General features: G+C 37.2%; 3 protein-coding genes across 3 annotated transcripts; all 3 read right to left on the reverse strand.

The window, feature by feature from the left end:
• Window positions 1-15001: 15001 nt before the first annotated feature.
• On the reverse strand, window positions 15002-40062 carry LOC127443142 (protein-glutamine gamma-glutamyltransferase K-like). Its single transcript, XM_051701680.1, has 14 exons — window positions 39919-40062; window positions 32515-32798; window positions 31878-32069; window positions 29266-29517; window positions 24263-24381; window positions 23554-23661; window positions 22393-22570; window positions 20899-21037; window positions 20209-20401; window positions 19648-19801; window positions 18623-18907; window positions 17004-17164; window positions 16693-16829; window positions 15002-15990 (listed from the first exon to the last, which is right to left on the reverse strand). The coding sequence occupies exons 2-14, from the start codon at window positions 32795-32797 to the stop codon at window positions 15843-15845; spliced, it is 2349 nt and encodes a 782-aa protein (XP_051557640.1). The 5' UTR covers window position 32798; window positions 39919-40062; the 3' UTR covers window positions 15002-15842.
• A 5246-nt stretch (window positions 40063-45308) lies between these two features.
• On the reverse strand, window positions 45309-47289 carry LOC127443187 (CD59B glycoprotein-like). Its single transcript, XM_051701777.1, has 4 exons — window positions 47202-47289; window positions 46393-46445; window positions 46026-46148; window positions 45309-45654 (listed from the first exon to the last, which is right to left on the reverse strand). Exons 2-4 carry the CDS (start codon window positions 46442-46444, stop codon window positions 45542-45544), a joined length of 288 nt encoding a protein of 95 aa, XP_051557737.1. The 5' UTR covers window position 46445; window positions 47202-47289; the 3' UTR covers window positions 45309-45541.
• A 6540-nt stretch (window positions 47290-53829) lies between these two features.
• On the reverse strand, window positions 53830-56320 carry LOC127443189 (CD59A glycoprotein-like). Its single transcript, XM_051701779.1, has 4 exons — window positions 56071-56320; window positions 55556-55621; window positions 54706-54825; window positions 53830-54248 (listed from the first exon to the last, which is right to left on the reverse strand). Exons 2-4 carry the CDS (start codon window positions 55602-55604, stop codon window positions 54136-54138), a joined length of 282 nt encoding a protein of 93 aa, XP_051557739.1. The 5' UTR covers window positions 55605-55621; window positions 56071-56320; the 3' UTR covers window positions 53830-54135.
• Window positions 56321-57448: the final 1128 nt, after the last annotated feature.

Consider the following 57448-nt stretch of genomic DNA (forward strand, 5'->3'; position numbering starts at 1 on the left):
ACATCTCAAACTATTCAGATTTGACAAGTCTACAATCAAAAATCAGGAATCTCAATATGAACTCTTCCTTCCTAGACCAAATTATTATTAATTATTATTAGAGTTGTTCTATCGACATAATATTTTTAGATGTATACGCTTACTGTATGTCAACAGTTGTCTCATTTGTGTCTATTTTCACTTCTCCTTAGGCATTTTAGGAGACAATGTTGATACTGTTTCCTCTGGTTGGAACTTCAGTAAAGTTCGGTTTAAAATTACCAGTCCAGAAGGAAAGATAATGACACCTATTCTGGTGAGAAGTCAGAGTGGTTCAGGCAATGGAATGTTAATCAGAAGGAGGCATTGTGTACTCTTCGCCATGGGCGCCTGCAGGATTTCACTGAGGGTACGCACCGAAATCTGCCTTGTACAACCTTATATCTACGGGGGTCTGGGATCATGCTCCCCCGTGATAATTGTTTTGTTTGTTGTTGTTGCAAAAACAACTCCAAAGCATTAAATTCTGGTGACTTTTAGAGAAACATTTTCATTTCTCGAGTATGGGTAGCGTTCATGTAACTATTGGCTAATGCATTTCTTCAAGTAACCGTTCAGAACTGATCCATTCTCACGCTAAAAAAGCAAAACACCACAAAGAATAGAGCAGAACACAGGTGTCTCGAGATGCATTTTTATCAGTTGAAGTTCTTTTTAACTTAAAACAGCTTCTGAAAATGCGGCGCTCCCATGAGAGATCCTAAAAACACAGTGAAACATGATAGTTGTCAAAAGACATCCATCTAGCGAATGTTTACATTGAAAACAATTGAAAAACAGCATGAGCGGACGCATAAACATGTTCAGTTTGACACATGACACATCACTAGTGCTCAGGATGTGCTACCAGCAGTAAAAACAGTGATATGTAAAGTTAAAACATGGGTAGCACATGTCGGGAGACACAAGAGAACCTGTCGGTATGTACTACAACAGCATGAAATGTGTTAAAAACCTAGGTAGCACATTTTGTCAGGCAGATAATACCTATCAGGATGTGCTACCAGCATAACTATCAGATGTGAACTATCAGATGTGATCAGTGTGATATGGTATGAGGCTTTACTAAGCCCCAACCCTATCCCAAACCCTAACCCCAACTCTAAAACTATGCGAATATGGCTTTGGTAGCACATCCTGATAGGTAGCATATAGTTTCAGTGATTTGTGCACTGTATTGTAAGTTGTTTTGGTATAAGAAAGCATCTACTTAGAACATGAATGTAACCCCAAGCTAAATGGGTGAATCTCACACAGAAATGTCCAAGTTATATTTCACCCCAAAATAAGAAATTACAAAATATAGATTTTTTGATATATATATATATATATATATATATATATACATACAGGTGCATCTCAATAAATTAGAATGTCATGGAAAAGTTAATTTATTTCAGTAATTCAACTCAAATTGTGAAACTCGTGTATTAAATAAATTCAGTCCACACAGACTGAAATAATTTAAGTCTTTGGTTCTTTTAATTGCGGTGATTTTGGCTCACATTTAACAAAAACCCACCAATTCACTATCTCAAAAAATTAGAATACATCATAAGACCAATAAAAAAAACATTTTTAGTGAATTGTTGGCCTTCTGGAAAGTATGTTCATTTACTGTATATGTGCTCAATACTTGGTAGGGGCTCCTTTTGCTTTAATTACTGCCTCAATTCGGCGTGGCATGGAGGTGATCAGTTTGTGGCACTGCCGAGGTGGTATGGAAGCCCAGGTTTCTTTGACAGTGGCCTTCAGCTCATCTGCATTTTTTGGTCTCTTGTTTCTCATTTTCCTCTTGTCAATACCCCATAGATTCTCTATGGGGTTCAGGTCTGGTGAGTTTGCTGGCCAGTCAAGCACACCAACACCATGGTCATTTAACCAACTTTTGGTGCTTTTGGCAGTGTGGGCAAGTGCCAAATCCTGCTGGAAAATGAAATCAGCATCTTTAAAAAGCTGGTCAGCAGAAGGAAGCATGAAGTGCTCCAAAATTTCTTGGTAAACGGGTGCAGTGACTTTGGTTTTCAAAAAACACAATGGACCAACACCAGCAGATGACATTGCACCCCAAATCATCACAGACTGTGGAAACTTAACACTGGACTTCAAGCAACTTGGGCTATGAGCTTCTCCACCCTTCTCTAGGACCTTGGTTTCCAAATGAAATACAAAACCTGCTCTCATCTGAAAAGAGGACTTTGGACCACTGGGCAACAGTCCAGTTCTTCTCCTTAGCCCAGGTAAGATGCCTCTGACATTGTCTGTGGTTCAGGAGTGGCTTAACAAGAGGAATACGACAACTGTAGCCAAATTCCTTGACATGTCTGTGTGTGGTGGCTCTTGATGCCTTGACCCCAGCCTCAGTCCATTCCTTGTGAAGTTCACCCAAATTCTTGAATCGATTTTGCTTGACAATCATAAGGCTGCGGTTCTCTCGGTTGGTTGTGCATCTTTTTCTTCCACACTTTTTCCTTCCACTCAACTTTCTGTTAACATGCTTGGATACAGCACTCTGTGAACAGCCAGCTTCTTTGGCAATGAATGTTTGTGGCTTACCCTCCTTGTGAAGGGTGTCAATGATTGTCTTCTGGACAACTGTCAGATCAGCAGTCTTCCCCATGATTGTGTAGCCTAGTGAACCAAACTGAGAGACCATTTTGAAGGCTCAGGAAATTTTGCAGGTGTTTTGAGTTGATTAGCTGATTGGCATGTCACCATATTCTAATTTTTTGAGATAGTGAATTGGTGGGTTTTTGTTAAATGTGAGCCAAAATCATCACAATTAAAAGAACCAAAGACTTAAACTACTTCAGTCTGTGTGCACTGAATTTATTTAATACACAAGTTTCACAATTTGAGTTGAATTACTAAAATAAATGAACTTTTCCACGACATTCTAATTTATTGAGATGCACCTGTATATTCACATTATAGTAATTACAATGACCTTTATATTTATGAAAAAATGCCAAAATTTTATAGTCCTAAATTGGGCTTAATTGTTTTATGCATAACTAACTAACTAACTAACTAACTAATTTCTTAATCTTTAGCTTTCCATTTTCAGGTGAACCCAACATTTCCGGACTGCTTTACCTGGTTCACCTATAATATAATATAATATAATATAATATAATATAATATAATATAATATAAATAATTTGTAGTTTTATTCAAATTGTTTTTTTTTTTTTAACATGTGGGTCTGAAAAGAAAGTTAAATTGTAATTTGTAAGTAGTAAGCTGTTGCGCAAGAACTACTGATTATGACTCCATTATTTACATATTGGCCATGTTGTTTATTGTTGTGATACTTTTTTAAAGCCTCTGAGTGTTTGACAGCTGCTAGTCTATATTTTGTGTATTTCAGGGGGATACAGACAATATGAGATATTGATGGCAAGAGCAAGCATGTCAAAATGTTTGACAGTGTGGCTTTATTACCTTCAGGGTGTTTGTAAATGTGTGTAATGTCTTCACACTGATCTGGTGCTGTAGGATAGAATATCTACAATATCATTGTCAAATCATAATATTGGTGGTGTACCTTAAAAACATGACCACCCAGCCAGACAAAACCAGGCTGAAATGGACCAGCCAGTTCGGGATTCTTTTAAATTATGAATAGCCAATAGAATCACTAAGTTATCTTGTGGTGGTAGCTCTCTGGACAATGAAATATGCACTGGCAGCCGTAAAACACACACACCTGTGGTGGTGATCCCAGAGAACACCCAGCACTGGCCATATTTGACCAGTGTTCCGCCTTCCTTGTGGTATTTTCTGAGGATTTCCACACTACCACTCCAGGCTGTAGGATGAGTTCCATCAGCGTAATCCCCAGACCAATTTCCCTCCAGAACACCATGATCATCCGGAGAATTTATCTAGAACCGAGAAAGAAAACAAAATCTATTAAATTCACTCAGCTTCAAAGTATTTCTCAGGGTTTTACTTAAAGACAGTAAAGAGTATCTATGAAGGGATCATTTTACATTTTTTATTTACAGTGGCAAGTAAAGTATGTGCATACATTTATGCATACATTTGTCTTAAAATGTGGTTTGATCTTCATCTAAGAACAAACACATTCTGTTTTAACTAATAACACAAATTATTGTATTGTTCTTGTACATACTGAATACATCAATCAAACATTCACAATGTAGGTTGGAAAAAGTATGTGAACCCCAGTTGGCAAACTTGGCACCCAATTAATGAAATGAGATTGGAGGTGTGGGTTAGAGCTTCTCTGAATCTTAAAAAAGCACTCAAATATTTTGAGTTTGCAATTCACAAGAAGCATTTCCTCATGTGGACCAATGCACACAAAAAAGGAGTTCTCAGAAGACTTTGCTTAAAGCTGGAAAGGGTTACAAATTTCCTCCATGGCAGGACACCATGAAGGAAGCCACTGCTTTCCAACAAAAACATTGCTGCATGCCTGAATCTTGCCAAAGATCACCATGACACTCCACAATGCTACTGGGAAAATGTTTTGTGGACTAATGGAACTAAGGTTAAGTTGTTTGGGAAAAACATGCAGCACTACATATATAGTACAAAGGGCACCACATACCAACATGAAAACATCGTCCCAATGGTGAAGTATGAAGTGAGCATCATGATTTGGGGCTGCTTTGCTGCTTTGAGGCCTGGACCCCTTGCCATCATCGAGGGAAAAATTAATTACCAAGTTTATCAAGATATCCTACAGGATAATGTCAGGGTGGCTGTGCAACAGCTGAAGCTCAGTAGAAGTTGGGTGATGCAGCAGGACAATGACCCTGAACACTGAAATAAACCTACTACAGAATGGCTTCAAAAAAAGAAAATCCACCTTTTGGAGTGGAGAGCCCAGACCTTACCCTAATAGAGATGCTGTGGAATGATCTCAAGAGAGCCGTTCACATCAGACATCCTAAGAATATGGCTGAGCTGAAGCAGTTCTGTAAGGAAGAATGGTCCAAAATTCTTTCTGAACGTGTGCAGGTCTAATCCTCAGCTTCTGGAAACACTTAGTTGAGGTTATTGCTGCCAAAGGAGGATCGACCAATTATTACATACAAGGGTTCACTTAATTTTTCCAAAGCACCGTGAATGTTAAAAGGGGTGTGTTCAATAAAGACATGAAAGATTATAATTGTATGTGTGTTGTTATCTTAAGCACTGTTGTGTTTGTCTGTACTTGTGACTTTGATGAAGATGAGATCACATTTAATGACCAATTAATGCAGAAAACCAGCTAATTCCAAATGGATCACATACTTTTTCTTGCCACTGTATTTATTTTTATTTTTTTAATTTTAAGGGCTGGGAAATTTAACATGTTATTTTCAGTAATTAATAGTTAAGTGTTTAACGTGTTAAAAAATAATGCAGTATTAAATTTTTTCACTTCCTATGGCCAAAATTGGCATATATAAACTTCCAGGAGGTACACACACGACTCGATTGCACATCCTAGCACTGAAATTGATTGTGTACAGCAGTACACACTTATTACGCGCTACACATGTCTCTTGTCCCGGGCATAATAAACACAGGAGTGGATTTACCGTGGAGAATAGAGACTTCAACTGCAAGTGGTGAGCCAGGTGTGGGAGAGATACGGGCAAATTGCAGCCTGAAAACTGAAAACATTCACTCACTGTCATGTGAACCAGTGTCAAAAGTGAAACCGCACAAGAGAGACTTAGTCGAGTCAGAGTCAAGTCAAAGTCTTAAACAATCGAGTCCGAGTTGAGTCCGAGTCCAAAAGGGGCCGAGTCGGACTCAAGACTAAGTCCATAACAGGCCGCGTCTGAGTACGAATGAATCTGTTCATGAATCTGAATTAAAATTGTAACCGTAAACTCAACATCAATATTTTAAGCTTATTTTAAACTTCACAACTAAGAAAAACAGTTTGTCAATATAAATGCAACAAAAACTCCTCTGCTGCATTTCATATATACATTTTATGATTAGCATACTGCTGAACAGACTTCAAAGTGGTTTCAGAATGAAAGCATATGCTTTAGGTGTATGAAGACAACACTGTCCTTCAACACAATTCTTATTGCGTTCTGTTGACATTTCAATTATTTGTTGCTTTTTCCCCTCCACTCAAACATAGACAAAAGAAAGTGAAAGCTGCGTTAGTCATTACAACCATGGTTATTATGTTTCAAATTTTAATTTCCTATTTATTTCTACTTCATTTTCAATTTGTCAATTCAATTTAATTTAGTTTGATTTAAAATGATCCCTAAAGAAATAATAGTCTATACTGAGATTTCTTTCTGAATCTTTTTTCTCTATCTGCCGACTGATTTGGGAAAATACAGTACATGTAAATGAGTCAACACAGTAGTAATTAGCACTCGAAGAGAGTTATGTCTCATGATTTGACTGCAAATGCTACATCCAAAAACTGGAAAAGCCCACTGATAATATTCCTGCAAAGAAAAATGCAAACAAATGTGTCCCCTGAGGTGCGGATTTAATCTTTTATTATTCAAACATAACGCTGATTCCAAGCAGATTAGAACTCAGGGCCTATTATAAAAGAGGCGAATAAGTTACCACTAGACCACCCAGTCAAACTCTTATCAGCAGACCTGATTGTTGTACTTGTCCAGTGACCAACATAAACTCATGACCAAAAGTAGCAGACGTAGAGCAAAACCTATTAAATTTATAATGTGAAATATTTACTTTAGAGCTTGAACTGAGCATCAAAACTGACTGTTCATCAAACAGACAATTTAAAATAATCTTTTATGAGCGCTCCTTGATGCTGTGCGAATTCCAATTAATGCCGTGGAAGAATTTCACGAGATTGACGAGAGAGGGATCCCTTCTAGACATTACCATTCAAAAGAACCCGCCATAGCTCTGTAGTTTTGACACATTGCTCACTTAAACTGTAGAAACTGTAAGATGGGGCAACCATTGTCATGATGCCTCGTGGTCCAGATGAAACCAAGCCGAGGTCTGGTCCCGCTAAATGGTGACCGCTGCTACAACAGATACTGTATAGTCAGACTCAGCAGCTATAAAGGTATGTGAAACAGTATGCAGTAATCTAATAAAGAAGCTAAAATTACCCTAGTAATGACTTTTGCCATTTAGTTATGTGAGATTAAAGTTGCCTTATCAAAATCGGACAGAACGGTTCTTGTTGCTGAACCGTGCCACTCTACAGACCTCATTCACTGCAGCAGCATATTTGATTTTTGAGGGGAATGACAATGAGTCTGTGAGGGATAGACCTACAGTCTCTTCAATGGGCTGTATTGCAGTTTAGAGTGTTTTTGAATCGTTCCATGGACAAAACATTGAAAATCATCTTTTCAAGAACATTCAGTAGACAAATAACTCCGATGTGATCTAGGAGCTTTTTACAGCTTTTTACCATGCGTGCGATTTATTTATAAATATATGTTAGGAGTTTCACAAAAATAAAGTGAATTCACAAATAAATAAAATGAGATTTGCAAATAAAAACAATTATTTACAAATATATGTTTTTAACTCACAAACACAACTCTGTCCAGAATTCATTTGTGAATTGCACACATTTATTTGTGGATCGCTTCATGTGCATTTGCGGATCGCTACATGCATTTGTCGATTTTGAAACAAATCTAGCCTCGAAACATGCACACAAATCTACAAATAGGTGGACTCCACCCATCGTCTACTCAAGCCAAACAGATAATGGCCACTTTACTCGGACCAATCGTAGCACATTCTATCTTCAACCAATCACGCTTCATTTTATTATCAAGGCGGGACCAGAGTCACAGCTCTCTCATAAGCATGGAATCAATCACAAACAGATAGACTCTAAGGCCGCAAACTCATCATCAGACATCATCACAAGGCTCGAAATTGTGACCATTTTGGTCGCATATGCTCCCGAAATGTAATCTGTGCGACTTCAAAATATATTTGGGAGCATTTGTGCACGTCCAAATAATTGTTGTGGTACGACCTGTTTTCATTTCTCTATAAAACGCTCGCTAATTACTGCACTATGTGCCTGCTGTGAGCTGATACATTGACCGATTCTATTCAACGTTACATAACCAATTAAACTTCATCTTTACATTCCTTTATCGCAGATTTTAGATTGGTTAATATTAGCCGTCAATCACTCCCTTTCACCGGCTGGGAGCTAACTAGCACGCGAAATATAAAGAGCTGAAGAGAGAAGATGAAAAGAACACTGAGAGATTTCTTTTGTAAGCACCTAAAGTTACAGATAATGTAACTCCTGGAGTTGGTGATGGCGATCATGTGGTGAATGTGGATCCACCAGCGGAAAAGAAGGCTTCGGAGAGAGTGGCTGAAAGACTTTGAGTGGCTCTGCTATGAAAATGGCTCATGCACTGCGTTCACTGTAAAGCCTGTAGGACAGAAGTTGCAGGTAACACTGTGTTCACCACTGAAACCACACATTTTAAGCACGAGAGCTTGATTAAACACAGGGAGAGCGCCAAGCACAAGAAATGCCGGGACAAGTGTGTGGCAAAGAATTCAGGATCAGGTTTGATTGTTGAAGCTTTTAATCGTCAAGATGCTGCCGGACGTTCCACTCAATTGGCAGAGCTGAACGTGAAATTTAACATTGAGTACATGTATTTACACAAACAAACACTGGAATTGAACATTACAACTGGAATGCTTGCATTTTGCTTGATTTTGTTGTACATGAACATACTCATTGTCACGTCATTGTGTTGTATCAGTTGTCTGGGATGGATACTCCTAGTCAGGGTAAGAGCATTCTGCACAAATGATTGGAAAAAATAACAGTTACACGTTATAAACAAGTCTATTACTATATAGAAAAGAACATGTTACATAAACAAGATTGGACCAGGGATCTTTGTGACGTCTTACCACCAGTAGAACAAAAGTCCCACAACTGTTTCCATCTTTTTTTTCTTTTTTTTTTTTGATGTGGAGCAGAGAGCACCAGTTCTCCAGAATCCTCAACTCTTTTATTATTATTATTATTGTCCTCCTGTATCTCACAGCCCATATACTTCCTGAGTAAATAAGCTAAACACACATTGTTTTACAGGGTTAAAAATTATTTCTTGTGAGTAACATTGGACTGGTCTGCCATAACACTAAGTGCTAAAAATATAAATCCTTTGAAATATGTCAGACGGTGAGGGGAGACAAAGGGACCCAAACACAGAGGGAAACAGTCAATGAGTTTATTAACAACAACATTTGTAAACGAAGACAGGCGCACCCGGCACTGGCTGCAGTGATGAGCAGAGTCAAAAGCTATAGCCACTCAGCAGACTAAGGAATGAGTGTATTAGTATGATGAGTGCGTGCGTTGTGGAAGTCAGGAGCAATCCGAAGAGAGTCTGTTGAAGCTGGTGTTGTGCGAAGCAAAGCCCAGGTAAGTTTTTCCCCTGACACGTGGGCAGAGACCTCCTCCAAGGGAAATGGGTGACAATACAGATGAAGGTGAACAGGAAGGTAACCACACCTCTAGAGACAGGCAACCAACAGACAAATGAGCAGTCTTCAACTTAACAAGAGAGCACGGTTAACACCTGACAGCAAACAATAAACTGGCAAAGAAAGAGGGAAAACACAAGGAATAAGTAGGGAGTGCAATCAGTGAGAAGCAGGTGGAACAGGTGAGTAAATCATTGCCATGATCAGTGCCTCCCCGGGAATGATCAGCGTTCCCACTGATCACGTGTGCCGGCTCCACCTGTGAGACATGAGGGAGAGAGAAAAACAAACAACAGTCTGAGCCGGCACAAATGCCGGAACCATGACAAAATATTACTTCAATTAATTTTTATTTTTTTAATACATTTACAAATTATTGGCATAGCAGATCTTGTAAACTGTGCAATATAGGGTATTAATTTATGGTTTGTGCTCCTAAGATCATCTAATATGATTCATGTTTAATAAAGACACTATCTGTACTACTGATCTTTTGTAGTGTCTAGTAGTGTGTCTGTTTGGATCTGCCATGTAACATTAAGAGTAAAGGTTTTGATGACACATTTCAGTCAAGAAACTTGGTTAAAATTAAAATAGCAGACTCATACAGTCAGTCGGGTTAGCTATAAAGCTAATGATCAGGACACTCTACAAATGGGCAATTTTCAGCTGTTGACATTTAACAAGACACTACACGTTTATAACCGAGAGAAAAATTATACGAACCTTAAGTCACAGTATTTCTCTGATGGCGTCTGTTTCTTGAAAAGTTTGATTCCTTGGAGCTTATATGTACTTGATTCCATGCTCATCGTGAGAGCCCTGTGACTCTGGTCCTTCCCTGATAGTAAAACAAAATCTGATTTGTTGAAGATAGAACATGCTACGTTTGGTCTGAGTAATGTGGCCGTTATCTGATTGGCTTGAGTAGACGATGGGTGGAGTCCACCTATTTGTCGATTTGTGTGCACATCTTGATGCTAGATTTGTTTCAAAATCGACAAATGCATGTGTGGTGAGCAGGGCGGAGCTGAGCGGCATCTGGGCAGAGCGAGGCCAGGAAGATAAGTGGCGAATGACTTTCACCTGCATGCCACACTAGTCTCCAGTTCCAGTGAGGGGCAGCGGGAGTACTTAAGGAGAAGAGACAGTGGCAGATGGGAGAGGGAGATGTGTGAAGTTGTTTGTGTGTATCTGCGTGTCAGTATGGTGTTGCTGAAAAGCAAACCTTTTGTGTACTGCTGAAAAGCAGCTTTATTGTGTGCAACTGAAAAGTGCAACAATAAATGTCTACGTGTTTTGTCAAGCCGGCCCCAGCTTCCTACTTTCCATAATTGTTACAGCATGTAGCGATCCACAAATGCACAGGAAGCGATCCACAAATAAAAGTGCGCGATTCACAAATGAATGCTGGACAGAGTTGTGAATTAAAAAATATATTTGTAAATATTTTTTTTTATTTGCAAATCTCATTTTATTTACTTGTGAATTCACTTTATTTTTGTGAAACTCCTAACATATATTTATAAATCTTATTCTTTTTATTTGTGAACCAACTTTCTATTTGTGAATCTCTTTCCATTTGTATGTTAATATGAAACAATTATATCTCCATACTGCTCATATCCAATTCTAAGAGGGAAAATAACAAGAAACAGGCTGGGTCTGAAATAATTTCATTGTCATATAGAAACTAGACAAATTAGGAGAATCCACTTCTCCAACCACTGTCCCTTGCATTGATTTGATACTACACAAACTTCCGAAAGTTTTAAGATCTGTCACACTCTCTTTTGCACACATGCACATTATCTCTCACCCAAATGCACATGATGAATGAGGCGGTGTCCCACCAGCCAACAGGTGTTTGTAGAGGATGTGATTAGTTCTTAAGAACGCCAATTCATTATTTTGAGCCAATCACAACATCCTGTTCATAAAGTTACAGAGTCGAACGAAAGAATCGATTTCTGTATCAGAGTCGACTCTGATTCTAGGACGAGTCAGAGTCGAGGAATCGACTCTTTTGGGGTCAACTCCCCATCATTATATACTGTATATACAGTGGTGGCCAAAAATATTTGCACCCTTAGTTATTCACAAAAATCTAACATTTACTTGAAGAAAAACAATTGAAAGAGGAGAAATATCTCATTATTAAATAAATATTTTTCTCCAAAACACATTGGCCACAATTATTGGCACCCCTAGAAATTCTTACAAGTAAAATATATCTGAAGTATATTCCCATTCATATTTTAAATTTTTAGTGCACCTGGGTGACTAGGAACATGAAATTGTTTAGCCACGTCTTCCTGTTTCACAGGGGTATAAATATGAGGTAACACACAGACCAAATTCCCTTAATCATCAATCACAGTGGGTTACACTAAAGAATATAGTTCTGATTTGTGGTAAAAGGTTGTTGAGCTTCACAAAATGGGAAGAGGCTGTAAAAAAATAGCCAAAGAACTGAAAATGCCCATTTCCACCATCAGGGCAATAAAACACAAGTTCCAATCAACTGGAGATCTTAAGAATCGGCCTGAAAAAGGACATGTGTATATATTGTCTCCACGCACATTGAGGAGGAAAGTGGCCAAAGAATTTTCAAGGATCACAGCTGGAGAATTGAAGAAATTAGTTAGGTATTTGGGTCAGAAAGTCTAAAAGAAATCACCTACATCACCACAAGTTGTTTGGGAGGGTTTCAAGAAAAAAAGACTCTGCACTCATCCAACAACAAACTCAAGCATCTTCAGTTTGCCAGACACTACTGGATCTTCAAATGTGACCGGGTTCTATGGTCAGATGAAACAAAGAAAGCTTTTTTGGCAGCAAACACCAGAGATGGGTTTGGCGCACACAGAGATGAAGAAGTACCCAATGCCCACGGTTAAATGTGGTGCTGGATTTTTAATGTTGTGGGGCTGTTTATCTGCCAGAGGTCCTGGACATCTTGTTCGGATACATGGCATCACGGACTCTATCAAATACCAACAGATAAAAAATCAAAACCTGACTGCCTCCGCCAGAAAGCTTACAATGGGCCCTGGTTGGATCTTCCAGCAGGACACCAAAACAAACATAAAAATCAACACAAAAATAGTTCACTGATCAAAAAATCAAGGTTCTTCCATGGCCTCCCAGTCCCCTGACCTAAACCCCATAGAACACTTGTGGGGTGAACTGAAGAGGAGAGTCCACCAACATGGACTTCTGAATTAGAAGGATTTGTAGAGATTCTGTATGGAGGAATGGTTTCATGTCCCTTGCCAAGTGTTCTCCAAACTCATTAGGCATTATAAGAGAATACTCAGAGCTGTTATCTTGGCAAAGGGAGGTTGCAAAAAGTATTGAATAAAAGTGTGCCAATAATTATGGCCAATGCATTTTGGAACCATGCGATGTGATATTTCTCCTGTTTCAGTTGTTTTTCTTCAATTAAAGGTTAGATTTTTGTGATTTTTTTGAATGAAAGATCAAAAGGATAAACAATGCAGATTTTTTTTCACAGCCTTCTTTGCTCATATTTACCAAGGGTGCCAATATTTTTGGCCACAACTGTATATATACACACTGATATATACAGACGACTGTGTCAGAGCATCTCTGAAACAGCAAGGCTTGTGGGGTGCTCCCGGTCAGCAGTGGTGAGTACATACTGACAATGGTCCAAGGAGGGCAAACCACAAACCGGCAACATGGTGTTGGGCGCCCAAAGCTCATCAATGCGCAAGGGCAATGAAGGCTATCCCGTCTGGTCCGAACCGACAGAAGGTCTACTGTGGCACAAGTCACAGAAAATTTTAATGATGAATGTGTCACAACACAAAGTGCATTGCACCTTGCTGCATATGGGGCTGCATAGCCGCAGACCAGTCAGAGTGCCCATGATGACTTCTGTCCACCTTCAAAAGCACCTAAAATGGGCACGCGAGCGTCGGAACTAGACCTTGGAGCACTGGAAGAACGTCGCCTGGTTCGATGAGTCCCATTTTTGTTTTTTTTTACATCACGTGGACGGCCATGTACATCTGTGCCATTTACCTGGGGAAGTGATGGCACCAGGATGCACTGTGGAAGACGACAAGACGGTGGAGGGAGTGTGATGCTCTGGGCAATGTTCTGCTGGGAAACCCTGGGTCACCATTCATGTGGACGTCAGTTGGACACGTGCCACCTACCTAAACATCGTTGCAGACCAGGTACACCCCTTCATGGCAATGGTGTTCCCTGAAGGCAGTAGCCTCTTTCAGCAGGATAATGCGCCCTGCCACACTGCACACATTGTTCGGGAATGGTTTGAGGAACATGATGAAGAGTTCAAGGTGTTGCCCTGGCCTCCAAATTCCCCAGATCTCAATCCGATTGAGCATCTGTGGGATGTGCTGGACCAACAAATCTGATACACAGCGGCTCCACCTCACAACATTCAGGACTTGAAGGACCTGCTGCTAATGTCTTGGTGCCAGATATCACAGTCTCGGCCATGCCTCGAGTCCATGCCTCGGCGGGTCTGCGCCGAGGCATATTAGGCAGGTGGTCATAATGTTTTGGCTCATCAGTGTGTATATATGTATATATATATATATATATATATATATATATATGATAACAATTTGTAATGTAATTTAATTATATCTTGAATGGCAAGTGATTTGCCAACTGGTTACCTTAAGAGGTTATTTGTTATAATGAGATCATAAAGTACTGTTCAGCTGTTTCTTTCAAAGTCAAACACACAAGTCTTGTCTTGCTCAAGCAGCAAGAGAAAGGCGTGTTTAAAAAAATAGAGACAAAATATGTTATAAAATGACTTTTATAGGAAAATTATTAATTACGTAGATAAATAATACAAACAAACATAATATACTAACATGTCTTTCATAAAACATAATATGTCATGAAGAGTCCTTCAAAGTTTAAGTGCAGAGGAATAGTGTTAATTTGCAGAAACTTTGTCAAAATCCAGTACTAACTCTGTTCTGAATATTCAGAGTTCAATACAAGTTAATCTCAATCGACAGCATTTGTGGCATAATATTGATTGCCACAAAACTTAATTCCAACTCGTCTGTCTTTTTCTTTAAAAAAATAAAGCAAAAATAGAGGTTACAGTGAGGCACTTACTATGGAAGTGAATGGGGCCAAGTTTCGGAGGGATTAAAGACAGAAATGTGAAGCTTATAATTTTATAAAAGCACTGATAAAACCTGTGTATTATTTGAGCTGTAAAGTTGTTTAAATCATCATTTTTACAGTCGTTATATTGTTTGTTGACATTACATCCTCAATGCAAAGAAGTTGTAAAATTGGCTATAACTTTACACAGAAAAGGTTAGAAAGTGATTTTATCACACTAAAATCATGGTAAAATGCATATTGTTTATGTCTTGTGGCTATACTTTGGAAACAGTGAGTATTTTAACGTTTAGGGATTGGCCTCATTTACAGTACTTCCATTGGAAGTGCCTCACTGGAACCTCGATTTTTGCTTCTTTTTTTTTTTTTTTTTTTTTTTTTTTTTTAATAGAAAAGGATGGATGAGTCTAAGTAAATTTTTTGGGTGATTAACATTATGCCACAAATGTTGTCCATTGAGCTTAACTTGTATTGAACCCAGAATATTCCTTTAAGGCACATTAAAGAATGTCTGAATCTAATAATCACTGTTTAACTTTGAACAGTATGCAAAATAAGGCAGTAACATTATTAAGCAAATTACATGTATAAATATGTGTTTGGCAACAGAAAAATACTCTTTTTTTTTCATAATCATTCACACAAATGTTACATTTACAGTTAAAAATATATATAAAATGATAATACTCCAATAAAGGTAATACCTTAGTTTTATCAGTGGTTCAAAAACAAATAAAAACATTTGTTCTTTACTACAGTTAATGCTCTAAACTGAACCAGGACATGTTTAAAAACTAGAATTCGCAAGATGTTAATATGCAAAGCAATGCAATTCTACAGTATGTTTAACACAAACATTATCTAAACAATGTGTCAAAATAAAAACTTGTTGATTTGTCATGATAAAAACATAGAATGGGTTCCAAAAGTCTGGGACCACCATTGAGAATGCTTCTATTTAGCTTTCTTTCCTAATTTAATAATAATAATACAAAATCATTAAAAATTATATGGGAAGGGTTATTTCTTTTACATTTCCACATTTAAAGTAACCGCAGCCTAGGCTCGGTGTAAACCACATAAGAATGGATAATACAGTGAAAAATACATAGTAAAACAGAATCTGATGATACAGACATAATACTGTGAAGTTACATACAGTTCATAACAGTGCTGATAAACTAAATTTACTGGCTTTTTTGAACGGTGATGTCGACCACACCGTGCACCTGCGTGAGCTGCTTGCAATCTAGAGATGCCACCAGCTTCCTTGTGCCTGCTATCGTCGGAATAAAGTGTTCAGTCACTGTCACGTTAGCATGCTTTGCCACATCCCTGAGAAAATAGAGAAAAAATGTTGAAGAGAAAGAAAAATACGACACAGTCATTAGTCCACATACATGGAGTTTTAAAAACCTTCTTGGAAAATTGAGGAATTATACTGTATGCGACTGTTCAATTTACACAAATTCCTGCAACGAGTAGCAAACAATTAAGCAATAAACTTAAAACTAATAAAAACTAGTGAAAAGGCTTCCTTGTAGCTCAGCTAGCAACGCAAAGAACATGGGTTCGATTCCAAGTCAACACACAAACTGATGCCCTTGTGCTCTGGTTTATATGCCCGCAATAGATAGCCGTGATTGTAAAAGGCTTCCGAGAACGTCACTCCTGGGAGTAGCTCCCCATAGCGTCAGCAACTGACGCAGTGTCGAAGTGACCGACTTGAAAGTGAACCAAAGCTGTATAGGTTAACATTAGGTAATGCAATATAAACTAACATGAACTAACAATAAATTCTGTAAGATGTTTTGACAGTCTAAAAATGTTTCTTTAAATTCCCTTTAATGACCAACAGTGTGTTTGAACCTTTTGCTAATTAATAGTTTGGGTTTAGTAAAACCCTAATAGTTCAGGTTTTCGTTTTGTGTTATGTTGGAATTCCCTAAGAACATTTCAATGGGAATTTGGCAAACATTGTTTGTGGATTTTTACTGATCAGAATGACTGATCTGTAACATGTATACAGGCTCTTACCCCACTCTGATGGGATGGAGGTCTCTCAGCCCCAGTCCTTCCACTCGCACCACCACGTTACGGAGAGTACACGGCAGAGGATTCGTGAACGTGATCTTCGCTGACATCTCTTTGCCCACATAAGCCTCTCCAATAGGCTACAAAGAGATGCAAAGAATATGTACAAACCCACTTATTATTGTCTTTGTTGGTTATAAAATGGAACTAACAAGAGCATAACATGATCATTTGTGTATATTGGCGGTCCTAAAACATGTTCATGGTCAAATATAGAAGTAAACACAACTGTATTCAGGTTCTAGATGCCTCACCTCAATGTTGAGATCAGGTGTCCGGAGTCTAAAGCTTGTCTGATTGGCCAAAACCTGCTGGGTTTCATTGACCCGACCAGACAGGGTCAGCATGAGCGCAGCCTGGTCCACCAGCTGGTTCTGGTACTGATTGTACGGCAGGATCCATTCAATAATCTTTTCTAAAGGAGATGAAATAGACATTCAGTAGGTGTGTACTTTAGCAATGGGCTATGATCTGCACACATGATATGGTCTATAGCTCATCATGGGTGATGTTAACCACATAATCTGCATCTGTGTTTTGGAGATTTAATAACAGAGGCTGTGTTCAGAATGGAATGCTAGAATACCATTTACTGCATAAATAATAGTATTGTAGTATGTCGTTTGTTTGGAATAGAATACTGGCACAATGCTAACTGCATCATAGTAAGTATAATACTAAAACAGACTCTATGCAAGTATGTGAACACAGACAATTCTAGCTAGTTCGATTATGTGTTGTTGCGTTCCGAAAAGTGTCAGACCGCAATTCATAACATAACGCAAGTACGCGTTACATTCTCTCCGCTGCCGCTAGGGGCGCTACAGTGGACATTAGTGTGAACTGTCCACTTCTAAAGTGAGTTTTCTCATTCAGGTCATCTAGTGTCATGATGGAGAAATAGTTTGAAGTGAACATTGCTAAGTAAGTTAAAAGTTACTATATTTATAGCAAGGTACCTGAATAATTTCTCTTATCTCAGCTTAATATGCAGAGACAACTGCAATAAGCCATTTGTAGGTTAATTTTCTCGAAAACTGTAAACACTGTCTCTGTGGTGCTGTGAAAATTCTTCTGTTTGTTTTGAGAGAGTTGGGGGCGGGACTATCTGCTTGTTCGATCAAGAGCAGAAGGGGGGTGTACTCAGAAAGTGTTGTTTGAAAACAAACGTTTAATTTTACAATTCCGTTCTGTGGCGCAGAAATGACACACTTGAGCTTTAAGCATGTTCAACCAGTCCATGCGGTGGCAATGCATTGGCCAAATCTGCAATCGTTTACTTGTGTAAAGTATGTTTCTGGCCTAACAGTAAATAACGCCTACCATTTCTTTTGGGGGAAAAAACTGTGAAACTGTACACATTAATGAATTATAAATTTTCAAACAGTAGTATACTACATTATGTCATGTGACCTCAACACATTGCATGTTATTTAGCATTTTCAATGCAATTTTGTCATATACCTTGCAAGTTCAATCAAATAATGAGGTCAAGAAAGAGATGCGGTAACTGTAATCTATCAAATTCATACATTTTAAAAAATGCAAGAACTTGATTTTTGGAGACTTTCGAAGGTAGAATCTGATTACATAATCCAGGTTACATGTATTCCATTACTACGCAACACGTACATTATGGCTGCATCCAAAAACGTAGACTGACTTGCTGCATCGCTGACTTATCAGGTAATGGCTCAACTGACAGCGTTTTTTGAATTAATGGGACTCTTAATGAAACTGGTCTGTTTGAAAAGCACCTTTTTCATATTTCCTCCTTATACAGCCACTGAAGGCAGCATTTTCCAGTTTTCCGATGCAGCCAGTATGAGTAGCATACTAATGCTGTATGTATTCTGAATACATCCAAACTAACCTTCATTTGGCATTAGCTCAACAGGAAGCTTGTCCTTCTTCACTGTGTCCTTCAACACACCAGTGTAGTACATGACTGCCACCTGGCTATTGAGTGTGGTTCTGCGCGGCTGTGAGCTCAGGTTCTTCACGACAATCTTCAGCTTTGCGTCTCCTCCCATGCGTGGACCTTCTCCATCCATCTTCACCTCCACATGAACATCTTCAGCAATGGGACTGGAGTACATGTCAGGTTTACTGCCATAGCGACAGGCAGTCTCCACGGCGATACGCTCCTCCTCCGAGCCTGATGATTAAGATCAATGCCCATGAGAAAGGAAAATCGCAAATGAGATCTTTTTATCTCTAGACAGCAAGAAGATTAAATGGAGAGACGTTTGCTGAAGTTCTCAGATTTTTCTCCAGTAATCTCACATTTGTCCCCTTTAGAGTTTCAAAAGAGATCTCAACAATGTCTCAACGTGTGTTCAGATTTGACAAGATACCAAAGTCTGCAATCAAAAGTCAGAGATCTCAATATGAACCTCGTCAAATTTTTCCTAGATCAAATTATCTGAGCTATTCCATCCACATTAATTTTTTAGCTTTATACCCTTACGGTATGTCAACAATTGTCTCATTTGTGTCTATTTTTACTTCTCCTTAGGCATTTTAGGAGACAATGTTGATACTCTGGGTGGAACTTCAGTAAAGTTCAGTTTAAAACTACCAGTCCAGAAGGAAAGATAGTGACACCTATTCTGGTGAGAAGTCCGAGAGACAACAGAATGTTAATCTGAAGCAGACATTGTGTACTCTTGGCTGCCTGACCTGGCATTTGCCAGTGATTTGTGCACTGTATTGTAAGTTGTTTTGGTGTAAGAAATCATCTGCTAAAAACAAGAATGTAACTCCAAGCTAAATGGGTGAATCTCACACAGAAATGTCCAAGTTATATTTCATCACAAACTCAAAAGAAAATTAAGAATTTTAAGAAATTAAGAAAATTAAGGCTATTTTAGGTCCATTAAGATTTTTATTTCTCACCTTCAGGGTATTTGTAAATGTGTGTGATATCTTCACGCTGATCAGAGCCTACAGCTTTGGTGCTGATGCAATGTCCCACAGCTTTCTTCTCGCTGTGGATCTGACTGAAGCTGCCATCGAGGTTCCTCTGCCAGTAGATCTTATCACTGTTCACCTGCATCAGAAAAAAACACAAGACAGCCAAGAGTTAGAGCTGAAAAAGACAGGACTGACACGATAAATGCAGGTTTCATAAGGTGTATCGTAAGAAAATTTTTATAATGGAATGCCAACAGGTCGGGGCCAGCCCATGTTGTAAGCCATATGCACGATTGTTTTGAGCTGGTGGAGGGGCCCCTGCGGGGTGTTTTAATAAATTTATTTTTATTTTATTTTATGATTGTCATAGAGTAGCCAGTTGCAGACAGCAAGGCGAGAAGAGATAGCAATAAAAGATGCAAATGTGAACTAAAAACATTACAATTCAACATGAAATCACCATTGCACTGTACGTTTCTAAATAGTTTCTATTTTTGAAACTGAATTGAAAAACAGTTTGGACTTATTTAAGTTTGCACTCACCTCAGCAAATACAAAAGGTGCGTCGTATTTGAGATAGACCTGTCCAGAGCGTATAGCGGCCAGTGAAGCTGGACCACAGCGGAATGTTCCATGACTGGTTTCCTGAGGGGTGGAATCAACGGCCTGCCAGCCACCCATTCCAGGAGGCAAATCCGGACGAGCCATCCAGCAATCATTCCAAACATGGAAGTTCCTGTCAGGTGAATATTAATTCATTTGTGTCACTTAAAAGCCTACAGCAGGTTTAGTTACTGGTATCATTGTAACTGTGTCATCTTGGACTTACACTGGCACCTAGCGGCTTGGATGCAGCATCAATTAAAATCAATAGTTTTCAGTTTCAGATGCCATTGTATAAATGTATTATTCACAGTCAGCCATGATTACTTTAATCAATGAGTGAAAGTGTCAAATAACAGGATGGTTACTGAGATTACGTAAGTAGTATTCGGCTGGTCATGTGATTCTAACATGGCCGCCCCCATGTGCGGACCCTCTCCATGTAGAATAAAACAGCTTTTATAAAGTTACTGATGTGACTGAAGTCTTTATTTAATGTGAGTGGTCATGATTTCCTACATATATTGCAAAATTACAATTCATATCTTTAGGAGTTAAACTTTTTTAATGAGGAAAAAATTACTAAGTGCACCTTTAACATATTTCCATTAAAACAACACAACTACACACCACACAGAGTCAGAGTTGAGGTGAGGTATCGGTTCCATATTCTCATCAAAGTAAACATCCGTTGTCAAGGAGACATCGGTATCATGGGCGGACTGGAAATTTGTGACAGAACGGGCAGGAATACCTAAACATCTCAGAACTGGGACAGAGAGAGAGAGAGAGAGAGAGAGATTCAACGTAATGCAAATATTAAGTAATACAGTGAAATAGGGAAAAGTCTGATTAATTGAATCATTCTGATACTGAATTAGATTTACCTCCATTCTGAGAGAAATACTATTAATGTCTCAGTGTGGAATGAACAGAATGTAGGCTAGAGTATTTTAAACTGAAGGTCCCAATGAGGGACATACTTCTGTTAGCCAGGGTCAGCTATGAGAGCACTATGACCGCAGTAAAGACCGCTTGAGTTTGTCAATTCAGGATTCAAAGCGAAACAAGTACACAATAGCATATTTTGGTAGTCCTGATTTATAAATTTAGATGACGTTGTATACCTGCATAAAACCTTTTTTATTTAGCATTGTATTACTATTATGTCAATATTTACAATATGGCATAGCATGGTAAAGTGTGGTAAATGGTAAACTGGTTACCATTTTATACAAATTTTAAAGGGATAGTTCACCCAAAAATGAAAATGCTTTCGCCACGCGAGAGGCGGAGGGATCCGAGTGCCGTTGTGGATGGACATCAGAGAGCAAATGTAAGTAAACAATTATAGTGAAAAGGACTTAAATATTGATCCGTTTCTCACCCAAAGCGATCGAACATTTTGTATAGAATATCCACAATTTCATGATCAAATTGTAATATTGGTGCTCTACCTTATATAGACCACTCAGACAGATGAAACCAAGCTGAAACTGAGCAGCCAAGTTCGTGATTTTTTCAAAGTATTGTGATTTTTTATCAGTTAGATGTCTACAACTCTTTATAGCCAACAGAATCACTAAGGTATCTTGTGTCGGTGGCTCTGTGGACAATGAAACATGAATTGGAGGCCTCTATCTGAAAACTTTAAAAGATGGCTTCCAGTCAGGCGTTGACGAATGGCCGAATTTACCAGAGTGCTCCCGTGACATAAGCGTGTTGGCACGTTCTTTCGATTCAAAGGTTGTGTGTCTGTTCACGTGCCATCGCGCTTACATCATGGGAGCACTCTGGTAAGTGAACTTTTATGGTTAGAAAGTGCTTAAATATCGTTCTTTTTCACACACAAAGTGATCGATTCGCTTTAGAAGACATTGATATCAGCACTGGAGATGGGATGGATTACTCTTTTGCTGACTATCTGTGCTTTTTGGACCTACACATTTCTAATCACCATCCTCTCACATTCTAAGGACCTGCTGAGCCTGGATCTTTTGCTACAAATCTTCAAAAGTGTTTTGCAGAAGAAAGAAAGTCATACACATCTCAGATGGTATGAGGGTGTGTAAATTATCAGAGAATTTTCATGTTTGGGTGAACTATCCTTTTATATACACACACCTGTGGTGGTGATCGCAGAGAACACCCAGCACTGGCCGTATTTGACCGGCGCTCCGCCCTCCTGGTGGTATTTTTTGAGGATTTCCACACTACCACTCCAGGCTGTGGGAGGAGTTCCTCCCGCATAATTCCCCGACCAGTTTCCCTCCAGAACACCACGGTCATCTGGAGAATTTATCTAGAACCGAGAAAGAAAACAAAATCTGATAAATTCACTGAGCTTCGAAGCGTTTCTCAGTCAGGGTTTTATTTAAAGATGGTAAAGAGTATATTTTACATTTTTATTTAATTTTTTCCCTTTTTAGTTGTATCATGTTTTCCCTTATAATAATCCCTTTCAATTAAATTTGATTTTAATTAAATTAAGTTTTATTTGTTTAGTGCTTTTTACAATACATTTTGTTCCAAAGCAGCTTTACAGAAAATAGAAAAAAAAATAAATAATAAATTATAATAATTTACAATTATTTACAATTACATGTAAATAATGATATCTATAAAATATGCTATATATAATGGTTTTTATGGCAAAATGTAGAGCATTTTTTTTTTTTTTTTACTGACCATTTTCCATTCTTTCTCTGACCCTTAGAATTAAACAGGTTGTTTTTTGTTTTTATTGCTGCTGTGCCTTTAAGATTTATATGTAAGCAGCAAAGGGTTAGGCCAACTTTCCCTCTTTTTCTCTCTTAATTAAGTACTCCTGGTATTTAGGAATTATAGCAAATATCCTATTTATATTTCCTCACCTTGACCAGTTGGGCCAAGTTTCTAAACACTGAATAAGCATTGTTGATGAGTAAATGTAGGCAGTTATATCTTATATAATATTTTTAGTTTTTGATGTCGTAAATCTGAAGATTTCAAACTGAGTATTGATTTCCATCTCAGTTTCAATATATGTTTTTTTTTTTTTTTTTTTTTTTTTTTTAGACTGGGGAGGAAGTTTTAAGGTCTGAAAGTTACAGTATGATACTCAAATTATCCCTTACAAAAAGACCCTTTTGAAACAATATGTTCTGAATATTGTGGTTATAATCATAGTTCACTGCATTCATCAATTTCCTTGGTGTTGTATGATACTGAGGAACATATAGCTCTACAGATGTCACTTCGGTAGAACAGTTGCTATAACACTGACGGATCGGTGGTAGAACTCACCATGGCAGAAATGACTCGGACCACACTGATGGGATCTCCTCTACCTGAGGGAGGAACCTCACTGTTATCCAGCACAAACAGACAGGCTTCCAGAATACCTTCATCAAACTGACAGAAAGAGAAAATAAGCAGTCAGTGCTTGGGTGTTTCATTTAGTGCATCTCAATATTTCTTATTTCCTAACGTCTAAACAGGGTCTATTAACATTCATTAAACAGCAAGTAAAAGTTTGCTTTGGTCGAGTATCTAAAACAGCTACTGGCCAGTTGCTTACTTCAGGAATTGCAAAATCATGCATGTTAGAAATCGCAAGGAAATTCCTGTCTTTAAGCCATCAAAACTAAAATTAGAGGAACAAAATCACGATGGGAGGTGTTTCATAGAATGACTGGCAGCATGAATCACATGAAAAGAAGATGTCCTCATTGCTGGGAAAAAAGAAAAGAAAAACATCTGAAACCAGCCTTGAGTATTGTTATGTTGGTCTAAGCTGATTTAAGGTGGTCTCCCAGTCTGACCAGCTGAAAAATGCCTGAAAAACAGACCAGCCTAACCAGACTGGGAGACCAGCTAAGAACATCTTAGATTGGTTTAAGCTATTTTCCTCCAGCAGGGTACTGTTCTCTGTTGTTCTCACAAGGATTTTTCAATGAGATTTTTCCAGAGGAAATGTTTGAATAGAGGAAGCTGTTCAATTCTCTTTCCAGACCTGCCCAAAGTTCCATGTTCGAGCTCCGATCTGCATCTCAGTGCCATAGTAGACTCGTCCAGTGTCATTTAAAACATACTCCTTCAACTCTTTCTCACCCTCCATATATACTGTGTCCTCTGCAAAGAGAGAATAAGAGAGACAGAGAGAGTTACGAGAAAGTGTTATGGAAGATGAACACACACAATTCCAGGATTTGACATGGTGATTTGATTCAGTTCTAAGGGCAGCAGTCTCATAGTATGACATCATCACCGCGAGCCTACCACATGCCTCTGAAATTACTGGATTTGTGGAATGTGCTGTGTCTGTTCATGGGTGTGATGGTCTGAACCAGAGGGAGGTGGTGCACACTGACGGGAACAGGAGAGAAAGGAACGATGGAAATAAAGCAGGGAGGTGCACAATAGATACTAGAGATTGAAAAGATTATAAAATAAAGGGAGCAGTGACACAGTCAGACTGAGAGAAAACACCCAGTGCACTGGAAAGGGGCCCTAAAGAGTGAACCACTGAAATAGAAGATGATCGAAAAGACTTTGTATGTCACTGCATGTCGCTAGTCACTGTACTGATTGGTTCCTTGTTCTGGTTGCCCAACTTGCCCTAGTAACGGTTATGAATGTAACTGCCGCTAAAGCAGCGTTCACACTGACCGCGTCTTGCGACGACAAAGCGATCGGAGATCATTCATTTTCAAAGATAGTCACTGAACACTGACAGGATGTGGCCGTGTCCATCACACGACAAAATTGAGAAAAGTTCAACTTTTTGCAAATAAGCAGTGTTGGGTAGATTAGATCTGAAATGTAATTTGGTACTAATTACAAATGACACAACTAAAACTGTAATCAGTAACAGTATTTATGAAAGCTCTTAATCTAATCTGATTACTTTTGGATTACTTATTGCATGTTTTGAGGAAAATAAAATTTTAAGTGTATTAAGTACCATTTAAAGTACCCATCCACCCCTTCGCCGATTCTGTTAAAGTCAAGACTGATCCATAATGTAATCAATATGTCATCATGTAATCCATAAAAAGTAACTAATCTGATTAGGCACGTTTAAAAGTGTACTGTACTCCAATTGCAAGAATTATTTTTTTGTAATCTGATTACATAATCCAGATTGCATTTAGTACATTACTACCCAACTCTGCAAATGAGGAGCAACGCGATGCACTGATGCCCAATATGAGTGAAGACACTGAAACCACATGAACTTGCATGCTTTGGTCTCAGACTTTCGGAGCCCACTATACAGTATGTAGTTGTGTATAGCAAAATGGGCAGAAAGAAAGAAGAAAAGAATGACAGGAAGTGGCCTAGAATGAAAGAGAGGCCAGTGAAGGGAAAAATATATTTGAAAGCTGGCTCACCAGAGAATGATAGAGAGAGAAAAGAGAACGAGATAGAAAAGAAACTAAAAAGAAAGATGTGTAAGTAAGGGACTTTTCACACCAAATGCATTTTTGTGTTTGTCTATCATGTTTTTCAGTAGTAGTACTATGTAAACATGGGCTAGATGGACGTCACATATCGCTGTTTGTTCAGCGTCTCACTCAGGAGCGCCACGTTTTTTAGGCTGTGTGTCAAATTAAGAAGTATCTGTTATCGGCTGCGCTGCATCAAAGCTTTTTTCAGTGCAATAACGTGTTTGATTTGGCATTTTCTTTTTCCTTACTAAGCATCTCTGGAATTCAGAACAGGAAAGCGTGAACAGTCTTCAGAGGATAAAAAGTGAACCACCCAAGATAACTGCTTTAAAATAACATACTAAAAAATGACTTTCAGTGCAAACAGATCTCAACAAAGAATGAAGGTTAAAAAATGTAGTTTTCTTTGACAAACTGTTGTATTACAAAAACAATCATATGGAAAGCACCCCAAACCCCTAAGGCATTTTAAAAACTCAAATGATTTAAAGTCATTGTGTACAACAGGCTAACCTCTTCTGTAAGGGTTACTCAACACAAATGGATTGCAAAATCACGATCAGTCCTCCTGCCAGACTGAAGTAAGTTATTGGGCCACAAGAGCAAACTTGCACCTTTGTGTTAAATTGTGTTAACAGTTGCCTGTTCAGATTTTGCTCTTATGGAAAGAAATTGGTACTTTTATTCACCAAAGTAGCATTCAACTGATCACAATATATAGTCAGGACATCAATAACGTGAAAAATTACTATTACAATTTGGAAAAAAAAAAAAAAATCAACTACTTAAACCACTTCAAAGAGTTCTCATCAAAAAATCCTCCACCTGCAGCAATGACAGCTTTGCAGATCCTTGGCATTCTAGCTGTCAGTTTGTCCACATACTCAGGTGACATTTCACCCCCCACTTCCTGTAGCACTTGTCGGGCACTTCTCACGCACCTTACAGTCACAAAAGCTCAATGGGGTTAAGATCCATAACACTCTTTTCCAGTTATCTGTTGTCCAATGTCTGTGTTTCTTTGCCCACTCTAACCTTTTCTTTTGTTTTTCTGTTTCAAAAGTGGCTTTTTCTTTGCAATTCTTCCCATAAGGCCTGCACCCCTGAGTCTTCTCTTTACTGTTGTACATGAAACTGGTGTTGAGCGGGTAGAATTCAATGAAGCTGTCAGCTGAGGACATGTGAGGTGTCTATTTCTCAAACTAGAAACTCTGATGAACTTATCCTCTTGTTTAGTTGTACATCTGGTCTTCCACATCTCTTTCTGTCCTTGTAAGAGCCAGTTTGTCTTTGAAGACTGTAGTGTTCGCCTTTGTATGAAATCTTCAGTTTTTTGGCAATTTCAAGCATTATATAGCCTTCATTCCTCAAAACAATGATTGACTGATGAGTTTCTAGAGAAAGCTGTTTCTTTTTTGCCATTTTTGACCTAATATTGATCTTAAGACATGCCAGTCTATTGCATACTGTGGCAACTCAAAAACAAACACAAAGACAATATTAAGCTTCATTTAACAAACCAAATAGCTTTCAACTGTGTTTGATATAATGGCAAGTAATTTTCTAGTACCAAATTAGCAATTTAGCATGATTACTCAAGGATAAGGTGTTGGAGTGATGGCTGCTGGAAATGGAGCCTGTCTAGATTTGATCAAAAATGAATTTTTATGGACCTGGGTAGCTCAGCGAGTAAAGACGCTGACTACCACCTCTGGAGTTCACAAGTTTGAATCCCAGGGCATGCTGAGTGACACCAGCCAGGTCTCCTAAGCAACCAAATTGCTAGGGAGGGCAAAGACACACTCCTCGTGGTCACTATAATGTGTTTCTCTTCATGTCATCCACTCCGTGGGCTCTCCCTTCCGAAATGCAGTATGAGCTCCCCCGTTCAAGTGAAGTGGTGGTGCAGTAGTCTTAAAAGCATTTAGCATTTCCCGTTAGCCTTCGCATTGGCATTTCTTTCGCTCATGGTTCAAATGAGCCCAACACATAATAAATAGAGCCTGATATAACCTCCAAAATAACCCTTTGCTTTCCTTACTGGCAAGTATAAATGTAATAAGGCCATGTGTGCCCCACTTGATACTGCCGCAGCAGTGCTCCACTTGATATGGTGCCGCAGCGCCCACCTATGCTCGATACTGCTGCAGTAGTGCCTCGCCATGACAAACGTAATAAAGTTATGTATTCTTAACTAAACTTTTGCTTTCCTTAAAGCTGCGTATAAATGTAATTGACATGTTTTCATAACTAACCTTTTGCTTCCTTTACAGGTGTGTATAAATTTAATACATTTACGTATTCTTAACTAACCATTAAATTTAGAGCTCAAGTTGAAGCTGTTTCCTTGAGCCCCTCCACTGTGGACAGCAAGCCAAATAAGTTTAACCTTAATAGCTTGAAGATTGTACAGGCAAACAAACTCGTGAAATCGGTTTAAATGATTAATCGCTACCGATAGTTTTCGGCAAAAATGTATGCGAATAGTTGCCGCTAGGTTATTTTATTTTATTTTTTTTATTCCTCCGTGTTCTAAATTGAAGCGTGTGAATCAATATATTCATCTTCATCTGGTAAATATATACTGTAGGTTATAAAATTTGGTAATTTGGTAAATACTTAGTGTTATATTGTAACGGAGCCAAGTCTCTGTCCTTTCTCAGGCTTTTTATAGTTAAATATCCAGCCGTGTGCAACAAATCATAATTTTTTTCTGGTTATTATTGAGATAATGGTTGCACAACAAACTACATCTGGGATTTCATTCATTTTGATTTTTTTTAGACATTCTATACATTTATTTTAAAGACTATCAGCCGATTAATCGGTTATCTGCCTTTTCCACCACCTAAGTTATCAGTATCAGCAAAATCCACTACTGGTCGACTGAAATCCAGAACAGTTCCATTCACAGCACTGGTTTGCCGAAAATGTGGTTGTAAGTCCTGAAAATTTGCGAGCGTCAGTTCGGATATAGAATGTCATTGCCTCTCTCGTAAACAACTCGTAAATACTCGTAAATAATCTATTTTAACTAAGTCTTTAATCTGCTTTAACTGTCTCTCTCACTCTTTCTAGCTTTGTTTATTTTTCTTTCTTTCTTTATTTTGTATTTCTTTCTATGTATCTATATATCTACAGTATATATCAGTAACCAAACTTTTTTTTTCCATTAGTTTAAACTTTCAGACAAGGCTTTGTCTTGAAAAACTTTACCTATCTAGTTTACTATATATTATATTGTACTGTACATAACAATAATTAAAATGAATGTAATTAATACATAGATACATACATGGATAAAACAATACAGGGTTCCCACCCTTTTTGACCAATTAAATTCCATGACTTTTCTCTGATCTTTCCAGGCGTTTATGAGTAATGACCAATTCAATAATTAACCATTTAGAGTGATTTGTGAGTCGCTTTGACCCATCATTGAACCAAAAAAATGATTTACTGTCAAAAATGATTTCACCTTCTATGTTTTGTCCACTAAATGTGTGTAATCACTCAAATATGCACAATTTCAACACCCTCTTTATCTCTCCACACACTGTCTCACCTTCACACCAGGGATTGAAGAGCATGTAAATATCCTTGTTAGGGTCATGTGTGCTTCTCTCCCCGGTCTTCAGACTCTGCGTTGTGATGATCAGCTTGTACTTTCCGATAACCGCCGTGGCGTGAGAGTTAATCGACAGCTTGACTCGGTTTATGTTTTGCTCCACAATCTTGGCCTCCCAGCTTTTATCCTGAAGTTCCTCCACTAAAGGTATGATGATGTGCGTGCCCTTTGACACCAGTGGGAGCGGCCCTGAATGACAACATAAAACATATGGTTTGAGGAGTGGCTGAGCTAGGATTAAAAGAATGTGTTGAATCTGGTTCCATGTTTCAAAATTCCTAGGAGGATTTCAGACAAATCAGGTTGTTGGAATGCTTCCAAACAAAACTATGATGAATGATTCAGTTGTGTAAGGACAATGACTCAAATAATAATCATTCGCATCTGGCCAAATGAGTTTGCTGTTAATGTGAAATATCAAAAGTTGTTGTGTAAGAAAATCACATGCAATGGGACTTTTACACAATATTAATTCTGCAGCAACAAAGTGATCGGAAGTCTAATTTTCAATGGAAGCTCGCAATTTCCAGTGATATGGGTGATAGGAGGCATTGACAATGCAATGTGTGAGATACTGTAGTCGGGTGTCAGCAAGATGGAGGAGAAATTAATGTTACTGTCTATGTCAATGTTCTTAATTATTTGTAAGGTTAACTGTTCTCGAACGTGTATCCCAATACACCCCATTTGTGATAAGATTTTCAAAAGCTGTAATCTAACTGAATATCCTGTTTCACTAGATTTAATTTGTCCAATTAAAGAAGTAAAATGGGTTGTGTATGGTGTTCATGTTGACTTCAAAGTTTTGAAAAACCCTGACCACATCAATTTGTTTGAACAGCTGAGTTGTCTTGTATAAGTTTGTAGTGGTTTGTATTGCTTAGGGATAGATTTCTTGTCTCCTTCTCTCACTCCCTAATTTGATCTCTAAAACAGAGTTGCGCCATAACTCTGGGTGAGGTTTAAGAGAGGCATTTGAGAGACACAGATGTGTTTAAGCCCTTATCAATGAGCTGAATTCCAGCCTGTAACTCCCTTCGTGTTTCCCAGTTTAAAGTAATAATTCATGCAATGTTTCCTTTTAGTATAAAGTGCAGCCAACAGGCACAGTAGAATGGAAGAAAGAAACTCAAACTCTCTTTGTTTACTGATATAGATGAGGATACTGTATTTTAAATAAGACAATGGTAAGTTCAAAACATCACTTACAGTGGAAGTGAATGAGGCCAATTTTTGGAGGGTTTAACCCTTGAATGGTCTTAACGGTCTCAATGGTATGTTGAAATCACCAGGTCAAATTGACCCAGCTCGTTAAATCATAGTTCAACAGTCACAATAGAGCTGTTCAGCCGTGGCGTCAATTTGTAGGCAAACCCGTAAGTCTAATTCACCATTACGTCACGATACGTGGATGTTTTGTTCTACAACATAAATTACACACAGTCATACCTCAAACGTGAATTTTGAAGAATTTCAAAATTAATGTTTGAGGTATGACTGTAATTTAGAACAAAACGTCCATGTATCATCAAGTAATGTTTACCACAGACCTTGTTTTTCTCATAAGTTGAAAACCCCATTATAAATACCCATATGAAAATCCCGAGGGAACCCATGGCGAATTCTCTTCCGGGTTATTGGACTACAAGCTGAACAGCTCTATTTAAACATTTTCTCCCAAACAACTGTTTTATCATCAATAACTAACCTTTCACTAATTTACAAATGTAAAATTTACTCTGTGGGTGTGTGTGTGTGTGTGTGTGTGTGTGTGTGTGTGTGTTTGTAAGTGAGAAAAGTATAATTATGAGTATAAGTGTACTTATAAATTACATTTTGGACTGTTCAATCATTTTGCAGCTTTCTCGTAAGTCTTTACATGAACCGGGTCAAACTGACCCGAAGGACCGTCTTATGTACGTTTTTTATAGCTTGTTAATTAATAAATGAAATAAAAAAATAATAAAACAAATTACATTGCCAGGTTCATAACATCTCTGTGGATGATATCATGATGTTTCAGGCCGAAAGATTAAAGTTGATGAAAATCAGTGTTAAATGTCCAAACGGGTCAAATTGACCCATAAGTCCATTCAAGGGTTAAAGGCAAAAATGTGAAGCTTTTAATTTTAAAAAAGCACTTACATTAATTATTCTTTTAAAACTCATGTTGATTTAAGCTATAAAGATGTTTAAATCATAATTTTAGCATGATCACAAGGTTTACAATGTTATGTTATCATGACAAGAGAGCTGTAAAATTAGATGTAACTTTACACAGGAAAACCAATTTTTGGTTTTAATGTGTTCATTGGTTTACAATGAACAGCTATTAGAAAAATATTAGAAAAATATTATGATATTTTAGCTTGGAGGATAAAAAAATAATAATAAAAATCCTAATTTCATACCGTTTCTAAGTAGGTGTTTGAAATCAAGATCCAAAACCACTGCTGGAGAAAACTAGCATTTGTGTAATTGCTGATATAACTGATATACAGCCCTTGTGAACTCTTCCCTACGTGACAACTTGCCCCCTTCACACTCACCTGTCTGCAGTTCCAGGTGAAGTTTATCTGTGTTTGCGTTGAAAGGTCGTGAAAGTTCAAGCTCTATTTGGAAAGTTTGGCCTCTGCGGATGATGAGCTGGTCGCTGTGATACTGGTCTGTGTGATGTTCCTTCCTGTTCCGATCAGACTTCCCGTTAAGCAGATCCACAGAACGCACTGTTAGAGAAAACTCTGATGGAGAGAGAGAAAAGAAATTAGGAACTTCAGTTGAATTTTATGAAGTGAAAATGGCATAGTGAAAGTGAACTCAGGGTTTGCACTATACATAAACAATAAAATAAGAAAACATAAAAAATAGCAGTGTTGAATTTATCATGACATTACACAGCGACTCTTGAAAAAAACATAGCTTGTTTCTGGAAAAGCAACACTACAGAAAAAGTTAGTCACGCTACAGAAAAATAGTAGCAAAATTAGTCGCATCACTAGTTTTAGATTACTTTAGTAACTAAAGCATTAGTAAAAAATGTATTGATTTGCTTCTGATAAAAAACCAGAACATTTCAGATTGAAGCCAATCCAGCCAATCAGATTGGAGCTTGTGTTTTGGGGAAAGCTCTTATGATTTTTGTGTGTAATATGCATCAGATGGCCCATAAACAGACTGGCTCCTCACCATTCAGCTCTGTATCAGCAGTGAGAGGTAGTGGAGATGCAGGAGCATTGTCCTCTCCTGCCCCATCAGCCGAACCACCCGTTTCATTGGTGAAATCATACGAGCTACTCTGTCGTCGGAAGCAACATGGACAAGCCTTCCGCAACCAACGGCGACATCCATTCTCATTTTTCTTCTCTTGACCCTCTGCCTGCTTCTCTGAGACAGTTCTGTTGCTCACAGAGACACCGTGGAAACGGCCGACAGCAGAGTTATCTCGGATGGACTGTCTTTCTCCTGGCATTCTGGAAGTAATCGTACAAAATATTAATATAGAAAATGATGTAAAGACTGAATTAAAATTATGTTTAAGGATCTAGCTTGTATGAAAACTTTACAGTCTTCTACCTGCTGAGGCTACGTTCGTTATAGCATACTACCATACTACATATACATTAGTATTTCTGCAAAATGCAGTATACTGGTATTTCTTCAACTTCAAGCCATTTCATTTCTAAATTGGAAACTTTTTAAAAGGCCTTTATCATTTACTTTTGGTGCAGATTTGATTGTTTAAGCCTTGTCCCAGACACAAACCTTCATTATTTTACTTTGAAATTCCATTTTAAAAATAATAGAATTATCATAGAAAACTATGATAATCTGAACAAAGAGTGAAATAAACATAAACCATTTCAATATATATATTTTAAGAATTACGACACCACAATTTTGCCCCTAACAAAAATGTTGTGTACTTGTTAACCAAGTTAATAAAAGTGTCAGTGAATAGCATGCTTGAGATGAAATATAAAACAAGTGATGTTTGAAAACAAAGACAAATCACATGTGAGCAGCATATTTTTATTGGGTGTCATTTTCAATCAATTTATTTTTTCCAAAATCTTGCAAATTATTTCATTGTGTGCATTTAGGATACATAAACAGTTTGCTATGAAATTAACCTTAGCAAGTCAATTTTTTTATTTTTTTTTTTTAATAAATAAATAAAGACTAATTTTCACCACAGAATTCTATTCAACACAATACAGAATCTGAGATGTTCTAGGAATGTTACTGGTGAGAATGTTCATAACTTTCAGGGGGCAAAAAGAGATCAAACTCTTGTGGCATGTACATACACTGTAAGTAGACAAATTAAATACAATTATTTAGAATGTGAAATTTGTTTTAGCCAGATTTCACAGTGAGTACACAGTGCTAATAATGCCCAAAGTTAAAGAAGCACCCAACAGTGCAAAGTGTGTAAATGTTCTACATGCATGGAATACCTGGATAACCTGATGTAATTCCCAAATGTGCAGTAGGTATACACCCAGAGAGCACACTACAGAATGGCCTGGATCCGATATTCATAATTTTTCAAATTGTCTTGACTATACATTGTGATCAGTTGAATTTCACTTTGGTGAATAAAAGTACAAATTTCTTTCCATAAGAGCAAAATCTGTACATTATTCCAAATTTCTGGCCTCCAGTGTATATCGGACCCAAATATCGGTTAGCGGATCTTGATTACTAATAATCGTTATCGGCATCGGCCCTGAAAAAACATATTGGTTGACTCCGTAATACAGAATCGTGAATCCCTCAAAGCAAAGCGCTCAACTTGACTGTCTGTTTTCAGTGATGAATAAATAAAGTAAAAAAAAAAATAAAATATATATATATATATATATATATATATATATATATATATATATATGTGTGTGTGTGTGTGTGTGTGTGTGTGTACATATACATACAGTATACACTGTATATGCTATATAAAGCAAAAAGTAAACTTTTTTTATTTCCAAGATGATAACTGAAGATTCACAAAAATAAGCGTGTAGTTTAATGAGGCAACAATGTAGCATACTACTGTTTAAAAAAATGTATCATCATTGCCTAGTGTGTACTGTTTCCCATGCTAGCATTGTCTTGGAAATATAGCCTATAGCTTTCACCATGGTTACATAAAGCAAGAAGTTCATCAGCCATCACTGAAGACCATTGAAAGAAAGGCTGCAGTTCTCCGCCTTGTTATTAAAGTAATTGCCATTTTGGTCATGAACTTCAACATGCAGAGACACAGGAATTTACCAGCATTTGACAGAAATGTGTTAGATTGCAACTAAAATATACAGAACTGTTTGCTCAAAAATTACTGGTGCATACAATAATTTTGTACAACAGACGTTGGTGCAGATAAGACCAAATCTAGAAGAATAGAAATACTTTGGTATTACACACGCATTTTGACGCAGAGTTACCCCTGCAAATGTGAACCATGTGTTTCCCTCGATATGGCCTCCCTTAATTTTTCACTCAAAGTTCAGAGAAATCATCTGAACTCAAATATTTCTCATCAAATTCTTCCAAGATCAAATAATCTGAGCTATGCTCTCCATACTAGAGTAATTTTATAGCTCTATACTCTAACTGCACATCTGCGATTGGGTCTCATTTGGGTCTGTTTTTATTGCTTCAATAGGAATTTGAGGAGAAACATCTGAAACCAGTTTGAAACCTGAATGAAACTGCCTCCTGTTTCCATTTTACCAGTGAAGCAGCTCAATCAAAGATATATTTGACATGCACATGTGAGAGTGTGCGTGCAGTGAGGAATGTGTGTTATGCAGCTCTGGAGCATGCATGCTGTATGCCATGAAGACTACAGTTACCAACAGAAGCACAAATGTGACTGCAAACATGTTTTAATCAATAAGAAACTAAATTCAACTATTGTTTGAAACTATTGTCTTTTAAAAACTGTGATGTCTGAGAACATTGCTTGTAGGCATGACATCAAAGTTGCCTGTAGTTTAAGATTCTTGTGCATTCAAGCAATTCTCAGGGTCAACCAAAGTGTTGTCTAATTACCAAATGAATTGTCCTAATTTTCAACAAATATTGTTACTGAAATAAAATGTAATTAAGAACTCTATTAAGTCTCTTGAGCTATTAAAATGCAACCTCTGAGCAATCAAAAGTCCCACTGGGTGTAGTGTTACATGGAAAGATGCCACCAAGATATGGAAGTTTCGAATAAATCCTTCAAGTATATATAGACAGCTATGATTACAATGCAAGTATGCAAACACAAGCCTGACCTCAAGGTCTCCCAACATCCAGACTGCAATCTTTCTCACTCATCTGGTAACACTTAGTTATGACCCACTTTGACCTATGACCTCAGTACCTTACATTGTGAGGCTATACATATCCAGTTTTGTAACTGGGTGTATATGAAGTGTAATGTAACCCCAGCAAGCTGGTCAAGAACCAAAGATAGAGAGATCAGCTGACAAAAATGTGTGCACATGAGAGGGGTGAGCAGCACAGATGTTGTGCCTTATTTAGATTTTAAATGGGCAGTTCACCCAAAAATGAAGATTCGGTTATCATTTACTTTCCCTCATGTTGTTCCAAACCCGTTCTTTATTTCACAGAACACAAAAGCAGAATGTTATGCTGCTCTTTTTCATAAAATGAAAGTGAATGGGGGCATGGAATAGAGCAGCTGGGACATTCTGCTAAACATCTCTTTTTGGGTTCGACAGATAAAAATACCCAGAATGTTCATTTTTGGATTAAATATTCTTATAACTACAACTTGTATGATGTACAATGAGTGTAGGCACACAAACAAACATAAACACATCTGAGTTTACACACCTACATTTTATAAGGCACACAGTTATTTATTTTTTTTCCCACCACAAGGCACACCATTTACTGTGAACAACGCCCAAGTCATTGAGGATATGTCCCAGACTATTTCACATGCAGACACATGGCAACGGACTTATCAACATCAAAATAAATAACTAGAGATGAGGGCGGAAGTGTTCTGTACCTGATGAAGTCATTATTTGACACAAAGCACTAACATGCCCAGGCACATTTAAGTTACCTCACAGTTTAGCTCACAGCAAATACTTTAGAGATAAATTAATGACCCTATTCATCTCAACCTCTCTTAAATGGATAGTTTACGCAAACATTTATATTCTGTCATCATTTACCCTCATGTCATTCCAAACCTGTATATGACCTTTTTTTTCTGTGGAACACAAAAGGAGTTTAATAGCCAGAATGTTATAAACTCAGTCATCATTCACTTTCATTGTATAGAAAAAATTGCTACAGTTTCAAAGTAGCTTTTTTCATATGAGAGCGCTCATTCTAAGGCAATTTTCATGCCAGCACACAGCACAACTGGGCGTGGTTTTGTGTGTCAGTAGATCATAAAATAATTAGGTCTGTCATTCGATTAAAATCTGTAATCGAATTAATTACATGGTATGCCGATTAATCGAATTAATCGCAATTAATCGAATACATAAATATTTGCTGAGAAAGCCCCTCAAGTAACAATAATCCAATATATAATGATTAAATAATTATAAATAGTTATATTTAAATACTTATAAATAAAATATCTATGTTTTAAAAATAATAATTATACAGATAATTAAAATGCATTACATTCTTTAAAAAAAGTAACTTTAGAATGCAATATACTGTTTATTTCCATATTATTGAACATAAGCCTATAATTGGTCTACAGTCCATAGCAATCCATTTTGCAACTGAATTCGTCAATCAGTCCGAGATTTATTATAAGGGCTTGTTTAAGGATGCGTCAATGTACACCTGCGTCAGATGAACGCTTTTGGAGCGTCTCGGTTGTGTTATGTCATAAACGTTCTGTTTTTAGGTCGCTGTGTCAAGTTAAACAAAGTTTGAAACATAGAAAAATACATCTTGATATCCCTGCGTTCGGATTAGCGCTCCATTAAGCTGTGTTTGAATGCAAGAACATGTTCTCATCTTGTGTTGTCTGCCCTTGGTAAGTGTGGTTTGTTCTCTGTCTGTGTAAGGTGTACGTTGCCAGCTGGAGTTTCGCTTACTGCCCCCTTGGAGAAACCAGGTGGTACTATAAGCTTGAACTGCTTGGTCCAGGGACATGATAAATTGCATTCATTGTTTTAACGCATTATTTTTTGTATAATTAATCGCACTGAATTAACACGTTAAATCGACAGCCCTAATAACAATATAAATAGTAATAATAGTAATAAATGTATTTTTTATAGCGCTTTTCCCAAGATCAAGCACTCTGTACAGAAATTAAACTAAACATTAAACAGAGAAACATACAGTGTAACAAATATACATTACAAAACAATGAAAAACGTGAGAGATGCAATGCATATTTCAAGCAGGATGAGATCCAATAGTCCCAGAGAACATATAGATAGAGAACCGATAGAGAACATACAACACATTCATCGAGGTCCAGAGCAGCGCAGGTGATAAACAAAGTAGGGGATGCAAAACAGGCAGTTTACACAACCAAATTCTTTTGAATGGGCTGTCTTCATTTATACTGACATTGCTTGACAGGAAATATATATTAGGATGCAGACGGTGCAATGACCGGAGAAGAACCTTAGAATATAATTGTACTTGACACAGCCCATTACGTCTTTGTACTCTCGATTTCGCCAACCCTCTTGCACCTAGACTTAGCACATGCTTGCAAAAAAATATCAAAACTTCTTATTGCGTACCGCTGCGCTTAAGGCATAGCGCTCTTAAAATATATATTATATACTTTGTATACTTTGTCTTTCTGCGCCCGGTTGACTTTAAAAGTATACTCTTCTGACCGTGAGTGTGACGCTCCTGTTCTACCCGCTCCGTACGGGACTCGAACTGGCGTCTCCGGCATGGGAGGCAGGTATGCTAACAAGGAGGCTAAAGGCTACAGCCTTTAGCATCAGTCGCTAGTGCACCTCTTGAGGTCAGGAGAGTGAGGTTTATACACATTGCACAGCTATCTATCAGCTGGCTCCCGTTACACGAGCAAATATAAACGCGTTTGACGCATGCACACTATGACTGCTTTGTGATACTCTTTGAGTACAGTCAACTGCAGCCACATGCGCCAACGTTGCACACAGATGTGGGCTGTCTGTGTGTTGAGAAAATCTGGGACAGTCTGCGCAGACTGTGCTGATGACTAAATTTGCGTCACGTTTAATGTACGTAGAGCAATCAGCAAAGCGGACAACCAAAGTATACTTTGGCCTTTAGTGTTCAAATTCCGTATTGCTCGAATGCACTAGGGCAGGAATAGGCATCTGAGATACAAACTCCTAACCTGCGGCCAGCCAGTAAAATTACTTCACCTCTCAGCCTATTCTCTCCTCTCAGTAGCTTTAATAAGCTCTCGCGGCTGTTAATTATGTTTATGGGTGTGCGCCATTTAGAATATCAACACACAGAACAACAGCTCCATAGTTTAAGGGGAGCTGTTCTTAGCCAAGGTTGCATAGAAATACAGAAAATAGGAACAAAACTGAGCTTAAAGGTGTAGTTCACCCTAAAATGAAAATTCTCTTATCATACTTACCTGCATGACTTTTGACCACAGCTATAATGAAAGATTTTCAGTGAATAAGTACTTAAATTTCAGACTCTTCCACACAAAAAGCTCTCATATGGCTTTAGAAGACTTGGGTATATAGTACAGACTAATTTAATTCACTTTTATTGTAGGAAGAGCATAAAATAAAAGCTAAACAAAGTAATACAGGTTTGGAACGACATGAGGGTGCGTATACTGTATGATGACAAGAGTTTTCATTTTTGAGTTAACTTTCCCTTTAAGAACTTTTTTGTACATAGGCTATACACAGAAGTCATTTTCTCCATATCGCGGTCCATTCGGCATGTTTCTGCCCTTTCGGCCCCATTTCGCGGCCGGCCCACCGGGAAAAGTCCCTTTTCTCCCGATGGCCAGTCCGCCCCGATCTATCCTCACACACGTGCAGAAACCAGGAGGGTGATGGATACCTACAGATGTTCTTGGGTCTAATGTATCTGAACTATTATGTGAGGGGATTACTTAGTTCCTCCTCCCTATCATAATTGGTTTAATATATTGTTACCTAATTCAGTGACATTCAGAGTGTCCAAATAATTGTTGGGACCACTGTAAAATAATACTATCTATAGCTTATCCTTAAAGCATATAACACAATTACACCATTATAAAAAAAAACATGTGTCTCCCAACTGTGTAGTTTCTCATTACCAAAAGCTCACCCAGTCATCCAAACGAGAGCGCACAGAAACTGTGCAAGTTTTTGCCTTAACGGAGTGCGTGTGATTAGTGTGTCCGCGATAACACGCCTCATTGTATGAACATGACCACATGCAAAACCGTTGTTTACTAAAACCGAATGACAATTTGATCTTTAACGCAACCAAATCCGCAGCGACCGCTGGAACAGCGCGTAAAACCAACAAAAACCAAACCGCAATGTAACGCGTATTTCTGCATAGATCACAAATGGAAATAAATCATGGACATATGATTTTATAAAAAAAAACTGTAAAGTGTCTTACTTTTGTACGCTGGTTTTCTTCGAGCTCGAAGACTGAAGTGCGCAAAAACTTCTCAGCAGGGACAATTCGGAATCAGCAACAGCAGCCAAAAATGACTACTTTATGCACTTTGAAACAAATACACGCCTCCCACCGACAAGAAAGTGACGCACACTGAGCCCATTCACTTCAAGAGCTTCAGTAAGGCGATTGTTTAGGGCTACACCCTTTTTCATCTATCTATCTATCTATCTATCTATCTATCTATCTATCTATCTATCTATCTATCTATCTATCTATCTGTCTATCTATCTATCTATCTATCTATCTATCTATCTATCTATCTATCTGCATACTTAAAATGGTAACCAGCAACTGTTACCTTTAGGTTTTCAGGTTGATTCAGTGATGTTAAATCATATTTTTGTTTAGAATAAAACAAGGTAATTTAGATGATACCACATGATGAAGCACATGTTTTACATATTGTATGTGTACTGTATATACACACACTGAGAACTTTACTAGGAACACTATCGTCCTAATAAAGTTCCCGACGTGGTCTACTGCTGTTGTAATCCATCCGCCTCAAGGTTCGATGTTTTTTTGCATTCTGAGATGCTGTTCTGCTCATTACAATTGTACAGAGTGGTTATCTGAGTTACCATAGCCTTTCTGTCAGCTCGAACCAGTCTGGCCATTCTCCGTTGACTTCTCTTATCAACAAGGCGTTTCCATCCACAGAACTGCCGCATCACTGGATGTTTTTTGTTTTTGGCACCATTCTGAGTAACCTCTAGAGACTGTTGTGAGTGAAAATCCCAGGAGATCAGCAGTTACAGAAATACTCAAACCAGCCCGTCTGGCACCAACAATCATGCCACGGTCCAAATCACTGAGATCAAAATTTTTCCCCATTGTGATGGTTGATGTGAACATTAACTGAAGCTCCTGACCCATATCTGTATGATTTTATGCATTGCACTGGTGCCACACAATTGGCTGATTAGATAATCGCATGAATAGGTAGATGTACAGGTGCTCCGTGAGTGTGCAGTATATATAATTTGTCATATTTTATTACTGTAAGTTTAATTATGTGCATTTTTACGTCTGATCATTTTTAAGGCTGCCAAACTATTATCTTGTGTTGGGACCAGCAAAAAAAAAACTAGTGAAATAGTAAAACATCATAATTAGCGGTTTTCTGAATAATTTACAGCACATACTTACATACAAAAAATACCAACATACCATAAAAAAAAACTGATAAGTCAAAATAATTTTCTGTGGTAATCAACATTAGGCCACAATGGATTTATTGATTTTTTTTACTTCATCTGAACCCATACAGGAGTACAGTATTGGTTTACATTCTGTACACGTGAAAAAGTGGTAACATGTAGTTGTTACCACAAGAATCTATTTCAGCTTCTTCAAAGCCTTAAAAACTACTTTAGTTAGTGTAACGTATTGTAGTCAGTTTGGTGGTCATATTTTTGACTTGAATAAATCAAGTTAATTTAGGTGCTTCCACATGAAGCACCTTTTTAGGTTACCTCACAAAACATTTTTACTGTACCTTCACCGCCATCTTGTACCTTTTTGTGGACCACTTAGGTGCATTTATATGTTCATACACTGTTTTTCTCAGTATAATCTAAATGTGACTGTCACATTTTTTGTAATCAATGAGCTCTTTGAGCTATTGGAATGTGCTGCAATCTCTTAACGCAAACACAACAAACGCTAATTACTAACTGAGGAAGTTGACTGTGTAGTTGACTGTGCCAAATGTACGTTAGAAAAATTGTCATACAGTTACACAAAAGTGCCTAAGCGCAAGTAAATGAATGCAAATAAAATTTTAGCAACAAACTGCTTTCCACCTTAATGAATGAACATATAAACCTAGTTTTTAGAGAAGTTATTTAAGTATTTCCTTTGTATAGAAAGGAAGAGGAAAAGTCATACAGTGGGTAGGGAAAGGGACATGACATAAAGTAATAAATCTTTTGACGTAAAGGCAAAGGAGTTTATGCAACTCATCTATGTTATACTATGTTAAACTACTACTGTCTTGGAAAGGAACAGAAAAACAGAATGATGGGTACACCGCTTGCCTCACCTTTTTGACTCACAATTGTATTTCATCATATGGACTTGAGAGTGATGACTGTGCTTCAGTCATGACTTTATAAAGACTCTAGTGCAGAAGAAATGAACATGTCTAAATATGTCAGCTAAGATTTGTGAAGGTGTGTGTTATTTGCTTATCTGATCAAGAATCCATTATGAAATCAACCATACCAGTGCAATGCCTGATTCATCCAAAAAATATATCGGTCAGTGTTTTCAGTACTGCTGAGAAATCTAAATTCTTTATTAAAGTTCAGATCAAAATGTACTCAATTGAATAAATTAACAAGTTTAATCTGGTGTGTTTGTTCCCTGCTGATAAAAATAAATAAATAAAACCAGCCTAGACTCGGTAGACACTTCCAGCTATTTCATGTCTCAGGGGTTGATTTTTATTAAAACAAACAGATAAAAAAAAATGTTTTTCCTATTTGATATATGAAGGTCACATTAAAACTGACTTGGCAACTTTATGCCATGCCTTTATTATTTACTTTTGGTACATTTCAAATGACTTTTATGTATAGATTTGACTGTTTTGGCCTTGTCACAGACCCAGACTTTCAATAATTAACTGGTAACGTTCATTGTAAAAAAAAAAAAAAAAAAAAAAAAAATCACATTATTACATGTTAACAACTATGATAATCTAAACAAAGAGTAAATCAAAAATAAAACCATTTCAATATTTATTGTGTGAAAAATTATTCCAAAAATTACGACTGTCCCACAGTTGTGGCATCATTTCCACCACAAAAAAAAAAAAAAGAAACAAAAAAAGGCTCCAAATAAAGATTTTTAGTTAGTGTATATGTTAACCAAGTGGGCAAATGTGTCAGTGAAGAGCACGCTTGAGATATGAAATATGTGACAAGTGAAATTTGAAGAAAATAAAGAAAAATCAAGGAAAATATCACTTGCGATGTATCGCTCTCACTTGTTTATTGGGCATATCAAGCTGTAATTTTGCCAAATGAAGCAAAAAGTGTCAATGTGCTGGAAATGACACTGAGGTGACTTTCAGGAGAAAATTCTAAAATTCTATAAATCTCCTGTGATGCATGTACATACACTGTTGGACATTGTTAGCAAACAAATACAAAAAAAAATAAATAAATAAAAATAGTGAGAGTGTAAAAAATTTTTTAACAAGTCCACAGTGCTAAAAATGCACTAAGTTAAACATACGCACATGCACACACACACACACACTCACACACACACATGCACACACACACACACACACACGCACACACATGTTGGTGCAGCTATCATTATGAAGACTCTCCATAGACATAATGATTTTTATACTGTACAAACTATAGATTCTATCCCCTAACCCTAACCCTACCCCTAAACCTAACCCTCACAAAAAACGTTCTGCATTTTTACATTTTCAATAAAACATAGTTTAGTATGTTTTTTAAACGATTTGAATTATGGGGACACTAGAAATGTCCTCATAAACCACAATTATAGCATAATACCCTTGTAATAACCAGTTTGTAACCTAAAACAAAGTCCTCGTAAACCACTTAAACCTGCCCCACACACACACACACACACACACACACACACACACACACACACCAAGTAATGTCATGAAGTCCTCACTCTTGCAAGAGCATATTTGATGCTATCAAACAGGGGTTGCCATACAGAGACAATTCAAACTATCCAAACTGTCCCCCTTGTGGACAATGTGAAAAAGAACATTCTAACATGATTAACTCACCACCATCTATAACTTTCTGTCCTATGATACTCAGAACACAAAAGGAGATGAAAGGAAGAATGTTAGCCTCAGTCACTATTCACTTTCATTGCATCTTTTTTCCATACAATGCAAGTGAATGGTGACTGAGGTTAACATCTCCTTTTGTGTTCAATGGATGAAAGAAAGTCCTGTGGGTTTAAAACAAAATGATGGTGAGTAAATGAGAAGTAAAGGGTGAGTAACATTTTCTTCTTCTTCTTCTTCTTCCTCTTGGTCATATGATGGAATACACTCTCTTTAACTGGAATACAAAGACAACACTGAAAATAATGACTAGTATGATTTACTGAATTTTATTTCTCAAGTTTTTCTTAGTAAATCTACTTAAAAATGAAGTAAAATCTAAAGTGTGTGAGTAAATGTAACTTCATTTTTAGTAAATTAATTTACATTTGAGTAAATTCAGTAATGTATTGTAAACGTAGTCAAATTCTTAGTCATCAAATATAATTAAAAGTCTTATTAGAACATGTCACATCTTGAATTTTCATTTCAAACATATGCTTAATCATGTGGCACATGACATACGGAAGCCAGTGGCGTAGATTCTTGTGGGGGGAGGGGGAGGTAACACTTGATCCATGCTACATGCGAGGGACCTCCTGTGTGAGAAAAATAATAAAATAACTGGCTTTTATAGTGCCATTGTACTAAAGCAAAATTAATTATTCAAACTGTATATGGAAAATGTTTACTTGTTACTAATTTGACAGTATGTCTTTTTTCTATTGTAGTGACTAGTAATATAAGAACATTTTTAATTTAATTCAAATTTAGTTGTATAGTATTTTTTTCAAAATGAATAGTGTTTCACAGCAGCTTTAAAGATAATTGTGAAGTACAACCCTGATTTCTTACAAATAAGATGTTTTTTTTCATATAATAAATTATATGAACTTATATGCAGATTTTGTTTTTATTTCTTATGTTTTAAAACTATGGCTATTAATAAAATAAAATAATCGTGATTAATCCCATAGTTTCAGAAAGAAACGGTAATAATTTCAAATAATGTCAACAGTTCTTTTTATTTAAATAATTACTTAATTAATTTATGTTTAACTTTTTTCTTCTCTCAATTTTTTTCTGGGACCTCCCAGCACTCCCTTATGGCTGCTAGGGGGTCACATATTAATAAGTTGTATTTGCTTATTTGTTTGCACACCCACTTATCTCATCAGTAAACTGTGCAGTATTACTTCTCTCCATATGATGGCAATATCACCCTATTACACAGTGGTTCTCAGCTAGGTTTTGTTTCAGGGTCCAGTATTCACACTGGACAAAACACTTTAAAATAAGGTTCCATTTGTTAACATTACTTAACAACATTAGTTAACATGAACTAACAATGCTAAAAAAAGATTTATGTAAAAAATATATTGTTAATTGTTTGATCATGATACCTAATGCATTAACGGATTTTAACCAGTGGAACCTTGTTGTAAAGTGTTATCAACTCTAGTGTAAAAATAGAAGACCAAAGTATGGAAACTTTTATTTAAAATGCTTTTTAATAGAGAAGAAAAAGTGAAAAGTGCCTTTAGTTACAGAATCACACTAAAACAAATGAGTAACATTGATTTAATATGCAAATATGTTGTGTAACATCCTGTAATTACTTTATTATTGTTATTGTTCAGTATAGAATTCCACGTTGTGTGTGACATTGACACAGTTTGAGTCATTTTTCCCTTAAAGACTTTATGTGTTCAGAGTCATGTGGGTTTAAATGACAGGTGTATTGCAGAGGTCTGTCTGACAACACTTGGTCTTGATATAGGGGCTGGACTGAAGAATCATGCAATCTGACATGGCGATGCACCTCCGGAAGTAGGAAACTAGAGGAATATAAAAGAACATAAATCAAAACGAGTGTCCTCGCCCATCTTGACATATTTTGTCCTGCCTGGTTTAAAAAAAATGTAAATATCCATACATGTAAGAAGCAATGAACGGTGGGCCATAGTATTTGGATACCTCTATATTTCTTTGATGTGAATGTATGTACATTATGAATGGTAAAGAAATAAAAATGAAACCAAGAAAAGGAAATTTGTCAATGTCAACTTTGAATGTTGGTTTGACATTTGTAGCCTAGCCTGAAAGTTTTAAACATTGAAGTTTGATGGTTATTTAGGTCCATGTATTGGGAGATTTTTGAAGTTATAAGATAGATAATCTGTGATCGGATGATATAAAGTAAACTCACAGGGGGACACGGTAAATCTGGCAGATACGCATGCATCTTGTTTATAGCCACAGGTCTCTTGGGTGATCGAACATCTTCCACCAGGTGTGCTGGGAACACACCTGTGACATTTCAAGGCAGAGCCTGCAACACAGCGTGCACATACTGTAGTTAAACGGATTTAAAACGTGCTTTTATGACACTGGATATTGCGTAAATGTATTACCGTGCCAAGAGATTTTAACATGAGCTTTATGGTAATGCAGTAATGACATAAATAATGGAGAGTTGAGTTACACAACAAGAATTCTTAGACTGCTGTGACAAGAAACTTTCAAAGTTCAGACTGGTTTCACTTGCAGCCTTTTGGAAACAACCAGCAACTCACCATCTGCCAACACTAGGGCAAGAACAAGTGCCAGTAGCAGAACCTTCATCATGCTGTTGGATAAACAGAAAGAACATTAATCATTTGACTAATGTATTTAGCATATTTTTTTGTTAGAACAATGTCAAAGTAACACACACACACACACACACACACACACACACACACACACACACACACACACACACACACATATATATATATATATATATATATAATTTATATTTGAAAATGTAAGATACAAAATGTTAATGCACCTTCAGACTTCATTGATTGATACTGTATTGTAAATAAATATAGTTCCTTCTTTAGTTCATGTGCATTTAACACTCACTAAGCATTAAACTCTATGCATCTAGTTCAATGTAGAACCTCCAAAAAACAAAAACACTTTCAAATCACTGTTTAAATTCAATCGCTAGCTTTCAAACTATGCTTAGACCATATATATTAAGAAAACTGTCTAAGGTCAGTCTCACAAAACCTGTCAAAAACATGTAATTGTTATGCATAATTGAACAGGTCAACAATAACAACAAAAACAAAAAAACAAAAAAAGAAAGAAAGAAATATATTACTCAAGAGGAAAATAAAGCTTACTTCAGGAATATTAGATTTTAATGCAAAATAAAAAACAATCCTGATAGTAGTTGTTATACTAAATTACAACAAATAAAACAAAAATAATTGTGTCTGGACATTATGACTCATTAATCTGAACTGAATTAACCTCAATGCAATATGTGTCCAGACAGAGGACTCAACCTATACCCAACATAAAAAAATGTATTAATAGTGTGCAAGCATACCTTCACTGTGATGCAGAGCTGAGTTGATACTTCACTGACACTTGTGTCTGTCCCTTATATACTGTGATGTATCCTGGAGTGAATCAGTTCCTATAATCCGATGTCAGGAATTTGGAAATTCCGTGTTGAAATTAGGCCAAAGAAACTTAAAGTCAGTACTGTTCATTGTTTGCTCTTGGTGTGAACTCCAGCTGATAAATCCTTTTTTTTTTATTATTTGTTAACAGGACTATGTGGTTGTGTAGCTATTTATTTTTAATAGTCTGTTCCTGTTGCTACAAAAGATCTCTTATTTATCCCTTATCTTTTTTTTATCTGCTGTAACAAGCTTGTCCAAAGATTAGAAGCATAGAGGCACTTTTGTTGAGCCTTAATATACATATTATATGTTAAATAAAGAGTTGTTCATGAGCAGCCGTGAACTCCAACACGTACTGTGATGTACAATTATCTGAAAGGAATGTTCAGGTTCAATACAAGTTAAGCTCAATTGAAAGCATTTGTAGCATAATGTTGATTATCACAGACAATCTTTCGACTCTTCAGGCAAAAATCGATGTTCCAGTGAGGCACTTAAAATGGAAGTGAATGGGGCCATTCCATAAACATTTCAATACACACAGTTTCAAAAGTATAGCCACAATACGTAAACATTACACATGTTAATGTGACTTTACTGTGACAAAATCGCTTACAGGGTTTCCCTACGTTGATCTGTCATGGCAACGAAGATGCGATATTGGATATAACTTTATCCTGAAAAGGTAAGCTATTTTATCACACTAGAATCATGTATAATGTTTACGTCTTGTGGCTATCATTTTGACGCAGTGTGAATTTAATGTATATGCACTGGCCTTATTCACTTCCATTGTAAGTGACTTACTGTAATCACTATTTTTTTTTTATTTCTTTTTTAATACATGAGGGACGAATCAAAATGCCACAAATGCTTTTGATTGAGCTTAACTTGTTTTGAATCGGGAACATTCTTTTAAGGATATTTATTTGTAAATACTGTATGTATATGTGGTTCAATGTACAATTATATTAAGAATATGTATAGTTTTTCTTTTTTTTTTTTTTCTCCCAATTTGGAATGCCAATTCCCACTACTTAGTAGGTCCTCGTGGTGGCACGGTTACTCACCTCAATCTGGGTGGCGGAGAACAAGTCTACGTTGCCTCCACTTCTGAGACAGTCAGTCCACGCATCTAATCACATGGCTCGTTGTGCATGACACCACGGAGACTCCCAGCATGTGGAGGCTCATGCTACTCTCCGTGATCCACGCACAACTTACCACGTGCCCCACTGAGAGGGAGTGACCCTACCCTCCCTAGCAACCGGGCCAATTTGGTTGCTTAGGAGGCCTGGATGGAGTCACTCAGCACACCCTGGATTCGAACTCACGACTCCAGGGGTGGTAGTCAGCGTCAATACTCGCTGAGCTACCCCAGGCCCCTTGATTTTACAGTTGTTGTTTTTTTATAGTTCAAGGCAGAAGCTCAGCGACTATATGCAGAGGCAAATAAGTATACTATGTATAAAGAGGGACAAAGATAACTTTTTGGCAGCACCAGCAGGACACATGAAACAGGCTGCAAGCCTTTTAAGAGTATTATAAGGCAGACAAACTCGTGAAAGACGGGTTTTATCCAACTAAAATGAACAACTCACTTGGTTTTAAACCTGTAAAATCTGAAATGGCAAAGGTTTAATGGTAATTATGATTAAAGATATGAGAAAGTGGGACCTGTTGTTGGATCCAGTCAGAATTGGACAAGCTACATGTAGCTAGCTAAGCTACCCACTATTGTACAAAAAATAACTTAAAAAAAAAAATGAAAAGCTGAAAGATAAACTTGTTTACACTACAAGCTTTGTGGCAAAGGTAGCTTGCTCCATATTATTTATAAATCTGAAACATTAAAATTTGTTACCTAAAATTTGATCTAATATTTGTTTTTTAGAAAACAAAAACTTTTCAAAAAGTAGCACAACAAAACATTATATTGCCAGATGCCCTTTCAAAGAAGCCAACTGTGGTGTTATCATGATAAATTGGTGGTATCAGACGGTAATACCATGTTACTGATATATCCTATTCTTTAGTACAGAATTATTCCTATATTATTTATATACTGTATACTCATGGAACTCAAAAGTACTTCACTGAATACCACAGTAAAGATATGGTAATGTAAGGCGAGGTGCCAAAGTGTTTGCATTCAAAGGACAGAATTCCCCAATGGGGCAAAGAGCAAATATATCATCTCTGAGAAAATCAGCACAGAAACTCACCATCTCACAAACAACTGAGCAAGAACTGCCTCGTTGATTCCTTCTCACATCTGTTCTCTCCCCTCCTACCCCCTCCTGTCCCTCTCAGCTCAGAGTCACCTAAAACTCAACTAAATCCTGTATCGTATTACATGTACACAATGAATCTGACTATACATGTTTAGTTTCATTTAAAAGGTCTCAGTATGACTATTACTATGGTCTCATCCCCACAACAGAAGAATATCTGGTTACACAGTTTTAAGAATGTTTAAGAGAAATTTTGGCCACTGCTTGGGGGTGCACCTCCTCCTTGGTCTTTCATCTAAATTACATCCTGTATGCAGATAAGGAATGACCCCAGGACTTCCAAACTTAACCACTCCCAAATACCTTTTGTTTATGTTTTCTCTGGTTTGAGTATTTAAAGCAACTTAGCACATTGATCAGTGGAATTTTCAGTAGCCAGAAATCCCCATAGTTTCAAACTACGTACTTTGCTGAAGTCAGGAATGCATCTGTTACTCTTAAGATTCATCTTTGGGGGCCTGGGTAGCTCAGCGAGTAAAGACGCTGACTACCACCCCTGGAGTCATGAGTTCAAGTCCAAGGTGTGCTAAGTGACTCCAGCCAGGTCACCTAGGCAACCAAATTGGCCAACCAACTGGTTGCTTGGGAGGGTATAGTCATATGGGGTAACCTCCTCATGGTCGCTATAATGTGGTTCGCTCTCGGTGGGGCACGTGGTGAGTTGTGCGTGGATGCCATTGAGAAAAGCGTGAAGCCTCCACACACGCTATGTCTCCGTGGTAATGCGCTCAACAAGCCACGTGATAAGATGCGCGGATTGACGGTCTCTGACACGGAGGCAACTGAGATTTGTCCTCCGCCACCAGGATTGAGGCGAGCCACTATGCCACCACGAGGACTTAGAGTACACTGGGAATTGGGCATTCCAAATTGGCGAGAAAAAGGGGAGAAAATCAATAATAATAATTTAAAAAAGCATTTGAGCATTAGATGTTTTGTATTGATTATTTAAAAAAAGGACTTGGATATTGATCTTTCTCTTATCTTTCTCTTATCTTATCTTTTCCTATCTTTATCTCTGTTCAATGTGTGATATTCGCAGTGTGTTGCAGATTAAATGTTACATGGATATCAGTTATATTTAAAGATGTAATCTTATAATTCATCATCAACTAAGGTAAAAATCTAGGAGTACTCTTAACCTTAATTTACGGTCAGAAAGACAGAACACTTAAATGACATTGTGCTGAATATCTTTATTTAGTTTTTTCTTTTCTTTAGCAACATCACACTGTTTACATCATTACAACAGTCCCTTAAAAGAGAATCTGACCTCTGCTGTATTTCAGTGATACAATAAATGACAAAAATAAAATGACAACAGACAATTGTGTTAATTTGATTCATTTTCTGTTTGTGATAATTCAGTTTTTAATCGATATGGTGCTGACAGTTTTCCATAAAGATTGTTTCCAAGAAACAAGGCTGGGCATAGAAATGCATCAATTCTAAAACAACAACAAACTTTTCAATTCTTCACTGGTTTGTGTGGCAGACCTGTTTTTAGATAAAAAAGGACTTTTCGCTTGAATGCTCCATGTTGCGAGGTGGCTGCTTGAACTGTTGCTCTCGTGCCCTATCATGAACACGCACAAGACATCAAAGGTCGGTCAACATTTTCACTAAATAATACATAAGATTTCAGGTTTGTTTCTCACAACCCTATTGAATGCTTTCATAACAATCATGAGTCTCATGCAGGGCCATATTAAGGTGCTCTGGGGCCACGGGGCTTAACGTTTCGCTGGGTCCCCATCACCATGCCCTACATGGACGGGTTTAACCATTGCGCACCTTCTCTGTGTTTACATTAGCGTCTCCTGCTGAATGTGTTTACATGCGCGCCTTTCCAAGAATGTCAATGGGGGCACAACATTTTTTCACAATTTCTCCCTTTGTGTTAAGAAAAAGAAAGTCATATAGGGTTATAACAACACGGGTGAGTAAACAAAGACTGCATTTTTATTTCTGTGTGAACTAAAAGAGCATACACAATAAACAGTAGATGGACATAAAAGAATGCATAATGGTAAGATGAGGATAATTAATCACTCATACCCTTTTCTGATAACTGTAAATAGAAGGCACTCGATTGTTCGCAATTTAATGAACCGATCAGCGTCTTTATCCGACAGCAAGAGCAAAGTAGTTTCTCTTTACAGCATTCAACCAAACTTACGTAATGTTTAATGTTGATTTAATGTTGTAAAACATGATGAGTGCCGTCGGCCTCACCATCATGTTTGTGCTTATTCACGTATGACATTTGTAAACTCCTCTCCCATCAAACAAGGGATTGTGGGCAATATTAGTTAAGAAAGTGTTCACAGATCCACAATCTACCGGAAATAGTAGACTATCCGGGCAACTTTGAGACACTTATTTCTACATACTATGATCTGAGACACACTAATTCTAATCTCGGATAATATTTAGGGATAGGTTGCGAATCGGGGGGTTAGATGCAGGGCTAGAGTTTTACTCTTCTGGTCCGTCTTCTAGCACCTCATGCAAATGCAGCAGTGAGCGCACTTCAGTAGGCCTATATTTACATTACAACTCCAAATGCACTCCTAGTATAAAATACTACAAGGAGTTATTTTATACATTATGTTATGTATGTATAATGTAGTTCTTGTTAGAAAGAAAGAAAGAAAGAAAGAAAGAAAGAAAGAACCTTGCTGTAGCTATGAAAAGCATTTGTGAGCAATTGTTTTTTATCAACCCAGATATTTGATATTCCTATACCATCTTGTTCAAACTGTTCTCAGCATAGTTTAACTCTTAAACACATTCCTCGCGCCTGGAACCTCATTTCATCCCCTGTACCTCATCCATAATTTGGAGTTGTGCCCACACCTCTTTAGCATTCCTCAATCTATCTCTTATAAATAGTGTAAAAAAAGAAAAAAAGAAAATGGTTTAAGTACCAAAAATGGTTCAAGTACCAAAAGTGTATATATATATATATATATATATATATATATATATATGTGTGTGTGTGTGTGTGTGTGTGTGTGTGTGTGTGTCTGTGTGTGTAATCTGGGGGTGTTTCAGCAAGGCTGGAATCAGGTAGAATTGGGTAGAAGGACGCATGAATCAAGCCACATGCAAGGTTATCCTGGAAGAAAACAGTCTTCCTTCTGATCTGACAATGTTCCCCAACTCTGAAGATTGGTTTTTCCAGCAGGACAATGCTCCATGCCACACAGCCAGGTCAATCAAGGTGTGGATGGAGGAGCACCGGATCAAGACCCTGTCATGGCCAGCCCAGACCTGCCATTGAAAACCTCTGGAATGTGATCAAGAGGAAGATGGATGGCCACAAGCCATCAAACAAAGCCGAGCTGCTTGAATTTTTGTGCCAGGAGTGGCATAAAGTCACCCAGAAGCAATGTGAAAGACTGGTAGAGAGCGTGCCAAAATGCATGAAAGCTGTGATTGAAAATCAGGGATATTCCACCAAATATTGATTTCTGAACTAAAGTTAAATCATTAGTATTGTGTTGTGTATAAATGAATATGAACTTGTTTTCTTTGCATTATTTGAGGTCTGAAAACACTAGATCTTTTTTGTTATTTTGACCAGTTGTCATTTTCTGCAAATAAAGGCTCTAAATGACAATGTTTTTATTTGGAATTTGGGAAGAATGTTGTCAGTACTTTATAGAATAAAACAAAAATGTTCATTTTACTCAAACACCTATGTATAAATAGTAAATCCAGAAACAGTAAATGCAGTGGTCTCTTAATTTTATCCAGAGCTGTAGCAAGTAAAACACAAGATGACTACAGTCATTTGGGTGTACTACTAAAATTATGTAAATTGAGCATCTATTTAGACTCAATAAGAAAATACACGTGTAGATTATGTGTATTTTATGTGTAGATTATGTGTAGATTATGTGTTTGACATCTAGTTCATCCTGTTCTAGATTTGTCCTGATTTGTTGCATTATCTCTTTATTTAATATATGAAAAATAATACATACAAATATTTAAAAATATATTTGATAAATTTTTGATAGCTATATGTGCCGGGTCTTTAAAGACTCAAATATGTAAAAGTGTTTGCTGAAATTTCTATGCATTTGAGGGTTAAATAGTGTCTGTCATATAATTTAAAATTAGGTGTAAGGTGTGATGTGTAAGTGCAGAACAACATAAACATTTCTTTTTATTTATTTTTTTTAAGTACATTTATAAATGGAGTAATTTCAGTAAATACTATCACATTAATTACTCGTTGCTCCAGTTTGACATAATAATGTAGGATGTGTATGGAAATGCTTAACTTTGTGGCTAATTTTTCACATTTGGGAAATATTGTTATGAAGTAACAATTTGCCAATATATGTGGCAATTATTATAACCTTCATTCATTCAACAATTGCAGTAAATGCTGAAATGAATCACAAATATCAATAACACATGTTGTGGACTGTGACTTTTATTGTTTGACAAAATCTATATTAAACAAGAACGAGAAAGTCTTAAACATCTATGTTACAGTAAACAATATATTTCTCCCTCATTGTCTGCTTTATAAAGAGAACTGGATCTAAATGACAACATTATTGCAGAGGTCCGTCTGGCAGCATTTGGTTTTCATGGCAGTGCTGCTCTGAAGAATCAGACACTCAGTCGTACTGCTGCATCTCCGAAAGCCAGTGACTGGTTGAACAATAGAAAAAAAACCATACTTGAGATCCTTGTCCAGCTCGACATACCGTAAAAACTTCAAATGTATCTATTCACATTTAGAGAAGTTATTTGCATATAATATATTACCAAGTATCATGTACAGCTGGCTTCTACAATCCATCTTACTGTAAATGTGCTCTAACTTGTTCATATACTATATGTCCCATTTTTACATATTGAGGCATCACAAACTTCAGTACCCATTTCAGTACAGACTTCAGAGAACATTTTTAAGTTTGTATGATGTCATAGGAGAACATTTTAAGTTCCTCCCATGATGTCATAGGACAACCTATGGGTTCAGTTCTAGAAGGATCTTTACTGAACCCAAAATAGTGCAAAGAGCCATTAAAGAACCTTTCTTTTTGAATTTTGGACATTTTTGTCAGCTGTAGTAGACTGATGTGATAGGAAGAAAGAAACTCACAGGGAGAGAACATAAATCTAGCAGATATGCAGGCATCTTTTCCAAAGCCACAGGTCTCTTGCGATGGAGTGCAACGAGTTCCAGACAGAGGAACACAGTGGTTGCATTTCAAGGCAGATCCTGCAACACAAAGCGCATGTATTATACCAAACATATGAATCTTCAAATCAGCGCTGTTGTCAAACTATTTCAAACCCCTCAGGTAACAAACAATAAAGACAGATTCATATATTACTGTGATTTTGTTTCTTTTAAAGGATGCTTGAATTGAAAAAGTGTACTTTTTTTTCTGGGGTTGGTTTGGTGGGGGGGCTTTACAAAAGTAGAACCAAAGCATTCAATTCTGGTGAATTCGGGAGTAGCATTTTGTCTTTTTTAAGAACTATTGTATAGCATTATGTAGCTATAGCCTGGTTTCACTAGTATTTTTACAGATGAATTTACAATAAATTACAACTTTCACTTCAACAGGCGTCACAATTAGTCTCTTGTTTTGAATAGGAAACCATATTTCCCAGATCTGTATATGATTCACTCTTATGATTTATCTGTAAAATTTTACTGGAGCACAGCAGAACTTTACTGGGGCAATTGTTGGAGGGTTTAAAGGCAGAAATATGAAATGTATCATTTTAAAAGCACATATATTAATTCTTCTGTTAAAACTTGTGTATAATTTGAGCTGAAATGCTGTCGATTGAGCTTGACTTTGAACCCAGAATATTCCCAGTATAATGAAACACTCAAGTTCTCATCTGTAGAACTAAAACAGCCAGTTCGGGCTTCACTGTCAGCCTCTCAGAAAGAACAGATTGGCTTTAAAGTTGAAAACCCAAAGCTCCAAACTTACCATCTGCCAACACCAGGGCAAGAACAAGAGCCACCAGCAAGATCTTCATTATTCTGTTGAATAGAGCTGAAAACATGAAGAACAATAAACAATAAAGTATAATAATAATGCAGTGTAATTTAAAAACAATCTAATCCATCAATTATTAATCCATGCATGTAGCAGACAATATAAGAAATGGACTTATGCCACCCTTAATTTTAACTGTACTTCTTTGTAAACTGTCAAGGCTTTATAAATATTTAGAACTTTGTTTACTGTCCATGAAAACTCATTTTGAAATAAGTGTAACTGTCTGTTTTCTAGGCTTTTTCAATATGTGTCAATTTATGTCTATGTTACAGTGCTTCTATTAAAAGGTCTTTGCAAAATAGATCCAAAACGAATGTAACTGATTAAGTTCAGATTCAGACCATAAATCAGAACTGAACTGAGTCTAGGTGAAACCTGCACAACACAAACACTGTATACACATTTAATATAATTTAAGTGTTTTATATAATATAAAAACCTACCTTTCACGTGGAGCAGTTTTGAGCTAAAACAAGTTCATAGACATCCACAGTATGTCTGTCTCTTATATACTTGTAATGTACTCTGAAGTGAATCATTATTGATAGTAATTCAGGAAATCCCAAGGCATTTTGAAAGTGTTCTTTGTGTGTTAAAACAAAGGCCAAATAATCCTATAGCTCAATAACATTTGCTCAACTGCACTTGTTCATTGTTTGCTGGCGTTCACTTCAGTTGATGAGGACTGATTGTTCCATGTGGTTGTGCAAGATCTTGTTTTTTTCCTGTTTTACTGTAACAAACCACCCTGAACTACTTTCTAACATGATGTAAGTTGCGAAATGAGGTTTTGATAAACTGTCAATCTTCATCAGATGCTTACAGATTTTCTCAATCGCTTTGGCACAATCGTCGAATGACTATTAAGCTTCATCAAACTATATGAATACCTATATAAACATTAGGTCATTTGTTCACATGACTATAGTCATTTATAATTGCTTTGGCACAAAATGCCTCGAGTGAGCCTTGCAGATCAAAATAGTTTGCATTAATTTGCTATTGAATGATATTACTCTCAAATGCAACTATACACATTCATTGTGTAAATCCCTACATGCTAAATAGAACAACCAACAATCACAATAACATGTCACACATACAGTATATTAGATATATAATAGTTATGTGGTATTGTTATAATAGTTGTCAGATGGATAGATGTAGGCTAGATGGGGAACAATTCAATTTCCTCACAATTTAGAGCAATGTATATCCAGGTAAGTATTCATCATTGTACACTACACAGTGCTGTAATCTCCTTGTCTTTCAGTATTGGCAAGTACAACCTGTATATGCAGAATATGTTACACAATGTGGGATATGTGTAACTGTATGATTTACAATATCTATTGTAAATTATATCCTAAATTGCTAAATTGCTTTACTATCTTTTATAGAGAGTGCTGGAGCTGGAGGCTGACGAATCCCCACACATTTTTGTGTATGTTGATGGGGCAGGATTCAACTTGACCAAAGTCAGGAGATGTAGCCATAATATTATTGGTCATCGAGCCACTATTGATGTGCCAGGCCAGCGTGGAGGGAACATTACAATGTGTGCTGCCAAATGTGAGAATGGTGTACTCAGCCACATTCCCATCACTGGACCCTATAACACACAACGTCCCCTCAATTTCCTGGAAACTCTTTACAGGGATCTCATTCCTGAGAATAAGAAATGACTTGCCAACGTATGTTATAGTTTGGGACAACGCCAAAGTTTCCATTGTTCAAATACAGTCAGGGAATGGTTTGTTGCCCACCCATGTTTTTTGATGGAGTTTGTCCCACCATACTCCCCATTCCTAAATCCCATTG

Source organism: Myxocyprinus asiaticus, chromosome 6 (assembly GCF_019703515.2).
Source record: "Myxocyprinus asiaticus isolate MX2 ecotype Aquarium Trade chromosome 6, UBuf_Myxa_2, whole genome shotgun sequence".
NCBI lineage: Eukaryota > Metazoa > Chordata > Actinopteri > Cypriniformes > Catostomidae > Myxocyprinus > Myxocyprinus asiaticus.

Bases quoted from the DNA above. Each gene is read 5' to 3' on its own strand.
- LOC127443142 (XM_051701680.1), bottom strand. From the start codon at position 32,797: ATGCCAGGAGAAAGACAGTCCATCCGAGATAACTCTGCTGTCGGCCGT. The intron at 29,518-31,877 runs GTGAGTGTGAAG...GTTGTCATTCAG, and splicing joins TCACCTGGAACTGCAGACAG to GGCCGCTCCCACTGGTGTCA. The intron at 19,802-20,208 runs GTGAGTGCAAAC...TTTCTGATGCAG, and splicing joins CACCTTTTGTATTTGCTGAG to GTGAACAGTGATAAGATCTA.
- LOC127443187 (XM_051701777.1), bottom strand. From the start codon at position 46,444: ATGATGAAGGTTCTGCTACTGGCACTTGTTCTTGCCCTAGTGTTGGCA. The intron at 46,149-46,392 runs GTGAGTTGCTGG...GCTGTGTTGCAG, and splicing joins TGCCCTAGTGTTGGCAGATG to GCTCTGCCTTGAAATGTCAC. The intron at 45,655-46,025 runs GTGAGTTTACTT...ATATTCCTCTAG, and splicing joins CAGATTTACCGTGTCCCCCT to TTTCCTACTTCCGGAGGTGC.
- LOC127443189 (XM_051701779.1), bottom strand. From the start codon at position 55,604: ATGAAGATCTTGCTGGTGGCTCTTGTTCTTGCCCTGGTGTTGGCAGAT. The intron at 54,826-55,555 runs GTAAGTTTGGAG...TTTGTGTTGCAG, and splicing joins TGCCCTGGTGTTGGCAGATG to GATCTGCCTTGAAATGCAAC. The intron at 54,249-54,705 runs GTGAGTTTCTTT...TTGTTCAACCAG, and splicing joins TAGATTTATGTTCTCTCCCT to TCACTGGCTTTCGGAGATGC.